Source organism: Pongo pygmaeus, chromosome 22 (assembly GCF_028885625.2).
Source record: "Pongo pygmaeus isolate AG05252 chromosome 22, NHGRI_mPonPyg2-v2.0_pri, whole genome shotgun sequence".
Taxonomy (NCBI): Eukaryota; Metazoa; Chordata; class Mammalia; order Primates; family Hominidae; genus Pongo; species Pongo pygmaeus.
Window position 1 is genome coordinate 27784000 of NC_072395.2, and position 72089 is coordinate 27856088.

At 38.0% G+C, this 72089-nt stretch overlaps 1 long non-coding RNA gene across 1 annotated transcript; it reads right to left on the bottom strand.

Moving 5' to 3' along the window:
• Window positions 1-19287: 19287 nt before the first annotated feature.
• LOC134738941 (uncharacterized) lies at window positions 19288-51818 on the bottom strand. The gene is made up of 3 exons (XR_010125230.1): window positions 51577-51818; window positions 50539-50617; window positions 19288-21134 (listed from the first exon to the last, which is right to left on the bottom strand). It is a non-coding gene; the product is annotated as an uncharacterized LOC134738941 (long non-coding RNA).
• Window positions 51819-72089: the final 20271 nt, after the last annotated feature.

The window sequence follows — 72089 nt, forward strand, 5'->3', positions numbered from 1 at the left end:
GAACTTTAAAAACTCAACAAGCAAGAAACAAATAATCCCATTAAAAAATGGACAAAAGACATGAACAAACACTTCTCAAACGAAGTCGCACAAGTGACCAACAAACATACGAACAAACGCTCAACGTCACCAATCATCAGAGAAATATGAATCACAATTATGATGGGTTAGCATCTCACATCAGTCAGAGAGGCTCTTATTAAAAAGTCAAAAAACGGCAGGGCGCGGTGGCTCACGCCTGTAATCCCAACACTTTGGGAGGCTGAGGCAGGCAGATCACAAGGTCAGGAGTTCAAGGCCAGCCTGGCCATCATAGCGAAACCCTGTCTCTACTAAAAATACAAAAAATTAGCTAGGCGTGGTGGCAGACACCTGTAATCCCAGTTACTCGGGAGGCTGAGGCAGGAGAATCACTTGAACCTGAGAGGCAGAGGTTGCAGTAAGTGGAGATTGTGCCGCTGCACTCCAGCGTGGATGACAGTGCAAGACTCAGTCTCAAAAAAAAAAAAAAAAAGTCAAAAAACAACGATGCTGGCAGGGCTGACAAGAAAAGGAAATGCTTATACACCATTAGTGGGAATGCCACCAGTGGTGGTAATTGGTTCAGCCACTGTGCAAAGCTGTTTGGAGAGTTCTCAAAGAACTTAAAACAGGCTGGGTATGGTGGCTCACACCTGTAATCCCAGCACTTTGGGAGGCTGAGGTGGGTGGATCACTTGAGGTCAGGAATTCGAGACAAGCCTGGCCAACATGGCAAAACCCCCTCTCTACTAAAAATACAAAAAAGTAGCCAGGCATCATGATGCATGCCTGTAATCCCAACTACTAGGGAGGCTGAGCCAGGAGAATCGCTTGAGTCTGGGAGGCAGAGGTTGCAGTGAGCCGAGATGATGTCACTGCACTCCAGACTGGGCAACAGAGCAAGACTGTGTGAAAAAAAAAAAAAGAACTTAGAACTACCGTTTGACCCAGTAATCCCATTACTGGGTATATATCCAAAAGCAAGTAAATTATTCTACCAACAGATACCTGCACTGTATGTTTATGACAGCGCTATTCACAATAGCAAAGGCATCGAATCAACATAGATGCCCATCAATGGTGGATTGGAAAAAGAAATGTTATATATTTTATATATATATTTTAGTTTACTATTACGTAGCCATAAAAACAGAGTACTATGTAGCCACAAAAATAAATGAAATCATGTTCTCTGCAGCAACATGAATGCAGCTGGAGGCCGTTATCATAAGTAAATAAATGCAGGAACAGAACAAATACACATGTTCTCACTTATAACTGGGAGATGAACTCTGACTACACACGGATATAAAGGTGGGAGCAATGGGCCGGGTGCGGTGGCTCACGCCTGTAACCTCAGCACTTTGGGAGGCAGAGGCGGGTGAATCACTTAAGATCAGGGGTTGGAGACCAGCCTGACCAATATGGTGAAACCCCATCTCTACTAAAAATACAAAAATTAGCTGGGCATGGTGGTGTGCGCCTTTAGTCCCAGCTACTCAGGAGGCTGAGACAGGAGAATCACTTGAACCCGGGAGGCAGAGGTTGCAGTGAGCCAAGACTGAGCCACTGCAACCCAGCCTGGGTGACAGAGTGAGACTCCGTCTCAAAAAATAAATAGATAAATAAATAAATAAGAGAACAATGGACACCGAGAACTACCAGAGGTGGGAGAGTAGGAAGGAAGAAAGAGTTGGAAAACTAACTGTTAGGTACTATGCTCAGTACCTGGGTGATGGGATCAATCATACCCTAAACCTCAGCATTTTGCAATATACCCATGTAACAATTCTTCACATGTACCCACTGAATCTATATAAAATAAAGTTGAAATTATTTAAAAAAAGAAAAGAATGACTGCAAATACCTGAGGTCTTAAAGCAGGAGTGTGCTTGGCATTTATATCAGTCTGGCTCCCAGCAAAATAATTTGAGTAGAGTCTAATCAATACTCTATATAAAGAACAAAGAGAATATAAGAAAGTCATTGGGAAAAATATAGTACCGAGGGCTAATAACAGTAGGTCTCCATTACTGATGTTAGGCCCAAAAGGGCGAGGGGTGAGATTAATTGTAGGAATCGGAGACAGAGAGAAATGTGTAAAGAGGGCTACTTTGTAGGAGTAAACCCCTTAAACAAAGGATGCCTGTGTCCTGCCAGCAAAGAACCTGTAGAGAGGGAGACAGCGAATATACACTCTAATCTTACTCTTATCCTCCCTCTGATTTCTTGACAGTGCCCGCTATTGGCTGAAAACAGAAGACTAAGGCACCTGTTGATAAAGTCCATACCGTTCTCCCTCTCAGGGCACAGAAAAGAGAAGAGAAGCATGGAGAGTGGATCTTCAGGGGAAAATGGAAGTTCTTTATCATAGCAAGTCTGAAGGACCCACGAGGCCAGAGTGCCCAGAGCCTAGCAGGCAAACGAGTGAACAGCAGGAGATGAGAGCAGTGAGGTAGAGCCTGGATCATGTGGGGCCTTGTTTCCATAATGTGGACTTTGTAATTTGTTCTGAGTGACATAGGAAGTCACAGGGCAATTTTGAACAATGGAGAAGGCAAGGATAGAAGCAAGAAGAGCATTTAGGAACTATTGCAGTAATCCTGGTGAGAGATGATGGTGACATGGGCTAGAAAAATAGTGAGCCTGGCAGTGAGAAAAGCAATCATATTCTGGATGCATTTGGAAAGAAGAGAGCTGTCATAGTTTACATATGTTGACTGTGAGAGACAGAAGGTTATCAAGGAACACTGGAGAGTTTGGGCAACATAAACAATATAGTTGCCATTTTGCCATTTACTGAGATGGGCAAGACTTCTGAAAGTGTAGGTTTCATATGGCTATTAGGCATCTAGGTAGAGATGTCATATGTGATTTTGGCAGAGGTTGGGCCTGGAAATATAACTTTGGCATTTGTTAGAATACAGATGTCAGATAAAGCTGTGGGACCTGATGTGATTAGGCAAGGATTTAGTGTAACTAAATAACATTACCCTAAAACGGACTCCTGGGAATTCTAACATTTAAACTTTAATAATGCAGGAAGGAAGCACTCAGCTAAAAAGATCAAAAAGGACTAGAATGTGTTGTCGCAGGATTCTGAGTGTAACTGAGTAGTGTAAATTGAAAACAATTTGGGTCAAAGAAGCCTGTAGCTATAATGAGAAAAATGATCAGAATATGAGAGTATTGATATTTTTGATGACCTTGGGAATATTTAAAATGGACAGAAATTTTGATGTCTACATTTTGATGGTGATTAAGACATAATATTGATCTTACTATTTTTGAAATGTATAGTTCCTGCAACTTAGCTGTTAGATTATTAAACACTTTTGGCCTAATTTTTCTGTAAAAAAAAAAAATGACATTTTAAAATAGGTTGGTCAAAAACATATCTGTACATAATCTGACCAAAAAATTAGATGCAGTTAAATCTTATTTCCTATTCAATTTACTTGATGTTATCACATTTGAGACTAGGAAACTATTTGGAAACTAGGAAACTATTTGGAGGAGAGTGGAAAGTTCTAGAATTGCCCATATGTATCCTAAAAACAGGGTCAAAGCTGCAAAGATGTTTTCTAATAAATAATGTGCATTTATAAGATTCTGCTACTTTCCAGAGTAGAATAGGCAGAACAGTGGTCCCCAAAGATTTCCACATTCTATTCCCAGGAACCTGTGAACATGTTACCTTACAGGACAAAAGAGAGTTTGCCGATGTTATTAAGTAATGGACTTTGAGATGAGGAAGAATATTCTGGATTATCCAGGTGAGCTCCATGTGATCACACGGGTCCTTAAAAATCAGAGAACTGTCTTGGCTGTGGTCAGGAAGATGAAATCTTGCTGATTTTGAAGACAGAGGAAAAGGGCCATGAGCCATGGCTTGTGGGTGGCCTCTGCAAGCTGGAAAATGGAAGGAAACAGATTCTCCAGGAAGAAACACAGCCCTACTAACACTATGATTTTACCCCTGTTTGGTCTATATCACACGTCTAATCTAGAGAAGTGCAAGAAAATTAATTTGTGGTTTTCATCTACAACATCTGCAGCACTGTGTTACAGCTGCAATGGAAAATTAATACATAGTGCCATGATTTTTTTTTTAGATGATCATCTCAGTTGAATGAAGAAACAACCAAAATGGTGAATTTGAAGATTTCAAATGAGAAGCAGCTTCCTTCCCTCATATTGAAGTGTAGGTACTGGTCTAGAGTGGCCTGGACCCTTCCCCACTGTACCTGAATGTCCTGAGAAGGTGATGTTTGTTCCCTCATTGTAGGTGAAGAAACAGAGAGATTAAATATATTTATAAGATACTCCAAATAACAGAATGGATCCAGCACTAAAACCCACTTTCCACCCTGCCCCCCAACACATTGCCTCAAAGGCTTTCAAACATTCTCTGCCCATATATGCTTAAGAAATCCATGTAAATTTGGAAGAGGGATGATTACGCACAATTTCCTTTTGGCTGCCTGATTTCCTTTTGGCCTTCTGCAGTTAAGAAGTCCATGCATTTGCATGGTCATCTTAACACATGAAAGGAACAAACCAATATAGTCTAATCATAGTAGCCTGCTGAGGTCACAACAAAATTGTCTGACCTCTGAGAGGCTCTGTGTTACACCTAAGAAAACAGCAATACCAGTAATTTGCTTTAAAAAAAAAAAAGAGAAAGACGCATTTATCAGCCACAATGAAAGATAATAGTCGGTGCCCTCTTCGTCTTTCCTGTCCCTTTAATTTTTTGCTGACAGGGAAGGAGAAATAATCAAGGGCATCAGGTGTAGGTTGCCCCTTAAACTAATTAACAGTCCTTTGGAGAGTTTCGCTAGCCTCCCTCTTTTGTTCAGTTACTGGCAGGAAACTGGGTGACCGGGTGGTTTTCTGGTGCTGTAACTTTGCCGAGGGCTGCTGGAAGTCATAAAAAGGCTTTAACTTATCTCTTCTAGATCCTTGGGTTCAGCTAGCTCAACCTCTTAACCCAGGCTTTCTTCATTTCCCTGTCTTCACATGGCTATCTTTGATAAAGGAGAAACTGGTGAAAGTCAGCATGTAGATATTACCTCTTGAGTTCTAAGGCTCAAATTCAGTAAGCTATACAGAAATCTGGTGGTGTTGCTTTTGTAGTATGAAGCCTAGTTCATTTTTATTAAAATATAATTGCCTTACCTAGGAGATGCTTGAGGAATTGGAAGGACCAACCCAGAGTCTATCTCTCTTTGTTGTTGCTTACTGAGTTGTTCTCCTTGGTGGAAGTGGGTTGTATTCCATTACAGGCAGAGCACTGCAGGGCTGTTTATTTCCTGTATCTACAGAGTACAAAAATGGTTCAACGAAAGAAATAGTTGGGATTGAGGTATTTGATGGAAAGGAAATGGGAGTATTTTTTCGTTTGGGCCACGAGGCAAGTTCAAAGAGGGAGACTTTTGTTTTATAAAACGATGGTGAGCAGCTCCAGTTTTATGTCAAACATCAGGGTTTCATGCAGGATATAGACATTTCCTGCTGGCCAAGTCTGTTTCTATAATGGTAACCCCATAGGTTCTGTGCTACTTGCACTGTAATTGTGCCAAGAGTTCCTGTATTCAACAGGGGAGGTTAAAAGTCAGTCTGGTTTTCACAGCTGTTTTGGGTAAGAATTGGCTTTCCAGCAGCTCTGGAAACTTACAGTTATACTCCTCAGATAAACATTAATCAGTGGCTATAATTTCACAAGGGCATTGTGGAGTTGTTTGGAACGAAACTGGAAATATGCCTGTGTGGGTGTGTATTTCATGGTGGTGTGTAGGGGCGCTCAGGGACATTAGTTTTAAGAAGGCCATTAATGAGTATAGATAATTGTAGAATTTTATTTCATAATTTCTTCAGGCACACATAAAGGTGAAAATGAGCACAATTGAAAGTTTAAATGGTAGACCTTATTTTCCCCTTGACTTTCGGTAAACTTAAAGATAGTTTATCTTCATTTTTTATTAATCTCAATTTGGCACTCATTCCCAATGCTTCAGCTTTCATTTTCTCTTTTCTTTAGTCTTTCAAGTAGTTATTGATTTATAAACAAACACTTAAATGTAAGGAAGATGAAGAGATTTTGATTTAAAGCAATCCTAATGGAGAAAAGAAAAATCATTTTGAGCTATAGAAGAAACTCCCTCCACAGCATCTCTTTAACCGGTTTGGGTTTTCATACTTCAGGTTGTCTTAAATTTGGGGCCATCTCTATTCCTTTATAGTTTTCCTAACTTGTCCCCTAAAAGATAATATGAGCTGTCTTTGATAAACCCATTTTAGAGCTTGCTCTGTGATCTGAATCACAAAGTTGACATTGAGAATTATGTTCTTCCCCTTGATAGAGGTTGCTAGAAATGGCAGAACAAACGTAAGAGTTTTTTTTAAGTACTTGAAAGACAGGACATCCTGTGGGCTTTTCTGACTGATAAGACATGCTGTACACATCTCTACTCAGGAGGCAGAGGAAAGCTTTGGAAAGAGGATGGGGTATAGTCATCACAAATATTTTAAAGAGACTATAATAACATGCTAAGGACAGCCAAAGCTGTAATAAAAAATAGAAAACATCAACATAAATGGTGAAATTATTATTACATTCTATCAATGTGAATTATCCAAGTCCTTTGATTTTTCTGGGAGACTATAAATGAAAAGAGATGTGTGCAAGAACCCTTCCAGAGAAGGAAGTCTATGTCCTCTTCCATACTACCCCCAACCAAAAATGAATGAGGAAAAATAACATGTAGTTATGTTAAGGTGTTAGGTTTTTAACAAGAGAGAATAAGATTAAAAGTACCTATCAAAGTAATAGTTTTCAAATTGACAGTTGTTCAACAAATACTCTAAAGTCCTATATATGTTATTGTCCTTGATTAAGATGGGCCTTCCCTTGGTCTAATAAGGAAAGTATACTTTCCCTGTTTATAAATGGCATTTTGCATTCATGGAAGAAAAAACGTTCAGTCCTTCGTGATATAAGATTTGTCATCTGATGATGTGGTAGCCCCTAGCCACATGTGGCTATTAGACATGAAATGTGGCTAGTCTGAATTGAGATGTGCTATGAAGTGTGAAATATATGTAGGATTTCAAATACCCCACAAAAAAATGTAAAATATCTCAATCATATTCTTATTTTGATTACATATTGGAATGATAATAATTTGGACATATTTGGTTAAATACATACATTATTAAAATTAATTTGTTTACTTTCTAACATTTCTATTAGAAAATTTTATATTACAATTTAAAGTTGCACAGGTTGCTCACATTATGTTTCTGACCTAGAAGCCAGTCTTAGATATTTGTATCTCTATAACTTCAGGCACTGAAGTCACTTTAAAAAATAAAGGAAACAAGAGATTTCAACTCTAAGAAATGAAATAAGGAAGGATAGACTTTAACTTGCGTATGTGGAGAAGAAAGTTCAAGAAAGAGGAAAAAAGGAAGCAATAGAGTTAGGGAATCAAATGACTGCAGAAAGCAAAGAGGATGGATCAATTGATGAAATATCAATGCAAAATAACAAGAGTACCACGGTAGACACACACACACACACACACACCACGGAGCTCCTATCCTCTTGATTTGTTGCCCTATACTGCAAATCTCACATATTTGATTTCCAAGTAAATTCAGCAAGGTCGATGAGTTTGCACCATGATTGCTCATGAAATTTCTTCCTGTAAGTTTAGGTGGACTCACTGTCATGGTACAAGTTATTATTATTAAGTATACCTTCAGCATTTTATATCTACTGAAGTGGTCATTGCTCATATTTTTTGTTATTCTTCTCCGTTGGCATCTTCCATGCACTCTGTATCATCTAAATAGTCTAAGTCTGAAACATCAAAATGATTTGACAGATCTACAGGCTCGTATCTTGTTCCATTCTAAACCTTCAAAGTTATATGGAGGAAATATAATAAAAATTGATTCTGCAAAGATGTTCAAGCCCTCAACCTTCCCTACATGGTCAGGATAATAAAAAGATATATACCATACCAAAATTAATTTCCACTGCTCCCTTGGCCTTGGATAAATGAAAAACTATAGTTTTTAGTTTTATGGATCTCCTAGCCTTCACCAGCACCAATGTTGAGGAAATTAAATAATTAATCTTTCTTTTAATTGTATAGGAATGTCAGTCAGTGAAGTAAACACAACTTATTCCACTCTTGCTCAATGAAAGTTATCTACTATGAAGGATTAGCTGCCATGTTCAACAATAACGAAGCTCTTGTTTTCCAATAAAGAGGTTAATTGGCTTCAGAGAAAATACATGTACAGAACACATAGGCCTAATATTGGTTTTGCAAAGGCCCAGTCTGGGGGAAGTTAATGTTTCCTGTTTATTAGCTGTTTTACAACAGTCTGCCCTTGACCAATAATTATGCTTACATAGCTGATGCTAATATGTGTCAGCGCAGTAGCTACTTAATGTATCCTCTGCACCTGTGTGCAATTGAGTTTGCCGTCAACCCACAGCGTCCTTAGTTCTCACTCTTTGGGTGTTGTTTCCTGTCTCCAAATGGACTAAGCACCTGGATGGTGGAAACGCCAATGTCAAACATCAGGCTGCCTTTCCTGGACCTGTTTTCTTAAATTCTAAATGTAGCCATCTGTTTTGCAGGTCTATGTGGTTAAAAATGAGAATAAGAAAAGTAGAGGATACTTTCTAAACTTAAAGAATTTTTCAAGGAAATTCACACAGGTGTCCCATGTGTATTCACTGGGGAGAGGCCTCTGGAGTTTTGAGAGCATACTGAATCACTGTAGGATCTTGCTAAATTGCAGATTTAAGCAGGGCCTGATAATCTGCATCTCCAGCAAGCTCCCAGGTAATCCTGAGGATGCTGATTCATGAGCAAATGTTGAGCAGCAAGGCATGGGGGCTCCTTAGGATCATGGTCACCATGATAACTACTTACTGATATTTACTGAGGTACAATTAAGCGTTTACTTTCTAAGTAGCAACCACGCCTTCTATTTCCTTTGAAAAGACTCATAAAGCTTGCCTGCAGTGTGGCTCTGGATAACAGAAAACTCCTGGTAATTTTTGTGAAAGATAGAGCATTACATGGCAACTCACTGAAACTGATTTTGTCCATGAGGATGCTCTAAGTCACATATAGCAATAGGCATTGGAGAGAAATTTAGGAAACATGACTTAAAGAAATATGGCAGTGAGTGTTCCCAACTGGGACAGTTAGACTCATTAACTCCTTGATTTCCCACCTTTCTCCTTATTTACCTTCATGTTACTCCCTCTCCTATAGATTATTTATTCCAGTTTGCTCACCTCACTTCATTTTGAGAGCAAGCTAACTAGGTTACAAGTGGCTCTTTAAAAAGCACCCCATGTAATAAACAGGGCACATAAAATTCACTGATGTCAAGAAACAAGAATCAGGAGCAGTAACGATCTCTGAGACTTTGATCGTTTTAAAATATAGTACCCCTCTGGGTTAAATATTTTTTATGGCTTTGGGAAATATTCATATTAATTCCTAAAAAAAATGATGACCAGGATGAAGAGCCTATATAAAAATAGACTGAAGGACAATCACCAGGCCGATTTTCTTTCATGATACAAGTTTTCAGCGACAGCTCTAAACTAGCAACTTTTCAATTAAGTCCAATCTGCCACGGTGGGGAAAACCGTGTGGCCGACAGGCCTTGCAAAGAGATTTGGCAGTGAGTGGCCAAGCTAGCATTTCTAACTGAAAATATGCTGTATTTGTTTAAACCATTGCTTAAATAGCACTGTGTATTTTTATTCCTTTGTAGGCATTTATGCCATTAATTTATGTGGTACGCAATTAGGCACTGCAAGCTCAGTACTGGAGTCTCTGTTTTTCAGTCTTTCTCCCATCTCTAAGTTTGCCTTGGTGGCAGTAAAACAGAATGATAAAATAATCTTTTCTTCCCATCTTGCTCTCTCTGCCACATAGGGAGAAATTTTTGTCCTTGAGAATGTTAAGTGTCCAAATCATCTCTGAGCCCAGTTCATGGTCAGCACTTGAAGGGAACGGTTTGAGACAGCAGGAGCCTCTTAAACCATCCCACCACAAATCTATTACAATATAAAAAGACAGGAAATAATGCATCCCTCCCTCCTTCAAACTGCAGTGACATGACGCCATTATTGTAACATAAAGTACCTTCTTTTTCAAGGTTGTTCTTAAGAGCTGTGGAATTGTATGTTTCAAGAGACTGCATTATTAACAAGGTTTGTATTATAAAAAACATACAGGTCATAAATTAATGGCATCAATATCCCCTGGAACTAGATCTTAGCTGTGTTTAGACGCATTCTCATTTATATCGGTCTAATAACCAGGACCTTTCTCTGCTCACCACATTTCAGCAGTTTCGATTGGCTGTATCATTAGTTCAGTAGCGCAAGTACCAGAACCCCTCACAAGGGGCACGTCAATCACCTCATGTTCTCCTTCACCTCTCCCTCTTCTCCGTCTCTTCTGCATTCCCTCTCCCTCGCTGTTTTGTGTTGTGATTTATTTGGGATCGCTTGAACCTTTTTGATAAATAAGGTTATACACAAACCTAAGGTTGCAGGTGGAATCTCAGTTCCTTACACTCTCCACTACTCAACGTAATGTGATCAGACTTAGGAGGGGAGAAAGCCTACAAATACCGATACTTTACAGAGGGCAGCTGCCCTGTATTCTTTCGACTGTTGAATGTCCTTTAATTTAATTCAGAAGTCAATCCACTGCATGTTTTCTTTCCATTTATGAATTTCCACTTTCAGGAAGAGTTTTTAAAAAGTCAACAAACTCTTCCTGTTGTTCATGTGCTGATTACAGAGAATGTGTCTCTGTTCAAGGTTTAAATTTCCTTTTTGAGATTCTCAGTGCGACCTTCAATTATTTCTGTTGGGGCAATGACTAGAAATTCTTTAAAATAAAATAGTAACTGGTTGGGCCATGTGGATGTACACTGCTCTGTGGGACATGGAGTAACTTACAAATTAAGGATATGAGTAACACAGAAGATAACTCTGTGTTGGTGGTGCTGAATTTTGTTAGAGAACAAACCTCACCGAGACTGACTACTATAAGCATGCAAAGCAAGGAAATCGCATGCGTTTTGGACATACTTTGTAAGGCACCATAAGGTCTATTTCAAGAAACTAACATAACAACGGGTGATACTAAATGCTACTGAGGAACTTGCAATATTTTGCACATATGGACTGACTATGTGGCAGCATATATAAATATTTCGTTTGCTAATTGCAGTTAGTTATCAGATTGCACATGAACAGACAGAATGACATATGAGAAGTTCCAAGAACATTGTGTAACAGGACATACAACTGAAATATAGTTTTCTCACACTTGGTGAGATTTGAGCTCAGCAAACACAACTTATTCTGTATTCATTCATTAAGATTAAAATATTTAAAAAATCACCAAATTGAGAACATCATTGCGTTGTCATGTTCGAGGACCAATGCCAAAAGGAATGTGAAAAACTAGAGCTTAAGAGCCACCAGCTCACAAGTTGCTTGACACAATTTGGAATCAGTTGATAGTTCAATATCTGGTTCCCCCAAAAATGAGGTACCCAATACCTCTTTTTATCATTTTGGAGCTTAACTGACGAGCTAGTTAGAAAGGAGAGAAAGCAGAAAACAGAATAATTTTTAAAATTGCAAAATCTCTAAAAACTGAAATTTCAAGTCAACTCTATAATTTTCAAGGCAAAAATGACAGAATTAGAAATGTTTACCGTTGGAAAAGAAGCAACCATAAAAAATAACTTAATGCACTTCCTGTTTTATAGGGGATTTGTACATCCATCTCCCATAGGTAAAGTGTCTCTCCAAGATCCCAAGTCCAGTTTGTCAAGGATAGGATTTGAATTCTTACCTCCTAGAGTTGTGCTTTCTCCAGCTTTGCATGCTCTGTTGATTACTATTAAACCTTTTCGGTTTATCTCTAGAATATTACTTGGAAGCCAAGGTGGTTTAGTGAAATGAGTCTGAGTTTTTCCATTGATGATATTTGAGTCGAAATCCTGGTTCAGTTTCATTGCCTTCATCTAGAAAAAGGATAATTAGACCTTGCTTTCCAAAATAATTTTAACATTAGAAACGAAGTATGTACAATGCCACAAACCTAAGATGTTCTGAAAATGGTAGCTGTTATTATCATTGCATCTTTGAGGCCTGGGTACTTAGTATGGACTCAATAAGCAAATGACAGAATAAATGAAAAAAAATAACAGATCACATAAGAATGAGTCAGTGAATGAATGACAATAGTAAGAATTGCCACTAAAAGATAAATGAAGAAGAGGCCTGTGCGTATTTTCTTTGGGTTCTCTCCGTGTATTAGAAATTCTTTGTTTCCTTTTTTGATTTCACTCATTCATCAAGTATGTTCTTTTAGCCTCTGTAGTGCTGGAAAACATGACCCAGAAAATTAGAAAATCAAAATGCACCGAATGGCTCAAGAATGTATATCAGCTCAGCACAGCCTAAATTGGAAAATCTAATTGAACATCTATCCAAACAGAGTTTTATAAACCTCACCTGCACTAACTATTCAAACTCAAGCAGAAAACCTCTCCTAGGAATAGGCCAATTTAATTAATTTTACTAAGTAGTAGAGGGCAACATGGCCTTGTGCCAGGGTATTCCTTTTTACTTTTTAAATGAATGTACACAAAATTACCCCTGGTATCATTTCAACAACCTCCTTAATCAGACTGCCTGTAGAAACTGGGAGTCTCCAATGTTAACTTTGCTAAGGTGTCTTTAAGACCAGAGAACAAGGAAGGGTCGGCAGTACCCTGGAAATGCTAAATGAAACACTCTTCCTTGTGTTCCTCAGAAGCTAAACCTTTAGGACATAAAGGTCGAGATGAGGTAGCAGAGTGATCACAAACGATAGCTCTGCTGAGCTCTTCAACCCACATAATTTTCTAGCAAATAAAAGATGTAGAAGACCTGTGTGAGAGGAATATTTTACTTTAAAACGACGTGGCCTGAAAATTGAGGAATAAGTGAGATATCCTTTTTAATACTCCCATAGTACTGCAGTCTTTTTAAAAACCAAAGAAGTAACAAGGCAGGATGAAATACAAGAGAGCAAACCTGCATGGAAATTTGTATAAGAGCTTTTAAAAATATTGATATTTTTCTACTGTAGAAGAAATACTTGCACATTAAAAAAAATAGGAATGAGAAGAAAAAAATTAAAAAAAAGGGAAAAACCTAATTCTTTAGTTCATCAATACAAAGCTGATCTTGGTGGGTTTTTTGTCAGCTTTGAAAAAAATCAACTTAATTGAGGCATAATTTTCATATAATAAAATGCACCACTTTTAAGTGTATAGTTCATTGGTTTTTGATAAATGTGTGCAGCAAGTCACCACCACCAAAGGAAAAAGTTCCTCCATTTTCCTAGGAACTCAACTTTACACCCTTATCCTTGGCCCTTGGCAGTCACCAATATGCTTTCTTTTTCTCTCTTTTTTCTTTTTTTTTTTGAGATGGAGTCTTGCTCTGTCACCTAGGCTGGAGTGCAGTGGTACCATCTCGGCTCACTACAACCTCTGCCTCCTGGGTTCTAGTGATTCTCTGGCCTTAGCCTCCTGGGTAGCTGTGACTAGAGGCACCCGCCACTGTGACTGTCTAATTTTTGTATTTTTAGTAGAGAAGTAGTTTTGCCATGTTGGCCAGGCTTGTCTTGAACTCCTGACTTCAAGTGATCTGCCCGCCTCAGCCTCCCAAAGTGCTGGGATTACAGGCATGAGCCACCGTGCCTGGCCCAATATACTTTCTATCTTTATAAATTGTTTTCCCTTTTGTACAGTTGCATATAAATGAAATCATACAGTACCTATTCCTTTAGGTCTGCTTCTTTTACTCAGCATGTTTTTGATATTCACTTATGTTGTTGTATATATTACAGATTTGTGGTTTTTTTGTTTCCAAGAAGTATTTCATTGTATGGATAGACCACAATTTATTTCTACATTTATCTCTTAATAGACTGTTGGTTTCTAGTTTTTTCCTATTATGACCACAATTCCTATGAATATTCATGCATAAGTCTTCATGTGAATATATGTTTTCATTTCTCTTGGGTAAATACCTAAGAGTAGAATTGCTGAGTTTATAAGTGAACGTTTAACTTCATAAAAAGAACCTGCCAAATTTTTTTCCAAAGTGGTTGCAAAAATTTTACTTTTCCCAATAGTAGCAAGAATATTTTCAGTTGCTTTGTATCTTCGGCGACACTCTGCACCACCTATTATTTCAATTATTTGCCTTTTCCTGATGACTAATGATGTTAAGCAACTTTTTATGTTATTGTTCATTTGTACATTTTCTTTTGTGAGCCTTCTGTTCAAATCTTTTGGCAGTTTTAAAAGTTGTTAGTCTTATTGAGTTGTAGGAGTTCTTAATGTATTCTGGTTATAAATTATTTGTCAGAAATAAGTACTGTCAATATTTTCTCCCAATCTGTGGCTTGCCTTTTAATTTCTAAATGGTGTCTTGCAAAGACTGTAAGTTTTTAATTTAAGTGAAATCTAATTCATCATGTTTTTCTTTTAAGACTCATTTTTTTGTGTCCTAAAAATTTTTGCCTACCCAATCATATAAATGTTTCGCTCCGTATTTCTTCTAAAAGTTATAGCAAAAACTCCAAGCAATACTTTAACTGTATACATTAAATTTTAATATGTTTCATTGCCATTTATATTCAATTTATTCTTTGTAGTTAACTTGTTATTTCTCCTTTGATTCATGGCTTACCTGGTGGTGTGTTTTTAGGGCTCCAAAAGTTTAGGAATGTTTAAAATATCTTTTCATCTAGATTTCTAGATTGATTTTGTTGTAGTTAGAAATCATACTCCATATGGTTTCAATGATTTGAAATATTAAGACTTTTTATGGTTCTGTATATGATCTGTCTTGGTGAATGTTATCTTAGAAGAAAGAGACTAGAAAAAAAAAAGAAATCTCAATCTTTCTTCAACTTTCCAGTAGAGAAACTTGTTTCAATATGAAATATCAATTATAGATTGAGTATCCTTTATCTACCATGCTTAGGACCAGAAGTGTTTTGGATTTAAGATATTTTCAGATTAAGAGATATTTGCATATGCATAGTGAGGTATCTTGGAGATGAGACCTAAGTCTAAACACAAAATTCATTTATGTTCCATATACACCTTACACATATAGTCTGATTAGGGATGCCTAACCCTGTATAAAATCACACAGCATTAAATTAAAATTTTGCTAAATTCATATGTATTAATAATTCTAAGAATATGAAATTAACTTGCAAATAGCATAATATATAGTAAATATTTGAAGATTTATCTCAGAATAAGAAATCAACAAAATGGACTTTGCCAAGTCTAATCTCACATTAAAATGTGAGTATTTTTGGAGAATAAATAGTTTTATTCTCACATCTTTTAGTAGTATTACTTTGCCAAATAAACTGTCTTTCACAAAACTCTTTTAAAAAGAAGTATTCTGAACATTTGGCAGAAGTTTTAAACAATATGAGCCCAAAAGAATGCTTATCTGACCAGAGTAGTTGTGAACTGGTCAAATATGTTTATTTCATATAATCTTTAATAAAATTATTTCCATGTCAAGAAAAAATTTCAGGAAAATTAGCTATTATATAACTGAAAAGTTTTATCTCACCAAAATAGCTGAAAAGTAGCAACAATTTGAGGTTAAGAGAGCACTCTACGAAATTCCCAAAGCTTCAGTGATAAAATAAGATTATAAGAAATAAAGAGTGGTAGAAAGAAGGATGAATTTTCTACAGCAGATTTTAGGGACTTGCAGGAAATGAGACCATGTTTTCTCCATTACTTGCTAGCCAAGTATACACTCCCAGGTAGCAGGATTTCAGTGAACTCTGGAGGACTATTAGACAATAAAATGAAACTATGTGCTAGCCAAAAATCACAAGTGATCACAATGGGAAGAGGCTGAATGAGGCAGCATAGCAGGGAAGGGTTTGGGTGCCACGTTGGGAGAAGAATGTTAGAAGCAAATTTTTCAGTGCCGCAAAAATAAAAGAATAGCACTCAAATATAAATTTTCTCAGCAAGGCAATTTTACTTCTACAGAAGGGTGCATCTCCTGGATGGAGCAATGGCAAGAGCACACCTGAACAAGGGAGGCAAAGGGGTTTTTATTCCTGATGCAGGTAGCCCCTACTGCTGCATCATTCCCCTATTGGCTAGGGTTGGACCACACAGTCTAAGCTAATTCCAGTTGGCTGTTTTAAAGAGAGCAGGGGTACGAGTTGGAGTGGTGGGGTGAGTAGTTTGGCAGGAAGGATGGTTACAGAATGGGTGACTCAGGATGAGACAGGATGGAGCAGGTGACAGGGGTGACTCAGGTCAAAGCAGGTGACCAGGGGAACAGATGTGAACCACTGATTAGAAGTGGTGGGAAAGTTGTTTACAGAAACTAGAGGCAAGGGGGCGAAGAGAACTGGGAAGTTAAACTTTAAAATGGAGAACAGAGAATAAGAGAGCTGAACATACTGACATACTGATTCTTTGAAGAGAAACTTGGAGTTCACTATATTTAACAAGAACAACCTTTGTCTGGGCCTGACAGCTACCGTACATAATTTACTTTTTCAATAAATATATCTGGGATTCTTCTCCAAACTATTGGTAGATTTTCCACCATTTGAATAGTCCTTTTGAGTCCTCTATTGATGCCATGAAATTTTATCTGTTAGGAGTCCACAGTATTAAAAATCTTGAGTGGAAAGAGGGAAATAAAAAAGGATTTTTGCTTTCTTTTAAATTCAAATTAGCTTCCTCAAGCCACAGCTGGAATAGATTATTCTTGACCTTTCTTTAAGTCATAATTTATTTCTTTACAAGTCCCCACCGTCAAAGTTTTCAGGACAGTAAGAAAAATGTCTGCTTCAAAGAGTGGAGGACATGATTTGCAACAAACCATAATGATGATTTGCAACAAATTTGAGATTCTTTCCTCGTAGTTTTTCAAAATGATCAGGCTGATCACAATCATATTCAGCTAGTAAATTTGCTTTGGTTTCATCCTCTTTTACTCTTTCTTCTCCTGATTACCTGTAAATTCTGACTTTTTCTGTGACCAACCTGATTATTACATAAAGTAATGCCTGTAAGCTAATAGTTTACATGTTTTCAATGCTACCTGTTTTTTAGGAACTGTATGCTGTTGTGAAAGGAAAATATCTTGGGCCCCCAAAATCACTAAGGAAAACTCAAACTGGAAACTGCTTAGGGCAAACCTACTTCCCATTCTATTCAAAGTTATCTCTCTGCTCACTGACATGGATGCCTATCTGATTGCCTCCTTTGTAAAGGCTAATCAGAAAGTCAAAAGAATGCAACCTATTCTTTTGTGCCTCTCATCTGTGACCTGGAAGCTCCCTCCCCACTTCCAGTCTTCCTGCCTTTGCTTCAAGTTGTCCCGCCTTTCCAGACTGAACCAATGTACTTCTTACATATATTGATTGATGTCTCATGTCTCCCTAAAATGTACAAAACCACAGGCTGTGCCCCGACCACCTTGGGCACATGTAGTCAAGATTTCCCAAGGCTGTGTCATAGACATGTCATCAACCTTGGCAAAATAAACTTTCTAAATTAACTGTGACCTGTCTCAGATTTTCTGGGTTCACACTGTTATTTATGCTCACAACACATCAGCAACCCCATGTACCTGATGAGAAAACTAAGTCTAACCGAAATCAAATTACATGTGCGTACAAAAATAGTAATTGAAAAAATCATGTCTTGGGTCCAGGGCTCTTTGATTCCAGTCTGTTAAAAACAGATGTGACTAATTCAGACTTTCATTCACTCATTTGTTTATTCATTCATTCACATTAAGCACCCATTATATAGTAGGAAATATTCAAGATAGTCAAGAAATGTAAAGGCATAAAAATGAATTAAAAAACACATTTTTACATCAAAGAGTTCACAATCTTTAAATAATTAAGTGAGAAAAAAGTTTTCAGCCTTGTGCATGTGATGAAATCACCTCCTTTTATTGTTTGATATGCTTGCTTAGATTTGACTAGTGTGTTTTTTAAAAAAACATTGTGCTGTGTTTTAGGTGAACTTTGCACCTGAAAAGAGAACAGTTACCTCTTAAAATTAGAGAACTATTGTATCTAATTGTGTAGATAGTTACTATGGGAATGATTTTATGTAAATTTTATTTTATTATATCAAATTAAGCTAGTGATTAGGTAGGTGGTTTGCAGAGATACTAAGAGCCATTTCTCTAAAAACTAGAAAAAGGAAAGATGGGAAGTCAAGTAAGTAATAGTGGTCACAGTGTTTATTTTTAAATTTTTCTTTATTCATTTTTTTAATTTTTTTTTTTTAGAAGCAGCATTTTGCTGTGTGCCCAGGCTGGGGTGCAGTCCTTTAATCATAATTCATGCAGCCTCAACTTCCTGGGCTCAAGCGATCCTCCCACCTCAGCCTCTTGAGTAGCTGGGACTACAGGCATGTGGTGACATGCCTGGCTAGTTTTTTCATTTTCTTGTAGAGACAGGATCTGACTACATTGCTCTGGCTGGTCTTGAACTCCTGGCCACAAGCCATCCTCCCACCTCGGCCTCCCAAAATGCTGAGATAACAGGCCTGAGGCATCATGCCTGGCTACGGGGTTTTTCAAACCCCCCAATCTAATGGCCTGGAGTTGAAGTGTTATGAATTGTTATGTGTAAGTGTGGATAATGCAACACAAGAATCCAGGTAAGAGACAGAAACAAAAACAGATACAAGATTAAAGAATACTCAGTGTCCTTTGTACAGAAGGATTGTGTCCTTCCAGCCAGTCTTTCTGTCAGTAAAATGTTGAAAACTCAGAATGCCCATCAAAGTACTATATCTGGGTTTAGATCTCAGGCAAATCAAAGTGGTCAAACTCCTTCGTACTTTGCAAATTACTTATCACAAGAACTTGAGTTCTGGATCCTAAAAACTGGGAAGACTAATAGAAGAAAAAGTAAAGGAAGTAAAGAAAGAGGGTTTCTTTTATCTCTTTTGAATGCAGAGATGATCTTAGGCACCATTTGAAACGGAGTATGCTTGTGTGTTTTTTAACAGTTTTATTGAGACATAATTTACCTACCATACAATTCACCCATTTAAAGTGAATCATTCAATAGCTTTTAGGATATTCACGGCATTGTGCAAACAACACAACAATCAATTTTAGAACTTTTTAAGAAAATCACCACAGAAAGAAACCCTGTATTCCTTAGCCAACACCCTCCAATCCCTGCTTGCTTACTCTGCTACTAGCCAACCACTAACCTACTTTCCATCTCTCTAGATTTGCCTGTTCTAGACATGCTATATAAATGGTATGAAAAATATGTGGTCCTTTGTAACTGCCTTCTTTCACTTAGCATGAGGTTTTCCAGGTCAGTACATGCTACAAAAAAACCAAACCAAACAAAACAAAACACTTTATTTCTTTTTATGGCCAAGTAATAGAAAAAGAAACATCATTTCTTTTTGTGGCTAAATAATATTTCATTGTTACGTATACAACATGTTTTATTTATACATCCATCACTGAGGTACATTTTTGGGGGGTTGTTTCCACTTCTTGGCTATTTTAAATAAAGCTGCTACAAATATTTAACTCTAAGTTTTTACATGGACATATATTTTCAGTTCTCCTCGGTACATGGCTAGGAGTGGAATTGCTGGGTCATATGGTAATTCTTTGTTAAATTTTTAAGAAACTGCCACTGTTTCCCAAAGTGTTTGGACAATTTAGCATTTAGCAAAGTGCTTCACAAGCATTATCTCCAATGTGTTTTTTAAATTACTTCTTGGGAAAAATAAATATGGAAGGCAGAATAGCACATACAGTTTAACTTCTGCTTTCTATGTCCTGACACTATCTTTGGAGAAGAGGTGACACTATCTTTAGAGAAGAGGTGGGATTTAGAAGATATGCTTTCAAGTCTCAGTTCCATTTCCAGTAAGCTGGATGACTTAATAGATACTTAACTTTTCCTTGACTCAGTGTATGCATCTGTGAAATTGGAATATTGATGTACTCCACCTGTTTTACATGATTGTTTTAATGATGAAAAATAACAGATTTGAAAAGATTAATGTGCTGTGGAATTGTAGGGCTCCAAAATTATTATTATTGTATCTATTATCTATTTAAAGAATCATGCAAATTTTTTTACTTATACTTAAATTTCCTTGCACTTATTCCCTGTTTTTTAAAAGATATCTGTTATTTTTTCTCTTAATTTTTTATGGGTTTTGCTCATCACTTTCTAAAGAACCCCAAGTAAGGGGTTTGTGATTAATTACACACGATGATGGAATAAAGTATTTAGGGATGAGAGCACCTTAATTTAATAACTGACCTTGATTTACAGAAAAAATGTAATGCATTTTAAGGTAGAAGTCTGACTTAGCACAATGCCTGCCCTTCAAATTTGATGTCTCCTAGTATGTGCGTTAATAATATGAAAGCTGTCAGTCAGACGGTTCTGATTGAAAATATCCTCCCAGTTGATTCACTGTCAACATTTTGGTCCCCTGAATAAACTCTCTTTTATACATAAAATCTAGAACAGGTTGCTTTCTGTATTTTTTCAAAAGGTTTTTTTTTCTTTTTTTTTTTTCGAGTTTAAACTTTTAATGGATTGAGCAGCCCTCGCCTAACAATCCCAGTGTGCCCTTTGGGGAAAGATTTCCATTTGCCTACTCTTTATAGCAATGCTCCTGAGCCCTCTCTGGCTTGTTTCCCTTGGAGACCATATTCCACGGTTGAGAGCCCCTGTGATAGAATAATCTGATGACTGTGGCGTGGCCAAGGTCTGACATGTAGAAGTCATTGTACCAGTTGACGGTTCGGCTGCTCTTTTACATTTTCTGGAGGAACTAGGTTGGAAAGAAAAACATGGAGGCAGAAAGCATGAATGATTTTTGGAGGTTTGGTCTTTTTAAAGCTGGCTTTGTATCTGTTGGAGATGACAGACGGGAGAAGGCTGATCCAGGAAGAACTGTTATTTCTGTAATTAAAAAGAAGCAGAATCAGAAGAGAAGAGCCATTGTTCAGGCTGGGTTTGAATTACAGTACATGTTTAATTACCAGCTTTTTTTCCTAGTTATTTTAATGTTTTATTAATCCTGTTCCTCAAAATATCTTCTTTCATTTACAACCACTGACAGAAAAAAAAATTGTGACAATTAGTTTTCCTTTGTGCTTAGTAGATGGCATTCTCTAACACTATGGGTCAACGTGACCTTAACTTGAGTTTTATTATGTGATACCTACAATGGTGTCTTATCCGTGCCTCCTACTCTTTTGTGTTTATATAATTTTTTTAAGTTACTGTGGATCAGTGGACCTTGACCCTTAGAAGTCAAAAATCAAATTTTGAATGATTAGCAGTTATTTGCTTACATTTCTTCTGAACTGAAATTACCAAAAAAAAATAAATCACTTTTTTGTGGGGAGAGAGGGATAAAAAGTGAAGGAATTAATTGGTAACTGGTGGTGTTCATATGAATTCACTGACCATCTCAACTTCAAATAACTAAAACCTTGTTAAGGAAATAAATTGGATATATTAAGGGGAGGCTAAAGTATTGGAGGCTATTTACAAAGAAGACTAATCTACTTCGGAGATATTTTTAGTATAGATGAGTTTTACTTCAGTGGTTCTCAAAATGGAGTCCCCATACTGGCAACAGCAACCGAACCTGGGAACTTGTTGGACATATAAATTCTCTGCTTCCACCCACAACTACTTTAGCAGAGTTTGTGGAAATGGGATCCAGTAATCTTTTGTGTTAACAACCTTTTTAGGGGATTTTGATGTTTAGGAGTTACTCCTCAGCTCATTGATTCTCAAACTGGCTTTACAGAAGAATCACGTGGAGAACTTTCCAATACATCAATGCTCAGGTTTTGCCCAAGACCACTTACATGAGAATCTTTTGGGAGTTGAAACTGGGCATATTTTTTATAGACTCCCCAATTGATCCTAATGAGCAGCCAGGCCAGGGTACAGAAGAATATGTCTCAACTCTAGTTGCACTTTACAATCTCCTAGGGAGATTTCAAAATGTCCTGATCTCAAGGTATCCCTCTATACATAATTAAACAGGATCTCTGGAGATGAGACTGGTATCTATCAGAAGTTCCTGTAAAATTCTCCTACGTAGTCAGGGTTGACAGCCACTGTGTTCACTGAAGTTACTTGAATGGACTAAATGATCTCTCTAGATCTGTTCTCTTGATGCAGTTCTTTAAATGTTGGGCCGAAAGATATAAATTTATGTACACATTTTGTTCCCACTTAGCACATTTTTCAGTTTAGTTCATTTTTTCCCCTGACTTTGTGGCATTTTAATTTCCTATTATGGTGAATTAACTAAATGTGAGCTTGTTGTTAACAAAGGAGGAGTCCATGCATAGACCACCATGGATAAAAGGAAAAGAGTAGGGTCAGACATGCACAGGGGGTGAAAGCTAACCACATGAGGAATTTTCAGGTTATATGATAATTGATATAATGGAACAAGCCCTTTCTTGTGACAGAAGCCATCTCCACATTTAAAGCAGAGTAGGAACTTGTGTAGGTTGCCTTCAGAGTCTCTAGCTCCACCATGCAAAAGTGGGTAAACAAGTAAAATATAAGATATCCACATCTTTCCATTTTGAGCCCATAGGTCTATTAGGTACCAAGCAAAGCAGACTGGTATTGATGTTCTCTGTCTCCCAATAAACCAGTCAACACAAAGGCCACCTTAAAATATAATAACATACAATTTTGTTCTAATTCATCATGCAAAGTTCAATGAATGCTTCACAATAGGGAGTTTTCAAAGATTCTTTGATGAGTGGGATGGACTTTCTGAGTCTGATGCACAAACACTCATCTAGGTCATTCATAAATATTATCTCTTCTTAATTTCCTGTTAGGGATCTACTGCCAAACCCTATGTTTTCCTGAGAATGGCTGTGGAGGTCACCATTTATCTTCTATTCACATTTGCCACTTCTCCAAGTCTCCAACTCCCAAATCAGTATTACTCTCATCATCTCTTTAACATGCCGTTCTGCCGCAGTGTGTCCTACATCTGATATCATCTTGCAAACACAGCAGCCAGAGAGAATCATACTAAAGCACTGCTTTGTCATGTTACCACCCTAAAATGACTCCAAATTTCCTTCAAGGTAAAGTGAAAGAAACTGTGGATCTCAGATTCTCCCTAAATGAATGCAATCCTTCTCTCCAATTTTCATGCTGGTTCCTAAGGCAAACTCATAGCTCCAGTGAGCTGGTTATCTTATTCTTTTCCATATATGAAAAAATTCTGTTGTCGTAACATAGCAGCTCAGCTGTGCTTTCTACCACCCACCTAATGTCTTCATCTATCCAAGTTGTATCTACACTTCTGAGTTCAGATAAAATCTCAAATCCTGCATCATATCATTGGTTTCTCTTTAAGGTTCTCTGAGCACTAAAATTCTCAACTCCTGTATTCACTGGCTTTCTTCTCCTATGCCCTGCTGGTGCACCTAAAGTTCTTATCACAGAAATCAGCCCTTAATTGCCCTTTCTTGGATAAAGATGCTCATTCAAGATCAATTTTACAGACCTCCTTCTTCGATTTCAAATGTTTCCATTTATCTGCTAAGTAAACTGTAACTTCCGTGATGGAACCCACATTTTCATCCAGTGCTAACTTTATAGTAGGCACTTCTTATGGATTTTACATGGATTTTTTAATATTACTTCATCCATTCTTACTAATCTGAGATGTAAATATTATTATTATCTGAACTTCACAGATAAAGAAAGTGAGACAGTGAGGTTGTAAAAAGCCAGATTTACTCTAAAGAAAGAGCTATCAAGTGGAGAAGCTATAATTCAGATTCTCCTCTCATCCCAAAGCCCATGATCTTTCCCTGACAACAGCAAACGTCTTCCAAACTATCCTTTAAATCTTTGTGACTGAGTTTAAATTATTTAGACGTTTAGAACGAAATACCATTTTGTAACAGGTTTTTTTTTAATCTCAAATCTTTCTTAGGCAAACAGAGCAATAGCAGTAAAAAAGAAAAAAAAAACATGAATGTTATGAAGTAGAATAATTAATTCTCTATTAAATAGAAATGGCTAGTGTTGATGATCATGGCATGTTGCCAGTGTGTAATGAGTCTGAGAAATCAAAACCTTAGAAGCTGAATCAAGCCAAACCCCTGAACTGGCTAAATGATATATTCGGAAGGATACATAAGGAGGAAAAATGACGGGTGGGAGTTTTCCAAGGTTAATTACAGAACAATCATCTAGGAACAAGGCAGTGAGAACAGGGAGGTCTGGCATGCAATGTATGCTGAAGGGCTGGAACCAACACATTGAAGATATTATTCAAGTACAGTTCATCATTTAAGAACACATTGCCCTCTGAATTCTTTAAAGGTCAGGGTCAACTTTATACCAGACTTCATTTGCATTCTTTGTTAATTTAGAAATGTTCTCTTGAGTACCTCTGTAAGCCTCTCATTGTATAGTGTATAGGTACTCTATTATAAATATTCAGATTAATCAGCCAACGTTACCCAAGCCATGGTATTTTTCTTGGCATTGTGCTAGGTGACCCATAAAGTGCATAAATGTAAGATATATATGATATGATATTATAGATAGATTAATAGATACTATTTATTAAGCATCTATTATATGATCAATACTTATGATATTTTCTATAACCTTCTGTTACATGTGGAAGGTAGAGGGAGTAGCAGCTTCCAGTTTACAAACAAAGAAACTGAGGTATAAGATTTTTCTGAACTTCTTAAAAGTCACATTACTGTGAAGTGGCAAACTCAGGATTTGAATTCAGCTCTCTCTCCCTCTATTTTTTTTTTTTTTTTTTTTTTGAGATGGAGTCTCGCTCTGTCACCCAGGCTGGAGTGCAGTGGAGCGATCTCCGCTCACTGCAAGCTCCACCTCCCAGGTTCATGCCATTCTCCTGCCTCAGCCTCCCGAGTAGCTGGGACCACAGGTGCCCGCCACCACGTCCAGCTAATTTTTTTGTATTTTTAGTAGAGACAGGGTTTCACCGTGTTAGCCAGGACGATCTCAATCTCCTGACCTTGTGATCCACCTGCCTCAGCCTTCCAAAGTGCTGGGATTACAGGCATGAGCCACCACGCCCGGCCTCTCTCTTTCTCTTTTAAAACTTGATTTTCTTTTACCCCAAGATAAATTTCATTATGCTGGGAAACAAAGAGCTCCAAAATTTCATCACCCAGCAACTCTCCAAGGCAACTGTCCTCATGTGGAGTCTCAGCATTGCAGGCTGCCAGGCTCACAAAGCACCTCCACATCTACAGGAACTCTCCAAGGCAACTGTCCCCATGTGGAGGCTCCACATTGCAGGCTGCCAGGCTCATAAAGCACCTCCACATCTACAGGGGCTTCCACAGCAGGGGAAGAGTGTGGGGAGACACACACCACTCTACATGCCTCAACTCAGACGGGACACCCTCCATTTCTGCTCTCATTTTGTTGCCCAATGCAAGTCACATGGGAACACCTAACTTCAAGGAGGTATTTGCTTGTGACATGGAGAGGAGGCAGGGAAATAATGGGTAAAAGAGGACAGTTCCCTGGCAAAAGCAACGGTGGTACAACAGTGGGGAGAGGGGGAGGGCATTAAGCAATTTCAGTAATTCAGGTACGAGATAATGGCATCTTGAGCCATTGTAATTCCACTCTCAAGCCTGGAAACCCATGGCCTTAAATAGGAACAGGCATTCTTATTTTCAAGCCTAAAAGTTGCCTTTTGGCCTACCCCATTCCCCTCTTCTGTACCCATATAAACCCCAAACCCCAGGCTCCATGTGCAGAAAAGAAGAGGGGCAGAAGAGCAGCAGAGTAGCAGAGTGGTGTGGCAGAGAAGGAGAGGAGAAAAGGAGTATCTGAACATCGAGAGGAGTTTGTCTGGGGGCATTCAGAGAGGAGATCAGCAGCAGGAAGGCTGATCTGGTGAAGATCATCTTCCCACTCCATCCCATTTCCAGCTCCCCATCCATCCCGCTGAGAACCACCTCTATCCAGCAATAAAATCCCCCACATTTACCATTCTTCAATTTGTCCATGTGGCTTGATTCTTCCTGGATGCCTGACAAGAACTTAGGTAGCAAGAGGGCACTGAGCTGGCTAACACTTAAGCCATCTGTGAATGGCAGAGCTAAAAGAGCACTGTAACACACCCACTAGGGCTTTGAGAGTCACAGGCACCCACGCCTAGATGCTACCATGGGGCCACAGCCCAGAAGCGCTCACCCTGGCTCCTGCACCTGCCCATCTGTGTGTTGCCCTCCCATGAGGGGTTTGAGTATGTGGCAGCTGAACACACAAACCACGCGTCTGTTGCATGTCCTGTCAGGGGGGTCAGGGAGCTCTCCCATCTCACTTGGAAGGATATAATGACAAATCTCAAAAATATACATTATACCTCTATGAAATACATTGTATTACAACAATATACCTCAACACTTTATATTGTTTCAATTCAATAGGCAGTTAGTAAATCTTTACTTAAAATACTTTGCTAAGAGCAAAGGTGATAGGACTTGGTTCCTGATATGAAGGGATTGACAGTCTGATAAGGATAGTAAATCCTATAAAAAGAAAATGTATTAACAAAGAAGGACAAGGAATATTTGAACTCAAAAAAAATAAAGGCAACTTTGATCTGGGGATATTAAGGAAGGTTTAAGGCATTTAAATTTTTTTTTTTTGGAGAATTAGTAGGATTTTATTAGGAAACACAAGGAAGAAACTCCTTCTAGATGAAGAAAGAAAAGGGATAAAGATGTAATAGGACATTTTACTTGTGGCATAGCTACCAAGGGCAAGTAATTTAAGACATCCTGCTCCTCCATCCCTAGGGCAAAGCAAAGCTTCTTCAGTGGTGACGGGAAGGGACAGGAAATTTGTAAGAGCTCCCTGCCCTGTGACTACCTGCTTTGCCTGATTTTTGCTTTCACACTGCTTCCATTAACATATTTTTATCATAGCCAGCACAAGGCATATTCTAGAGTATTATGTTATTTTGTATTTAAAGGGTGCTACTTCTGGAAAATATTTATAAGGGGAGATGACCCTCCTGGCTCCATAAACAGCTACTCATGTGCCCCTTCCCCAACATATTCTTTCACTTTTGGGTTTGGAGGCCACTGAAAAGTGGCCTGAAACTGATTTCTAATTAACCAACCCAGGAAGCTGAGAAGTCACACACAGGTAAAGGGATTGGACCTCTGACCAACTCAGAGATTCATGGAGAACGTTTCAGTGGAATGGAATAGCTATTGTCCCAAAGCCAGAAATGATAATGGAAATTCTAATAGAAAACTTACTATATGTGAATAGAGATTTGGAACTGAAAGGTTGGACTCAATGTCCAAGACATAGGTAATGCATGCAGCAGGTATATACTCAACTACTATTCCTCCTAACTCAGGCCTGGAGATGGGTTATGGAACCTGGAAGAAACGCTCAGTTGTCTGATTTGAAAGTGCAAAGGCCAGTGCTTACTCAGAAACACTGCTTAGTGTCCCACAAAACTGGTGAAACCATTTAGAGGAGACCTTCAGGAAAAATTCTCTGTGGCAGCCACAACCACCATCCATCTAGCTCAAGTGGCCAGTCACACATCACACTTCCATTGCATCAGTTTCACATAACCTTCTCATGAAGTTAATTTTCTGGTGATGGAGAGACAGATCGTATAGAAATACATGTGTACAACAGTTAATAAGTCAAATGATAGAAGTTGCTGTGGAGATAAACATGGCAAGGAAAAGAGGCAGGGCACATCTGTGACAGTTTACCATTTTTAATAGAATGATCAGAAAAGATCTCACTGAAAGGTAAGTTTGATAAAAGTTTACATGGAGTGAGGGCTCAAGCCCTGTGTTTCCTTAGGGCAAGAACATTTTAATCAGAGAGAAAAGCAAATGAAATTTCTACAACAGAAGCATGCATGTTTGTTTTCAAGGAACACTGGAATCTAGTGAGGCTAGGGTGGAGTTAGCAAGTGTAGAGTTTACTGAAAGAAGTCAGAAAGACAGCAGTTTGTGTAGTGCATTATAAAGACTTTGGCATTTACTCTGGAGATCTAGAAACTTTTTAAAACATTTTGAGCCAAGATGTGATATGAAAAGGCTGAGATATTTCAAAGGCTCTCCCAAGCCGCCATGTTGAGATTAGACAATAGCAGAGCAGTAGTACAATGGTGGGGAGTGGGGGAGGGCATTAAGCAATTTCAGTAATTCAGGTATGAGATAATGGCATCTTGAGCCATTGTAATTGTGGAGCTAATGACAGGTGGTCACATTTTAGATATGTTTTGAAGGTGAAGTTGTCAAGATTTGCCGAGATTTGAATGTGAGATGAGAAACAAGTGCCCAGAATTACATCAAAGTTTTTAGTTTCAGAAATGGAAAGAATAAAGTTGTCATTAACTGGAGAGGGGAAGACTATGAGAGGAGCAAGGTGTGGGGAGTAAAATTGTGACTATGTTTTTGGAACATCCAAGTGGAGATACCAACTTGATGTGTGAATCTGAAGGTCAAATGAGAGGTCCAAGCTAAAAATGTAAACTTAGGCGTCATCATGATGTGGATGGTATTTTAAAAAATAAGCATGGACTATATCACCAAAGAGTCAATGTAATGGGAGAGAGGTTGGAAGACTGAGCCCTGGACCATCGCAATATTTAGAGGTCTACCTAGTTCTTGAAAGTCAGCCTGGAGCCAGATTTTACAGCGTAGACTGGGATATATGCCCCATAGTAAGATATTGGTTTAGGTCTTAGTCACATGACTGTGTCTGTATGCTTTTACAACCCTAGATTAAATGCTTGATATTAGCCATAGCCCCAAACAATGATAATGAGTAATATCTTTCAAGCCCACCCCAGCCTCCTAAACCCTTAGACCATTTTATATAAACACTCTTAGGCTTTAGCCCAGTTGCCTCCTCATAGCTTTAGTCCCACTTATCACTTTGTGTTGTCTTCCATTTATGTACATAGAAATATTTGTTTACCTTGTTTGTGAGCATGATTGTGTAATTGATTTCCATTTTGTATTTTATCTGTGCATGTGCTTGAATCAGAAGTATGTGAGGGAATAAATTTACTAGTCCATCTTGACCTCATCTTTTCATGGGCATTCAGGACAGTTGGCTTCTTCTTTTTTGCTGAACACTTTCCTGGCAATGGCTTCTATTCCACCACATGATCCCCATTTTCTCCTGCTTTTAGGGCTATTTCTCTGGTCCTTTGCTATTTCACTTCTCCTATCCTAGAACTCTTAACTGTGGGAGTTTCTTAGGGCTTATTCTCCAAGCCCTCATCTTCACAATCTATACTCTCTCCTTCAACAATCTCATCTGTACTTCTGGTTTGAAATACCATTTATATGCTAATTACTTTCATATTCATATCTCCCTGCCTGGCCTCTCTTCTAAACTCCAAACTTGAATATTTACCTACATATACATTTGATTCTTAGAAGCACCCCAGATTAGAGTTGTTCAAAATGAAATTTTTGACCTTTCCTTCCAATCTAGTTTTCTTCCAGTATTTCTGATTTTAGCAACCACCCAGTAGTTTATGCCAGGAACAAGCATTTCATCTTTAACACTTTTTTCTCCTTTATTTCCGTATTCATGTCACCATAAAATCTTGTCAATTCAACCTCCAAAATATATGTTAAGCCCATAATTTTGTAAAATAACGATGTAAGGCAAAGCCTGAAGTTCTGTGAAACAATATGAAGCTAATGGAGCCTCTTAGAAGTTGCACTGTAAATGAGTATCATTTGATCTTGGATGAAACAAAATAAAAATATTACACCTAATTCCTTTCTTTTGGGATTGAAATGGTAAACTTCTAAAGTTAGAACGCACTTTAGGGGCATCTTGCCATATTCATTGTCTTTGTAATAAAAAACTAAAACCCAGGGAGAAAAGTGACTATCTGAGGTTCCTACAATTAGTAATGAAAGAGGATTAGCACCTACATCTCCGAATTCAGTCCAGTGCTCTTTCACAGCACCAAATTGGCAGACATCCATGACTAAGCTCTGATAAATATGAGGCTTATGCCATACAAATAGTCTCTTTTATATGTGTTATTTCCTGAAAAAGTAAGACAAAAGTGGCTTTGTAGGTATTTGCAGCTCTGTATTAGTAGGGTGGATTTAGTTTTTGTCTTAGCATAAACATGATTTTACTTATGAAACCCTGATCTTAAAACAAATAAGCAAACTAACAAATGACCTAGCTTAAATATAGCTCAGGCTAAAGTAATGTAATTATTTAAGGTAAATGGTATTTGTATATTTGTGTAAGGTCTAAGATTTTGGAAGAAAACTTCTGGACAATCAATGGCCTTTTGCCATCTCTACCTCATCTCTTCCTGGACTCCATTACTGCTTTCAGAACTATTCTGTTATAAGCTTTAAAAACAGATTATCATCCTTTATTTGATACAGAAGATAATCCTGTTGATGTTTCTGAAACCAGGTTGTCTACAAACCTGATCCACTTAATAAAATATGATAACAAAACTGTGCCTGTCAGTCTCTGAAGAAACTGAGAGTAGAATTAACAAAATGTAATTAACGTAATCCAAGTAAAGATTAAGGCAGTGATGACAAAATTATTTTGCTATAGAATAGAGTTGTATTTCTGAGTGGAAGCTCAAATTCTCCTCTCTTTACCTTGGTTGAATCCTATTATTACTTTGATTCAAGTATATCTTTGCAATTAAACTGCTATTGATTATATGGAAAGGAGACAGGAAAATACTATGTAGAAGAGGGCTGTTCCCCTGCAAAGGCCCCACCCTCAAGCCTGAAAACCCATGACCCTAAATGGGAACAGGCATTTCTGTTTTTGCACCCAAAATTTGCCTTTTGGCCCACCATGGCCCCACATCTTGTACTCATATAAACCCCAGACCCCAGGTTCCAGAAGCACACAAGGCAGAGACGAACAGAAGAGTAGAAGAATGGCAGAACAGCACAGCAGAGAGAAGAGAAGGAACATCCAGATGCCAAGAAGAGTTTGGCTGGGGGAGGTCAAAGAGAGATTGGCTGCTGGATAGCCAAACTCCAGAAGATCATCTTCCCACTCCATTCCCTTTCCAGCTCCCCATCCATCCAACTGAGAGCCACCTCCACCACTCAATAAAACCCCTGCATTTATCCTTCAAGTCCGTGTATGACCTGATTCTTTCTGAACATCAGACAAGGACCTGGGTACCAAGAGGGCACTGAGCTGGTCAACACTTAAGCTGTCTGCAGATGGCAAAGCTAAAGGAGTGCACTGTAACACATGCCATGCCAACTTTGGCTTCAGGAGTTGGAGACACCCACCCCTAGATGCTACTGTGGGATCAGAGCCCCAAAGTGCTTGCCCAAGCTCCAGCACCTACCCATCTGCATGCTCCCCCTTCTGTAAGGGGTTTGAATGCATAGCAGCTGAACACACAAGCCACACCCCTGTTGCACATCCTGCAAAGGGCATCAGGGAACTCTCTTGTTTCACTAATAGAAACTATTAGAGTGAAATCCTATATTATTTTTAAATTCTAAGCTTGAAGTTTTAGATAAATAATATTTATCATAGGAATGGGACTATGTAACTTAGTTCCATTAATAAAAACAGTGAAATGAAGTCTATTTGTTTTATCCAATATGAGAATGTTTAAGAATATGTCTTTAATTGACATCTAACTTTGGACTTTGGCAAAAGAAGAGTCATTAAAACAAATACTGTTTATGTTGTCATATATCTAATTTTGCCTCCATGTTTTAAAATCATATGGTTGTGGATCATCAGGGTTAAGGGTATAGACTTTAGGTTCACAAAAATCTGGTTTAAATCTTGCCTCAGTCACTTCCTCATGATTGAACAAATTACTTAAAACTTACAAGTCTCTTTCAAGTTATCTGCAAAGCTGTAATAATTATTTCTCCCTAAGAATGTTACTGTGAATATTCAAGTAGATAATATATTCAAGGTCTTAAGCATAGTACTTAGCACATAGAAAAGGAACAAACCATAAATATTTATATGTGAATAAATTAATGAATGAATGATACAGGTGAATCTTGTTATTTATATTTATGGCATAAAAAGGAACCTGAAATGTAATGGATACATTTTATATCCTGGTGGATTTGTATTCTATTAATGATAATAATAGTGATAGTTGCCAACTTTTGGTCTCTGTATTAGTTTCCTGTAACTTCTGTAATAAATTACTACAAACGGCATGGCTTAAATTTGCAGAAATTTATTCTTTTACAGTTCTGGTGGTAAGAAATCTCAAATCAAGGTGTTGCCAGGGCTACACTTCCTCTGGAGGCTCTAGCGGAAAATCCTTTTTTTGCCTCTTTCAGGTTCTGGTCACTGCTGGCATTCCTTGGCTGGGACCATATTCTAATTTCTGCCACCAGGGTCACACTGGCTCCCCCTGTTCTGTGTCAAATATCTCACTGTCTCACCTTTATAAAAGCACTTGTGATTGGATTTAGGGCCTTTATAGATAATCCAGGATGATCACCTTATCTAAAAAATTCTTCATTTAATTACATCTACAAAGACCCTTTCTCCAAAAAAGGTAACATTCACAGGTTCCCAGGATCAGAACATGAACATATCCTTTTGGGGGCCATCATTCAACTCACTATAGTCTCTAGAGTTTGGCACCAAGAGTCACAAAATGGATATGCTTAGACTTTCCAATCTATTTATAGATATGAAAACATAACACCATATAATATAAGATGTTTAATAGAATTATTTACAATGTGCTAAGAGAAGAGAAATGATAGACTGACTAATTTCATCAATAAAGCCACAGAGAGATTCATAGCAAAATTGCATTTGAGCTGGATCCTGATGGATGAGTAGGTATTTGTCTAAGAAGAGAAGAAAAAATTGTATGTTCAAATCTCAGGGAAGACCTCAAAGTAGAATTCTAAAAATATGTGGTGGGTTATGGAATAACCTGTATGGTGTGGGAGTGGGCTAGAATGTAGCTTAGTAAGGTGAGCTCAGCTCAGTTAGATGGAGACTTGTATGACAAGACAAAGGGTTTTAAATATACCTGCAGTCAACAAAAAATTCCTGGTACTTTTTTTTTATACAGCCAGAAAATGATATTATCTCTTCTTCCCATGGAGGTTGGAATGGAGAGAAGACAGCATGAAGGCTTGACTTTCAGGTAGAAGACACAGTAGTCCAGGGGAGACCTAAGGCAGTGATAGTGAGGATAGAGAGAAGAATATTTCAAAGCCGTGTCTGAGGCTGTAATACTGAGGCATATGCAAAGAGAGGTCTCTCATTTGGGCAACTGATTAATACTAATAATAGAAATAGGGGCTAACATACAAATGCCTAATGTCCCCACCACACTAAACCAATTATCATTACCTGAGGCCATCATGTTCCTTCAGACTTCCACACTATGGTACCTGAAGCCTCCTTCCTCTCTCATTCCGAACATTTCCATCTCTTCTACCCCTGCATTGTCTAAGCTAGCCACTTATCTGTTTAGTTCATGCATTACTTCTTTCAAGAAATTCTCTCTGACCCACTAAAATTTAGTTTTGAACTTGGCCAATCTTGGTTGTGAACCTTATCAAACTGTTTTTGAATTGCCTGTTTTATAGTCTTATCTGTGCATTCCTTTTAAGGCAGGGAACTTGACATTTATTTTTGCATTTCTAGCCATTTCTAGCACCTAGTTTTGGGCTTGGCTCACAGTAGGAGTGAAATGTAGTTTGGTGAATTTAAAAAAAGAATCTTGGTGGTGGAGTGGGGCCAGAGTAATTTAGCTAAAATTAGAGAGCTCTTGACCCCTATTTGGTGGTGACAAATGCCTATGGGTCCACAGTCACCTAGTATTAGAAATAAGGTAAAGCCTAATGATAGAAGTTGCAGGTTACTCCTTGCTGTTCATACTCTAGTTCATTGACTGGCAAAGCCTGCAGTGCAGAATCTGTCCAACTCCTCTATTTGAAACCAACTTCTAGGCTTATCTTCTGGTCACTTCCTTTTCTTTTTCCAGCCATGTCTTGAAGTGACAAGGAAAAAGTAACAGATTACAAAATATCAGACACTTCAAATCTATTATTCCCTTCTATTTTTTATCACAAGCTACTGAAAAACATTTCCTCTCTGTGGGTAGTAAAGGTGAACAGCTAAATATCTGACTCCAGCATCAGATCTAACCCCAGAGCCTCATCATTATATTAAAATGAGAGAGTTTATAAGACAAGTTTAATTAGGCAAATAAAGAGCCTGTTAAGAGAAAGTAAGTATTAACCATCAACCATTTTGTCTTAGGCAACAAAAAATGTTTATAGCTACTCCTCAGCTGCAGAACCCGTAGCGCCATAAGAGACATTACATGCTAATAAGGAGACGCTTTGGTGCAACTGTTATCTCTCTATGTGATTAAAAAATGCTTGAGGTAAAGTTACTTACCAAGGTTTTCCTACACTATAGCCCTTGGGAAATCATTTTTTAAAAGTTAAATAAGATAAAGTAGATTGAAGGAAATCACTGTTTCAAAATGTAAACGCATGACATTTAGCATCTGCATTTTTTTAATGAGTGAGAATTATGTTTCACAATGTTCTGTTGATGCTGTTATGCAGATTAGTACAGACCTGGAGACTGAGAGAAATAAGGCATAGCCTAAAGAAATGAATCAGAAATCAATTAAAACAAACTGTCAGGTTTAGTCTACGAGGCCCACTGCCCCCAAACACGTTCTTATTACGAATGAAGAGGTGCAGGTGAACATGTTTTTCCGGACTTTTATTTAACTTCACTATAAGACAGTTATTAAGTAAGATTAATCCTGACTTTGGAATAAAAACAAAGTGCTGAAAGCTCAATTTTAGGATAAAAAGTCGGCCGGGCGGGGTGGCTCATACCTGTAATCTCAGCACTTTGGGAGGCCAAGGCAGGCAGATCACCTGATGTCAGGAGTTTGAGACTAGCCTGGCCAACATGGTGAAACCCTGTTTCTACTAAAAATACAAAAATTAACTACGGTGTGGTGGCAGATGCCTATAATCCCAGCTACTTGGGAGCTGAGGCAGGAGAATCGCTTGAACAAAGGAGGCGGAGGTTGTGGTGAGCCAAGATCATGCCACTTCACTCCAGCCTGGGCAAAAGAGTGAAACTCCATCTCAAAAAAAAAAAAAAAGTTGAGCAACAAATAATATTAGGACCATAACTTACCCATAATCTTCAGATATGTTAACTGACAATTTGGGGCCTGAAATGTTATATTCAATCTTAGTCTTAAAGTTATCAATTAGAAAATGGAAACATGGAGGGAGGAGCCAAGATGGCCGAATAGGAACAGCTCCGGTCTACAGCTCCCAGCGTGAGCGACGCAGAAGACGGGTGATTTCTGCATTTCCATCTGAGGTACAGTGTTCATCTCACTAGGGAGTGCCAGACAGTGGGCGCAGGTCAGTGGGTGAGCGCACCGTGCGCCAGCCGAAGCAGGGGCGAGGCATTGCCTCACTCGGGAAGCGCAAGGGGTCAGGGAGTTCCCTTTCCAGGGGTGACAGACGGCACCTGGAAAATCGGGCCACTCCCACCCGAATACTGTGCTTTTCCGACGGGCTTAGGAAACGGTGCCGCAGGAGAGTATAGCCCGCACCTGGCTCAGAGGGTCCTACACCCACGGAGTCTTGCTGATTGCTAGCACAGCAGTCTGAGATCAAACAGCAAGTCGGCAGCGAGGCCGGGGGAGGGGCGCCCGCCATTGCCCAGGCTCGCTTAGGTAAACAAAGCAGCCTGGAAGCTTGAACTGGGTGGAGCCCACCACAGCTCAAGGAGGCCTGCCTGCCTCTGTAGGCTCCACCTCTGGGGGCAGGGCACAGACAAACAAAAAGACAGCAGTAACCTCTGCAGACTTAAATGTCCCTGTCTGACAGCTGTGAGGAGAGCAGTGGTTCTCCCAGCACGCAGCTGGAGATCTGAGAACGGGCTGACTGCCTCCTCAAGTGGGTCCCTGACCCCTGACCCCCGAGCAGCCTAACTGGGAGGCACCCCCCAGCAGGGGCAGACTGACACCTCACACGGCCAGTCAGGTACTCCAACAGACCTGCAGCTGAGGGTTCTGTCTGTTAGAAGGAAAACTAACAGAAAGGACATCCACACCAAAAACCCATCTGTACATCACCATCATCAAAGACCAAAAGTAGATAAAACCACAAAGATGGGGAAAAAACAGAGCAGAAAAACTGGAAACTCTAAAAACCTCTCCTCCTCCAAAGGAACGCAGTTCCTCACCAGCAACGGAACAAAGCTGGACGGAGAATGACTTTGACGAGCTGAGAGAAGAAGGCTTCAGACGATCAAATTACTCCGAGCTACGGGAGGATATTCAAACCAAAGGCAAAGAAGTTGAAAACTTTGAAAAAAATTTAGAAGAATGTATAACTAGAATAACCAATACAGAGAAGTGCTTAAAGGAGCTGATGGAGCTGAAAACCAAGGCTCGAGAATTACGTGAAGAATGCAGAAGCCTCAGGAGCCGATGCGATCAAATGGAAGAAAGGGTATCAGCCCTGGAAGATGAAATGAATGAAATGAAGCGAGAAGGGAAGTTTAGAGAAAAAAGAATAAAAAGAAACGAGCAAAGCCTCCAAGAAATGTGGGACTATGTGAAAAGACCAAATCTACGTCTGATTGGTGTACCTGAAAGTGACGGGGAGAATGGAAACAAGTTGGAAAACACTCTGCAGGATATTATCCAGGAGAACTTCCCCAATCTAGCAAGGCAGGCCAACATTCAGATTCAGGAAATACAGAGAACGCCACAAAGATACTCCTCGAGAAGAGCAACTCCAAGACACATAATTGTCAGATTCACCAAAGTTGAAATGAAGGAAAAAATGTTAAGGGCAGCCAGAGAGAAAAGTCGGGTTACCATCAAAGGGAAGCCCATCAGACTAACAGCGGATCTCTCGGCAGAAACCCTACAAGCCAGAAGAGAGTGGGGGCCAATATTCAACATTCTTAAAGAAAAGAATTTTCAACCCAGAATTTCATATCCTGCCAAACTAAGCTTCATAAGTGAAGGAGAAATAAAATACTTTACAGACAAGCAAATGCTGAGAGATTTTGTCACCACCAGGCCTGCCCTAAAAGAGCTCCTGAAGGAAGCGCTAAACATGGAAACGCACAACCGGTACCAGCCACTGCAAAATCATACCGAAATGTAAAGACCATCGAGACTAGGAAGGGACTGCATCAACTAATGAGCAAAATATCCAGCTAACATCATAATGACAGGATCAAATTCACACATAACAATATTAACTTTAAATGTAAATGGACTAAATGCGCCAATTAAAAGACACAGACTGGCAAACTGGATAAAGACTCAAGACCCATCAGTGTGCTGTATTCAGGAAACCCATCTCACGTGCAGAGACACACATAGGCTCAGAGTAAAAGGATGGAGGAAGATCTACCAAGCAAATGGAAAACAAAAAAAGGCAGGGGTTGCAATCCTAGTCTCTGATAAAACAGACTTTAAACCAACAAAGATCAAAAGAGACAAAGAAGGCCATTACATAATGGTAAAGGGATTAATTCAACAAGAAGAGCTAACTATCCTTAATATATATGCACCCAATACAGGAGCACCCAGATTCATAAAGCAAGTCCTGAGTGACCTACAAAGAAACTTAGACTCCCACACATTAATAATGGGAGACTTTAACACCCCACTGTCAACATTAGACAGATCAACGAGACAGAAAGTCAACAAGGATACCCAGGAATTGAACTCAGCTCTGCACCAAGCGGACCTAATGGACATCTACAGAACTCTCCACCCCAAATCAACAGAATATACATTTTTTTCAGCACCACACCACACCTATTCCAAAATTGACCATATACTTGGAAGTAAAGCTCTCCTCAATAAATGTAAAAGAACAGAAATTGTAACAAACTGTCTCCCAGATCACAGTGCAATCAAGCTAGAACTCAGGATTAAGAATCTCACTCAAAACCGCTCAACTACGTGGAAACTGAACAACCTGCTCCTGAATGACTACTGGGTACATAACGAAATGAAGGCAGAAATAAAGATGTTCTTTGAAACCAACGAGAACCAAGACACAACATACCAGAATCTCTGGGATGCATTCAAAGCAGTGTGTAGAGGGAAATTTATAGCACTAAATGCCCACAAGAGAAAGCAGGAAAGATCCAAAATTGACACCCTAACATCACAATTAAAAGAACTAGAAAAGCAAGAGCAAACACATTCAAAAGCTAGCAGAAGGCAAGAAATAACTAAAATCAGAGCAGAACTGAAGGAAATAGAGACACAAAAAACCCTTCAAAAAATCAATGAATCCAGGAGCTGGTTTTTTGAAAGGATCAACAAAATTGATAGACCGCTAGCAAGATTAATAAAGAAAAAAAGAGAGAAGAATCAAATAGATGCAATAAAAAATGATAAAGGGGATATCACCACTGATCCCACAGAAATACAAACTACCATCAGAGAATATTACAAACACCTCTATGCAAATAAACTAGAAAATCTAGAAGAAATGGATAAATTCCTCAACACATACACCCTCCCAAGACTAAACCAGGAAGAAGTTGAATCTCTGAATAGACCAATAACAGGAGCTGAAGTTGTGGCAATAATCAATAGCTTACCAACCAAAAAAAGTCCAGGACCAGATGGGTTCACAGCCGAATTCTACCAGAGGTACAAGGATGAGCTGGTACCATTCCTTCTGAAACTATTCCAATCAATAGAAAAAGAGGGAATCCTCCCTAACTCATTTTATGAGGCCAGCATCATCCTGATACCAAAGCCGGGCAGAAACACAACAAAAAAAGAGAATTTTAGACCAATATCCTTGATGAACATTGATGCAAAAATCCTCAATAAAATACTGGGAAACAGAATCCAGCAGCACATCAAAAAGCTTATCCACCATGATCAAGTGGGCTTCATCCCTGGGATGCAAGGCTGGTTCAATATACGCAAATCAATAAATGTAATCCAGCATATAAACAGAACCAAAGACAAAAACCACATGATTATCTCAATAGATGCAGAAAAGGCCTTTGACAAAATTCAACAACCCTTCATGCTAAAAACTCTCAATAAATTAGGAATTGATGGGATGTATCTCAAAATAATAAGAGCTATTTATGACAAACCCACAGCCAATATCATACTGAATGGGCAAAAACTGGAAGCATTCCCTTTGAAAACTGGCACAAGACAGGGATGCCCTCTCTCACCACTTCTATTCAACATAGTGTTGGAAGTTCTGGCCAGGGCAATTAGGCAGGAGAAGGAAATCAAGGGTATTCAATTAGGAAAAGAGGAAGCCAAATTGTCCCTGTTTGCGGATGACATGATAGTATATCTAGAAAACCCCATTGTCTCAGCCCAAAATCTCCTTAAGCTGATAAGCAACTTCAGCAAAGTCTCAGGATACAAAATCAATGTACAAAAATCACAAGCATTCTTATACATCAATAACAGACAGACAGAGAGCCAAATCATGAGTGAACTCCCATTCACAATTGCTTCAAAGAGAATAAAATACCTAGGAATCCAACTTACAAGGGATGTGAAAGAACTCTTCAAGGAGAACTACAAACCACTGCTCAAGGAAATAAAAGAGGATACAAACAAATGGAAGAACATTCCATGCTCATGGGTGGGAAGAATCAATATCATGAAAATGGCCATCCTTCCCAAGGTAATTTACAGATTCGATGCCATCCCCATCAAGCTACCAATGACTTTCTTCACAGAATTGGAAAAAACTACTTTAAAGTTCATATGGAACCAAAAAAGAGCCCGCATCGCCAAGTCAATCCTAAGCCAAAAGAACAAAGCTGGAGGCATCACACTACCTGACTTCAAACTATACTACAAGGCTACAGTAACCAAAACAGCATGGTACTGGTACCAAAACAGAGATATAGATCAATGGAACAGAACAGAGCCGTCAGAAATAATGCCACATATCTACAAGTATCTGATCTTTGACAAACCTGACAAAAACAAGAAATGGGGAAAGGATTCCCTATTTAATAAATGGTGCTGGGAAAACTGGCTAGCCATATGTAGAAAGCTGAAACTGGATCCCTTCCTTACACCTTATACAAAAATCAATTCAAGATGGATTAAAGACTTAAATGTTAGACCTGAAACCATAAAAACCCTAGAAGAAAACCTAGGCATTACCATTCAGGACATAGGCATGGGCAAGGACTTCATGTCTAAAACACCAAAAGCAATGGCAACAAAAGCCAAAATTGACAAATGGGATCTAATTAAACTCAAGAGCTTCTGCACAGCAAAAGAAACTACCATCAGAGTGAACAGGCAACCTACAAAATGGGAGAAAGTTTTCACAACCTACTCATCTGACAAAGGGCTAATATCCAGAATCTACAGTGAACTCCAACAAATTTACAAGAAAAAAACAAACAACGCCATCAAAAAGTGGGCGAAGGACATGAACAGACACTTCTCAAAAGAAGACATTTATGCAGCCAAAAAACACATGAAAAAATGCTCACCATCACTGGCCATCAGAGAAATGCAAATCAAAACCACAATGAGATACCATCTCACACCAGTTAGAATGGCAATCATTAAAAAGTCAGGAAACAACAGGTGCTGGAGAGGATGTGGACAAATAGGAACACTTTTACACTGTTGGTGGGACTGTAAACTAGTTCAACCCTTGTGGAAGTCAGTGTGGCGATTCCTCAGGGATCTAGAACTAGAAATTCCATTCGACCCAGCCATCCCATTACTGGGTATATACCCAAAGGACTATAAATCATGCTGCTATAAACACACATGCACACGTATGTTTATTGCCGCATTATTCACAATAGCAAAGACTTGGAACAAACCCAAATGTCCAACAATGATAGACTGGATTAAGAAAATGTGGCACATATACACCATGGAATACTATGCAGCCATAAAAAATGATGAGTTCATGTCCTTTGTAGGGACATGGATGAAATTGGAAATCATCATTCTCAGTAAACTATCGCAAGAACAAAAAACCAAACACCGCATATTCTCACTCATAGGTGGGAATTGAACAATGAGAACACATGGACACAGGAAGGGGAACATCACACTTCGGGGACTGTTGTGGGGTGGGGGGAGGGGGGAGGGATAGCATTGAGAGATATACCTAGTGCTGGATGACGAGTTGGTGGGTGCAGCGCACTAGCATGGCACATGTATACATATGTAACTTACCTGCACATTGTGCACATGTACCATAAAACCTAAAGTATAATAATAATAATAATAATAATAATAATAATAATAAAAAAGAAAATTCAAAAAAATCAAAAAAATAAAAAAATAAATAAATAAATAAATAAAAAATAAAAAATAAAAAATAAATAAATATCTAACATGAAAAAAAAAAAAAGAAAATATCCTGGAACATTCTATCTATCACATTAGCTGCCCCTGAAATCATTATTGGGTATAATACTTGTATTTTTATTTTTTAATTGCTAATAAAAAATAATTGGCAATTAAAAAAAAAAAAAAGAAAAAAATAAACCGTTCATCCAACTAACAAAAAAAAAAAAAAAAAAAAAAAAGAAAATGGAAACATGTACTTCAATAGAACTATACTTTGCTCTTTTCTAGTTACCGCTCCCCAGTAAATGAAGCAATTATCTAATAGTTTTGTAGTTCCATTAGAAGGCACGGTCAGGACTGGCATTTTCTCTATCATAAAACTAGGAAGAGGCTCTATTGTTATAGTCCTAGGAGATGCTGAAGATGCTAACTACATAGACTGTTTGCAACAGCTGAGTGATCCTTTGATCAAATGATCAAATTAAGCATGTCTGATTCAAGCTAAGAGTGCAGGAGGGCTTCAAAAGGAATTTTCTCCTGAGATTTCAAAAGTCTTAGGGCATATACTTAAGGGCAGGGAGGAGAATAAAGCAGTTGTCTTTTTACCTTATTTGTTCACTCTTGTGGAATAAGTTGAAGAAACTGGGCATGCTTATCCTGAAGAAGAGCTGGCTCTGTGGGAACACGATGCTGCTGTCAATTATTTGTAGGACTGTTTAGTGGAAGAGAGAGTAGACTCTTCCATATACAAAATCAAGAGATAAGACAAGGATGAGTTACAGAGAGATGGAGTTCTGGACATGAAAAAGATGATCCTGCCAGCCTGAAATGTATGCCTACCTTGGAGATAGTGATGTCATCATCACTAGAAGCAACCAGGTATAGCCTAAATAGCCATTTATTGGATAGTGAGAAAATGAAATTCAAGTCCTATGAGGCTGGGGTGGATTGATCTATTGATGACTCATGAGATTTTTTTTTTTTTCTAACTGTAATAGTCTTGACTTCTTTGAAGAGTAAAGTGCTATGCAGAGAACTCCCACTTCTAGCCATGATGGAGTAGCTAGTACTGGACTAGTACTTCTGATGTAAACAATATTAAAAGTGAAAAAATTGTATGAAAGGTAACTATTTCTAGACTTTGGGAAAAAAATTGCAAGACTATAATCTCTGAAAGAAAGGAAACAAATGAGATGAGCCCTATCATTTCCCCAGGTTTCTGCTTGGAGGCATGTTCCAGACTGGTGCATGTAAGTGGAAAACATTTCAGAACAGAGTGGTCTCTTTGAATTAAAGAAACATTGATAAGAACTTGGGAAGGATTAGTTGTCTAGAATTTGTAGGGCTGAATGAAAAGAAGGGAATTATTCAGAGAAAGATGCCCAGAAATCTTAGCATTTTCCAGAGACTCAAGAGAGCCCCTGTGCAGATTTCTGAGTATTTTACAAAGTAGAACAAATAACTCCTAGAGAAACACAAAGCATTGAGTAATAATAAATTGGATAACTACTGAAATCCATAGACCTGAAGACTGGGAGACATTCAAGTTCCAACCATCCAGAGTTAAGTGTGCTCACTCAGTATGCTGGGCATCCAGTAGCAATCCCAAGAAGCTCATGTATTAAGCTCACTAAACTTGTCTTTTAGTAAAAACTAAAAGAGAGAAGTGTCTGAACGTTGAGAGGGAAGAAGCAGCCAGACATTGGAGACTATAGTTGGAAAGGAGTTCGGCCTGGGACGGCTGAACTCCAGGGAAAGACCACCTGGCCACTCCATCCCCTTTCCAGCTCCCCATCCCACTGAGAGCCACTTCCACTGCTCAATAAAATGCTTTGCATTAACCACCCTCCAATCTGTTTGCACAACCTCATTCCTCCTGGACACCAGACAAGGACCCAGGTGCAGGTGAAAGAGGATGTCACACTGACCCTCCACTGAGCTGTTTAACACTCAGGCCATCCATGGACAGCAAAGCTAAAGGAGTGCACTGTAACACACACCCTCTGGGGCTCAAGGGTTCGGGGGCAACCCCTACATGCTGCCACAGGCTAGTATGGGGTTTTGTTCCTGCCAGCACCCAAAGGCACTCTCCCTGGCTCCTGTACCTGCTCACCTGCATGCTCCCCCTCCCACAAAGGGTTTGAGTGCTGTGGACTGAGTAAGTGAGCCATCTCTTTACAACTCCTGCATAGGGGTCAAGGGAATTATCCTGCTTCAGTATGATCCAGCAGTCCCACTTCTGGGTACACACCCAAAGGATTTGAAATCACTGTGAGAGAGATATATCTGCACTTCCATGTTTATTGCAGCACTATTCATAGCCAACTTATAGAAACAACCTAGGCATCCATCAACTGATGGATTGATTTTAACATGTGGTATATATACACAATGGACTACTAGTCAGCATTTAAAGAAGAGGGAAATTATATCATTTATGACAAAATGGATGAACCTGGAGGACATTATGCTAAGTGAAATAAGCCAGACACAGAAAGATAAACACTACATACTCTCACTTATATGTGAAAGTTTAAAAAAAAAAAAAAAGAGAAAGAACACATAAAAGCCGAGAGCAGAATAATGGTTACCAGAAGCTAGGATTTGTGGGGTGGGGGTTAAATGGGGAAAAGGAAATTCTATCATTAAGAAATAGAACATCAAAAGCTGAAAGATAAAATATCAGAAGAAAAAATATTCCTAGATAGGATAAGATACAGTACATATATGGCAGGAGAAAAGATCACGGAACTTGATGATATAAGCCAAGCAAATAGAAAAAAATGTAGGCTAAGTGGTCATGGACACCTGTAATTCCAGCTACATGGAAGGCTAAGGTGGGAGCATTGCTTGAGCCCAGGATTTCAAGGCTGCAGTAAGCTTTGATTGCACCAGTGCACCCCAGCCTGGTTGACAGAGTGAGACCCCCCAATTCTAAAAAATAAAAAGTATTATATAACATTCAAAGCAGAGCCTCACTGACCTGTAAGGTAATATGAAACAGTCTATAAGATGATATGAAACAGTCTATAAGATGATATGAAACAGTCTATAAGATAATATGAAACAGTCTGTAAGATGATATGAAACAGTCTGTAAGATGATATGAAACAGTCTATAAGATGATATGAAACAGTCTATAAGGCAATATGAAACAGTGTATAAGATGATGTGAAACAATCTATAAGATGATATGAAACAGTCTATAAGATGATATGAAACAGTGTATAAGATGATATGAAACAGTGTATGACATGACATGAAACAGTCTATAAGATGATATGAAACAGTCTGTAAGATGATATGAAACAGTGTATAAGATGATATGAAACAGTGTATAAGATGATATGAAACAGTCTGTAAGATGATATGAAACAGTCTATAAGGTGATATGAAACAGTCTATAAGGCAATACGAAACAGTGTATAAGATGATATGAAACAGTGTATAAGATGATATGAAACAGTGTATAAGATGATATGAAACAGTGTATAACATGATATGAAACAGTCTATAAGGTGATATGAAACAGTCTATAAGATGATATGAAACAGTCTGTAAGATGATATGAAACAGTCTGTAAGATGATATGAAACAGTCTATAAGATAATATGAAACAACAGTCTAACAAACATGTCATTGGCTCCCATGAAGACCACAGAAGTCAGAAAATGTATTTAAAGAAATACTGAGTCAGACATTCTTTGTATTTAATGAAAGCTATCCACATACAGATCCAAAAGGTCAATAAAGGTCAAGAAAAGAAGCCCAAGAAAAACCACGAAACATATTGTAATCAAATTTATAAAAAATAATGACTAAGAGAAAATCTTAAAAGCAGCCAGAGAAAAAGAGACAGGTTACAAACAGGAAGAAAAAAGACATTGTTTCTCATCAGAATCAATGCAAAATAAAACACAATGAATTGACATTTTTAAACCGCTGAAAGGAAAAAATAATTACTATTGAATACTATATCCAGTAAAAATATTCTCCAAAAATGAAAGCAAAAAAGAAATTTTCAAAAATAGAGCAAAAAGAATTCTAAATAGCCCATGGGTCAGAAGAAAAATTCTCGGTGAAATTAGAAAATATTCAGAACTGGATGATAATGAAAACACAACACACACACTTTGTGAAATAAAAACAATACTTAGAGGTAAATTTATTATTTTAATGCCTATACATTAGTAAAAAAGAAAGGTATAAATTATATAAGCTTCCAGCTTAAGTTAAAAAAAGTAGAGCAAAGAAAACAAGTAAGAGTAATGAAGGAAGTAATAAAGAAAACAACAGAAGTCAAAGATATAGAAAAGGAATATAGTAGAGTAAGTAATTAAAAGCAAAATTTGGTTCTCTGCAAAGATCAATGAAGTTAACAAATGGACCGCAGAGGGCAAACAAACCTCTAGCTATACTAATCAAGAAAATTAAGAGAAAACACAAGTTGCCAATATCAGTAATAGAAGAAAGGAAATCACAAAAAATACTACACACATGCAGAGTATAATAAGGTAATATTATGAACAACTTTATTGCCAACAAACCTCCATTACAAGAAATGTTAAAATTCTTCAGGCTGAAGGAAAGTGATAACAGATGGAAAACCAAATCTGCCCGATGAGGAGAAGAGCACCAGAAATGTTAAATATGCTTGGAGATATAAAAGACATTTTTCATGCTCTTAAAATTTCTCTGAAAGATAGTTGACTGTAACAAGAACAAATAGCACAAATAAGAGAAAATATCCAAGCTATGGGGAAATGACATTAAAAACAAATGAAATAAATGGACTGGCAGGCCGTATTCATGGATAGTGTGACTCAATATTAATTCTACAAGAAATTAATGCATAAATAGAAAGCATTTGAAATACAGTTGGCCCTCTGTGGTCCATGGGTTCTGCATCCATGCATTCAACCAACTGTTGATGTAAAATATTTGGAAAACAATGGTTGGTTGCATCTGTACTAGACACGTACAAACTTACAAACTTTTTTCTTGTCATTATTCCCTAAACGTACAGTAAAATAAATATTTACATGGTATTTACATTGTATTAGGCACTATCAGTAATCTAGAGATATTTGCAAGTATATGGAAGGATGTGTGTAGGTTATATACAAATACTATTATACCATTTTATATAAAGGGCTTGAGCATACATGAATGTTGGTACCTTCAGGGATTCCTGGAACAAATCTCTGCCAATATCAAAAGATGACTGTAAAAATCTTAACAAGGATTTTCATGTCCTGACAAGCTTATTATAAAATTTACATGAAAGGCAAAGAGCCAGAAAACGGACATAAATTTTCCACCAGATATCAAGGTTTATTGTAAAGCAACAAAATGTACTGCCTCATAATTTTAAGATAGGTAAAGACAAAGAGGCCAATACAGCAGGATAGAAAGTCCATAAATAGAACCATATATAAAGAAAATTTGAAATAAAGCAGAGTGTCATTTTAGAACATTATGGGAAGTATGGACTATTAAATATAAGTTGGGAAAATTGGTTATTCATATAGAGAAACATTAAATTCTACACCTACCTTACACCATGCAAAAAAGTCAATTCCAGATGTATCCAAAACTTAAAAGTGAAAAGAAACAGTGTAAAATCTCAGTGGAAAATAATAGAGATTAGTTTAAAACCTCAAAGAGAACAAAAAAAAGGAAAAGAAACAAAGAGAAGCCTCAAAGAAGGGTTTTTCTGTTTCTATTTTCTATAAACATTTTATATTATTTATAAGTTTTAAAAATGATTTCAACTTTAAGGTTTGTGGGTACATGTGCAGGTCTGCTACATAAGTATATTGCATGATGCTGAAGTTAGGATATGAATGATCCTATCACCAGGTAGTGACCATAGTATCAATAGTTTTTCAAATCTTGCTCCACTTCCTCCTTCCTCTCTCTAGTAGTCCCCAGTGTGTATTATCGCTATCTTTATGTTCATGAGTACCTAGTGTTTAGCTTCCTCTTATAAGTGAGAGCATGCAGTCTTTGGTTTACTGTTCCTACATTATTAATTCGATTAGGAAAATGGCCTCCAGCTGCATCTATGTTGCTGCAAAGGACATGATTTCATTCCTTTTTATGGCTGTGTGGTATTTCATGGTGTATGTATATCACATTTTCTGTATTCAATGCATCTGTTAAATCAAGTTTAGTCTAAAACTGCCTCCTTACATATTTTAAGTTCAGCCTAAATGTTTCACTGTACATCATAAACTGTAACCTAAATTGAATTATAAATAGACTGTAACCTACTCTTGTGCCAATCACCGAGTTTTGACCAAAGATGGCCAACTATTCAAAATGTGTTCAAATAAGGCAAACGCTGAGCTGTAACCAGTCCGTCTGTTTCTGTACCTCACTTCCATGTTCTGTAGATCACTTTCCTTTTTCTGTCCATAAATCTTATTCCACTACGTGGCTGCACTGGAGTCTCTGAGCCTACCGTGGCTCGCCAGGCTTCTTGATTCACAAATTATTCTTTGCTCAATTAAACTCTTTTAAATTTAACTTGGCTAAAGTTTTTCTTTTAACACACCATTGATGGGCACCTGGATTGAGTCCACGTGTTTGCTATTGTGAATAGTGCTGTGATGAACATACGAGTGCATGGGTGTTTGGTAGAACAATTTATTTTCTTTTGAATATACACCCATTAATGAGATTGTTGGGTCAAATGGTAGCTCTGTTTTAAGTTCTTTGAGATATTCCCTAACTGCCTTCCACAGTGGCTGAATTAATTTACATTTCCATCGATAGTGTATAAGTGTTCCCTTTTCTCCACAGCCTTGACATGTTGTTTTTGACATTTTAATAAAAGCCAACTGACTAGTGTGAGATGGTATCTCATTGTAATTTTGATTTGCATTTGTTTGATGATTAGTGATATTAGCAACATTTCATATGTCTGTTGTCTGCTTTCATGTCTTCTTTGGAGAAGTATCTGTTCATGTCTTTTGCCCTTTTTTTTTTTTTTTTTTTTTTTGGGACAGAATCTTGCTCTGTCAGCTAGGCTGGAGTGCAGTGGCATGATCTTGGCTCACTGCAACCTCTGTCTCCTGGGCTTAAGCAATTCTCCTGCCTCAGCCTCCCAAGTAGCTGAGATTACAGGTGTGTGCCACCACACCCGGCTGATTTTTGTATTTTTAGTAGAGACAGGGTTTCACCATGTTGGCCAGGTTGGTCTCGAACTCCTGACCTCAGGTAATCCGCCTGCCTCGGCCTCCCAAAGTGCTGGGATTACAGGCATGTACCACCATGCCCAGCTGTCTTTTGCCCATTTTTAACGGAGTTATTTGTTATTTTGCTTTTTGAATTAAGTTCCTTATAGATTCTGGATATTAGATGCTTGTTGGATATATAGTTTGTGAATATTTTCTCCCATTCTGTAGATTGTCTGTTTACTCTGGTGATAGTTTCTTTTGCTGTGCAGAAGCTCTTTAGTTTAATTAGGTCCCACTTGTCAATTGCTTTTTTTTTTGAAAGAGGGTCTCACTCTGTTGCCCATGCTGGAGTGCAATGGTGCAAACATGGCTCACCATAGCCTCAACTTTCTGGGCTCAAGTTATCCTCCCACCTCAGCCTTCCAAGTAGCTGGAACAACAGGCATGCACTACCATGCCTAGCTAATTGTTTTCACTTTTTGTAGAGACAGGGACTCACAATTGCTTTTGAGGACTTAATCATAAATTCTTTCCGAAGGCCAATGTCCAGACTGCTGTTTCCCAGATTTTCTTCCAGGATTCTTATAGTTTGAGGTCTTACATTTAAATCTTTAATCCATCTTGAGTGAATTTCGTTATATGGTAAAAGGTAGAAGTCTGGTTTCATTCTCCTGTATATGACTAGCCAGCTATCGCTGTACTATTTATTGAATAGGAAGTCCTTTCCCCATTGCTTATTTTTGTTGATTTTCTTGAAGATCAGATGGCTGTACATGTGTGGCTTTATTTCTGGATTCTCTATTCTGTTTCATTTGTCTATGTTTCCAGCTTTGTTCTTTTTACTTAAGATTGCTTTGGTTTTTCAGACTCTTTTTTGGTTCCATATGAATTTTAGTATATTTTTTTCTAGTTCTATGAAAAATGACATTGGTAGCTTGATAGCACTAGCATTGAATCTACAGATTGCTTTGGGCAGTATGGCCATTTTAAAGATATTGATTCTTCCAATCCATGAGCATGGAATGTTTTTCCATTTTTTTGTGTTATCTATGATTTTTTTTAAGCAGTGTTTTGTAGTTCTCCTTGTAGAGATCTTTCACCTCCTTGGTTGGATGTATTCCTAGGCATTTTTTTTTTGTACATGGCTATATGGTAAATGAAATTGTGTTCCTGATTTGGCTCTCAGCTTGAACGTTATCAGTGTATCGAAATGCTAATGAGTTTTGTACATTAATTTTGTGTCCTAAAACTTTATTGAAGTCATTTATTAGTTCTAGGAGACTTTTGGTGGAGTCTTTACATTTTCTAGGTATAGAATTATACAGTCAGTGAAGAGAGATATTTTGACTTCTTTTCCTATGTGGATGATCTTTATTTCTTTCTCTTGACTGATTGCTCTGGCTAGGACTCACAGAAGGATGTTTAAATAAGACACACAAAAAGCACAAGTCCCTAGTTGTATTAAACTATACTTTTGTTCATTATAAGACACCATTTAGAAACTAAAATTGAAACCCAAAACTGGTAAAAAAAAAAAAGTCAATAAATAAAAAAGGAAAAAAATTCCCAGTGAACATACTAACAAATGACTGGCATCCAGAATATTCAGAGAACTACAAATTAATAAGGGAAATACAAGTAAGTATCTAAACAAGCATTTTGCAGAAGTGGAGAACAAGAAAATAGGAACTAAACATTGGGTACTCATGGACATAAAGACCCATGGGTTGAAAAACCACCTTGTGGGCATTATACTCACTGTCTGCGTGACAGGATCCATACCCCATTCTCAGCATCATGCAGTGTAATCACATAAACTGCACATGTACTCCCTGAATCTAAAAATTGAAATTATAAAAAAGAAAAGAAAAAATTTTTAAAAAGCCACAATGTAAATCCATTTTACAGCCATCATCTGGGCAAAAATTATGGACTTGTGAAAATATGGTGCAATCTGAACTCTCGTTGGCTGCTGGTGGGGTACAAATCACTAGGTATATATTGGGAGAACAGTTTGGTTGTCTCTATAACATTTCAAAACATATAGTAAAATTACACGATAGCCACAAAAATAAGAGTCTCCTTAGAAGAAATACATGTAAAACAAAAGGTAAATGGAAAACTTAAGCTAAAAAGAGCAAAAATGTCTTTGTTGAAACAGAAAAAATAAAGCAAAATGATAACCTTAATTTGAGGAATATATGAATGGCTTAATTAAATTGATGATTATAATGCACAATGAAGATATAGTACAAATTATCACTTGCCAAATAACATAGATTCAAATTAGTAAAGCAAAAGCTATTAGAAAAAAAGGGGAAAAATTTTTTAAAATATAACTTTTTCAGTTGGGAAACATTAACAAATATCAACAGATGTTGTGATCAAATATGCCAAAACTAACACAAAAAATTTGACTAGCAGAATTCTTGAGCACCAGTTCATGTATATATTGAATTTTCTACTTTAAAAATTGAACATGCATTTTTCCAACATCCATTAAAATTTCATGAAATTTAATAATATATTATGTGTCAAAGAGCACCTTAATTAAGTTCAGAATATAAACGAGGAAGATCTAAAGTAAAACTAAGACAACATTTAAGTATGGCAACAAGATATAAAATTTACGTAAAAATCAATAATTTCCATAAATAGAGAGAATAATCATTGGAAAATGTTAGGAAAAATCTCTTATAATTCTGCCCTTCCCTTCCAATACTTAGAAATAAACTTAACAAGAAATGGGCAAAACATATATGATGAAAGCTTGAAAGCGTTTCTGATAAAGACTTACCAAATGGAAGGAGATGTCTGTTCTTGGATAGGATTATGCAGCTTCATAAAGATATCAATTTTTTTCAGTTTCATGTCTAAATTTAGTGCAATTCCAATACAAATAAGTGTTCATTTGTTTGCTTGTTTTTCTGGAATAAGATAAGTTGTTTTGAAGATTGAGTGAAAAAGATAAACATGCAAGAATAGCTTGAAAATCCCTTAAGATGAAGAGGAATAAAGGGGAACTAGCCTGACTAGACATTAAAATACACTATTAAGTTCTGTTTTTAAAATGTGATACTGGGATATAATAGACAGACATACCAATGAAACACAATAGAGAGCCTAGGAACAAGCCGAAGTGCATATGGAAACTTAACATATGTAAGACATCAAATCATTGAGGCAGACATGAACATTTAATAATGAATTTGGCACAACTGGATAATCATTTGGAAAAAAAGAGAAAATTGGATTCATACCTCACATAATGCATAAGAAAGAACTCCAAATGGATCTGAAATGTAAGTATAAACAATGAGAGAGATATGTACAAGAGGAAAACATGGGCACATTTTTTATAAGCTTAGAGTGAGGAAAGCCTTCGTAATTAGACTCAAAATCCAGTTGCAATAATAATAACAAAAAAAGGATTGGTAAATTTTACTGAATAGAACAAATTGCATGACAAACAAACCATAGTAAGATATAAAGAAAATAACACTGCGATAAAATAGTTGAGGTGTCATGGATAAAAGGCCAATTTCCTGTATGCATAAAGAATTCTTTACTGTCAAAGGGAGGAAATATCAAAATCTGACAGAAGAAATGGCATTTAAAAAACATGGGGAAAGCACTCAACTTCACTCATATTCAAAGAAATGCTAATTAAAGCTACTGTGTGATACAATTTCTTACCTATTAGCTTGTTTGGCACCAATTAAAAAGCTTAAGAACCCACTCTGTCAGTGAGGCTTTGGAGAAAAAGGCACTCACAAATTGCTGGTGCGCGTGCAAAATGATATAATCTCTATGGAAGGGAAGTGGCAGTGTCCAACAAAACTCCACACACATTTTTTTTTAACCAAATGAAATATTTTATTTTTAAGGAAAGAATCCAACCTCTCTTTGACATTTTAAGCCAAAGGGCCCGAGTTCCTTTTTAGTAAACCCCTTTATCCTTTGATGCAACAATCCACTTCTAGGAATATGTCTGAAGATACGCTCCCACAAATAACAAAACCAAGTTACACATGCATCATTATTTATAATAGCAATATATAGAAAATCCAAAATAACCATTTATGGGAGACTGAGTACACCGTAGAGCCATAAAACAAGGTACTGTGAAATCACAGAGAGAGAGAGAGAAAGAAATCAACTGATACAAAGGTTTTTTACAAAGATATGTGGACCAAAAGCAAAACACGGTACTATGCTTCCATTTTTTTGGTAACAAAGACAGGGTAATAAGAATATCTATATATTTGCTTATGTTTGCTAAAAGAAACACAGAAAGAATAAGCAATAAAGTAAAGAAAATGGATGGAAATGTGGGGAAGGGAGAATTCAGATATGGATAGAGCTATAGATAGAGAAAAAGAGAGAGAGAGAAAGACTAGATATTTATCAAGGGTAGAACCAGCCTTAGTTTGTCATGGTGTTATTTTTCCACCATAATGTTTTCTGTTTAATTTGCTATTTTCTGACCATGGTTCTCAAATTGCTAATTATCTAGGCTCCTGGTTTCTGGCTTGTCTTCCCAGACACCATAGGACACTTTTCTTTCTATCTGGACTTTAAATATAAGGTCGTAACATTTATTCTTTTCAAGTTGAATTATCCTGCAAAATGACCAAAGCAATTCTCCCTTTTATTTTCAGCTCTTTTTCCTGCAACTTTATAAGTGTTGAGAAACACAGACTTTCTCCTGTTGTGAAGTAAAGAAACCTGAAATAGATCTTTTTCAAACCCAGCGATGTTGTGATGGGGGAGAAGCAGGGAGCACGTATTTTTTTTTATTGGGTAGTGATAAAAAAAAAACTAATACTAAATTGTTGGCTAGGAGACAACATAACTCATTTCCTTTTTTCCTATGAATATTCCATGAATATTTCCACATACCCATGGCAAAATGCACTTGGAAATGATCAGTAAATCCAGATATTTGTATGTAAGCTCAAATAATTTTGACTAACTGCTTATATTCTGCAGGCACACTAGCTGTGACAAATTGATGGTCTGGTAGGAAGTATTCTGGGGGAACTTTAAGACTGCTGTCAGGCACAAGGCCTGAATACAGGATTCTTGACAAATATCCCTTAGCCAGAAAAGGATGATCAACAGTTTATGTGGTGAGCAGATTCTTAATATTATTAAATTTTTCTCTACCAAGAAACATCTCATGGGGGAAAAATAATGGGCTCTCTGATAGAGTTTGGATGTTTGTCCCCTGAAATCTTATGTTGAAATGTAATCTCCAAAGTTGGAGGTGGGGCCTGGGGGGAGGTGTTTGGATCACGGGGGCTGATGCCTCATGAATGGCTTGGTGCCATCCTCTTGGTGATACATGAGCTCTCATTGACACAGATCTCATTGTTTAAAAGTATGTGGGACCTCTCCCTTCTCTCTCTCTTATTCTTGCTTTTGCAGTATGACACCTGCTCCTGCTTCACCTTCCACTAAGAGTAAAAGCTCCCTGAGACCTCCCAAGAAGCCGGGCAGATGCAGGTACCATGTGTGTACAGCCTGCAGAGCTGTAAGCCAGTTAAACCTTCTTTTTCTTTCTTTCTTTTTGTTAAGAAATTACCCAGTCTCAGGTATTTCTTTATAATAATGCAGGAATGGACTAACACAGTCTCCAAACCCTTTAACAAAGTCCTACGTGGTATGGCTCTGCCTATCTCTCTGACACTATCTTGTACCATGCTTTCCCTTGGTCAGTGTGCTCTGGCATGACCATTTTCTCAAATATATCACACTAATTCGTGGTCGGGCACAGTGGCTCTTACCTGTAATCCCAGAACTTTGGGAGGCTGAGGCGGGTGGATCTCTTGAGGCTAGTAGTTCAAGACCATCCTGGCCCACATGGCAAAACCCGACCTCTACTAAAAATACAAAAATTAGCCAGGCATGGTGGTGCATGTCTGTAATCCCAGCTACTTGGGAGGCTGAGGCATGAGAATTGCTTGAACCTGGGAGGTGGAGGTTGCGGTGATCCGAGATGGCAACACTGCAGTCCAGCTTGGGTGACAGAGTAAGACTCTATCTCAGAAAACAAAACAAAACAAGACCAAAAAAAATCACCTTAATCCCAACCTCAGGCCTGAGCAATAGGTATCTCCTCTGCCTGAAACGCTCTTCTCACAGAACCTCACATGGCTGGAGACTGCTGATTCAAATGGCAGCTTGAAAGCCTTCACCTTAGAAGCTACCTCATCCCACATCCAGTTACTCTATCACATTTTGTTTTTTCAACTTTCTTATCACTATTTGAAATTATCTTATTTACGCATTTATTTCCTGTTTAAACCCACTTGGGCTGCTACAACAAAAACACCATAAACTGGGTAGCTTATAAAAATCAGAAATTTGTTTCCTACGGTCCTCAATGCTGAGAAGTCCAAGATCAGAGAACTAGCACGGTGGGTGTTGGTGAGGGCCCACTTTCTTCATAGATGGATGTCTTCTCACTGTCACTTCATATGTTAGAAGGGACTACAGTGCTAGCTTTCCCAGGCCTCTTTTACAGGACACAAATTCCATTCATAAGGGCACTTCCCTGTCAAGTCCTCATCTCCTAATACCATCATCTTGGGAATTAGAATTTCAACACTGAATTTTGGAAGGACACAAACATTCAGACCATAGGATCTTCTTATCCATTTTTGACTGGTCCTATTAGATGTAAGCTCCACGGGCATAAGAATCTGACTCATCTTCTTTGCTGTTGGCTAATATGTTGACCTCTAGAGTAACACAAAGAAGTCTCAGCTCATACTATACAGTAAGCTCCTGTTGAATGTATGACTGAATGTATCACAAAATACCAGCCTTTATAAAGGTCTGCAGTAGACAGAATAATATATCCCCTCAGGATGTTCACGCCTTAATCCATAGAACCTCTGAATATGTCATTTTACATGGCAAAAGGTACTTTGTAGATATAATTATATTTTGAGACATATTATCCTGGATTATCCAAGTACATCCACTCTAATCACAAGGGTTCTTATTAGAGAAAGGCATGAGAGTCAGAGTTGGAGAGAGACTGGAAAATGCTGTGCTGTTGGCTCCAATGGTGGAAGAAGTGGTCATGAGCCAAGGAACGCAAGGAGCTGGTAAAGGCAACTGGACAAGATGAATTCTCCCCTAAAGCCTCCAGCGGAATGCAGCCTTGCTAATACCTTGATTTTAGCCAAGACCTGTGTCACACTTTTGACCTCCAAATCTTCAATGTAAAAATGCATGCTATTTTGAGCCACTAAATTTATGACAATTTAGTATAGCAGCAAGAGGAAACTGATACAAGTGCTATATTGGCTCTTCCCAGTGTATTAGCACCACGTCTACATTAGTGTATGTGCTAGGGTTCCCCAGAGAAACAGAATCGTGAGGGCATCTCTCTCTCTCTCTCTCTCTCTTTCTCTCTCTCTCTCTCTCTCTGTGTGTGTGTGTGTGTGTGTGTGTGTGTGTGTATTACTTCTTTATATGTAGAGAGGGACAAAAACAGAGAGGGACAAAGAGAGAGAGAGAAAAGGAGAGAGGGAGAAAGAAAGAGAGAGTGGGAGACACACCCAGAGAGAGAGAGAGAGAAAAAAGAAAGACTGAAAGAGAGATATTTATTACTTATTTTGCGGAATTGGCTCACATGATTTTAGAGTCTGGCAAGTCCAAAAAATCTGCAAAGGTAGATTAGCAGGCTGGAGACCTACAGAAGAACTGATGTTACATTTCATGTTCAAATATAGTCTGGGGGGAGGAATTCCCTCTTCCTAGAGGGACCTCACTCAGTCTTTTTCTCTTAAGGCCTTCAATTAATAGGATGAGGCCCACCCACATTACAGATGATTCTTTGCTTTACACACAGTCTACTGACTCAAATGCTAATGTGGTCTAAAAATAACACCTTCAAACAACATCCGGAAGAATATTTGACCAAATTTCTGGGTATCATGGTCAGGCCATGTTGACATATCAAATTAACCATCAGAGCATGTCAGAGAGGTGTTACACAGCTACTATCATCTCAGACATTGTGTTGTTTACTGCTCTCATGTATGTTTTTTTTCTTCAAATTCTCAGGAACAAAAAGTATTCACAAGAACAAAGCCATAAATACAAGCTATTTAGGCAATATTTTTCCTGCACTGTACTCTCTGCTGAGCTGGTTAGAGCTAGACTAAACTATACGTTTTCTATCTCAGGGAATCTGGATAGGTTTCTTCTCAACTGTGGAATGTGAGGAAACATGAGCAATCGCCACCATTCTGTCCACACATTAACTAGATTGATATGGTGGGTTTTGCTTGTTTGTTTGTTTCATGCTATCTAGAATAGGTTTACTTTTCTGGTAGCAAAATTATCTTGATTTGATTCAGAGAAACAAAACTTACAAGGCTTTACGCTGGTATGAGTTTGAAGATACTGGTCACCACCATAGGGAGTCTGAGAATGAAATAGACATAGAGGAAGCAGATCAATAGACCGTGCATTGTGCACAGCTGAAATCAAGTTCTACCTGAAGCCAATGCTATCCCTGGACTTCTCGGTTATCTACATCAAAAAATTCCCCTTTTGCTTAAGTCAGATTGATTTGAGCTTTTTATCTTTTTCAAGTAAAAGAGCACTAAATGTATTAAAATTAACTTCTGGAATGTTGTATTACAAACTCTTGAACCTAGAATGTGAAATTTCTGAGAAAAGGAGATAAGTCACCAAAGGTTTCTGGTCAACATCTAAAATAATTATCATGGCTCCTGACATACACCAAAATGAAGTGGGCTTCAAAAAAGGTGCAGCTCCCTGAAAGGAAATCATCCTCAGTACCCAGCTCTTAAGTAGGACAATACTCAAGGGGGATCCTTCCACAGACCAGAACCAGGAGCTATGGGGAAAAAAATGGAAACGGGCAATGATTTAAGAGGACAGAGCCAAGGTCAACCACATTGACTGACCAAAGGACTTTGTCTGGCCAGAGCAGTGAGTCATTGCTTTTCCTGCCCATGGGATAGGTGTGTACTATGAAGTAGGATTCATTGTGCATTGTTTTCCATTCCCCCTCATCCTTTCTATATGTGTTTTGGTTATAGGTACTGGGTCCTTCCTCCCCATTGCACACTGGATATGTAGGGATGGTTAAACTTACTAGCCATGGATCAGTGAACCATGGGGACCTGTATCCTAATCTCACTGGGTGCACATCCCTCAGAGAGTTTAGACTTGAAGCTGGATACATTAATTAAATGAGACCTTGAACTGTCTCCCTTTGAGGTTTCACATTTTGGACAAAACAAAGGTAATACATGGAGGTTTCATCTGTTGTCCTTGACACTCATTATCTATTCTCTGTGTTTGGAACACAGTGTGCTGACTTCCCCACATTCAGCTTATGTGCTTAGCATGAGGCTAACTCTCTCTCAATCTACGAGGGTTTGGTGTGCGACCAAGGTTAAGTCAACCTGCTTGTCTCACTGCCTGGTCATCGTGTTTGGGTTCATGTCAGGGATATAAGCCAAGTCTGTGCAATCAGAACAATGAGGCACAATTCTGGGACTATTGAATGGGGAAGCAAACCCTCTCTTTTGGCTGCTGGGGGCCTAAATCTGGCTCACCTATAAATGGAGCCAACTCAGAAGCAGAACCAAGAAATGAATCTGTTGACATCATTTGAACAAGGAATCAAGCTCTTATCTAAACAACTTGCTCTCTCTCTTCAAACAAATATAACTCTAGATATATGTCATACATTACTTAAGTCTTTTTGATGTAAGTTGTCAGTCACCTCCAAAGATAAAAGTATTCCAACAAATATAAATCTCTTATCCTATGGGAGTAAATTTTGTCGGGATAAGTAAGAGAATGAAGTATTGTTGAACAAAACAAACTCTCTAACATGCTTTTCTAACTGCTGTTATTCTTTGGAGTAGGAAATCTTAGTGGCTGCATCTGTCAAGATTTTTCACTGGTGAGGGCTTCACCTGTTCCAGCTCCTGATAAGATTGACTCCCAGCCACTCTTCTTCATCACTTTCACTAGACAACAGTTTATGATAGGCCTTCCACAAGTAGGTGCTACCATACTAAAGGCTGTTTGCAGGAAATAATCTCTTTGGATTTGTTTTTTAACCTGTAAGTTGTTCACTAAGAATGTTAAGAAAGGAAGTTTTAATTATTCTTAGAATTTTATAGCTGGAGGATTATTTAGCACTTATCTAATAATCCAATTAATGATTTACAGATGAGGTTCATTGAAAAAACATAAAAGGGGTATATCAATGAAGATGATGTTCAACTATAAATAATAAAGGCCCGGCATGGAGTAAGCTAAACAAGAGAAAAGTAGACTTTTTATCATCTGGATGAAATATGAAGACCTACAGTTTTGGTGGAGACTGCTATTTGATTACGGGTAAGCATTCTACCCTACTGTCTTAAAAAAGTTCTTGGACATAGGAACTGATTGTCCAGTTGTACTACACTGCTTAGCTTCCCCAGCATTCAAGTGTGATCAAGAAGACTGTGACATTACCAAAATGATTTGAGCAGAAGTGATGGGTGCTTTCAGTCATTGATTGTGTGTTTTGATGTTCTCCTTGCTTCCTATTGGCTTCAAATGATAAAGGCTAAAGCAATCTAGAAGCCACGCATTGCGGATGGCAGTGTGCTCAGCCAGTCTGATTCTCTGGCTGATTTTGAGAAGCACAGTCTGCCTTTCCTAACTTGTTTGAACCATCATGTCAAGGGACTTTTTTTTTTTTTCCACAGAAGCATGACCTTTACTATAATTAATAGTGTAATATTAATTACCTTCAATTGTAAAACCTTTTACAAAACTTTTACAAAGCTTTTAGAATTGTGAAACCTTCAATTCTGTTTCTCTACTTTTCTTAGTTTCCATCAAAGACATTTCATGGTCCAAAATGCCTACAGAAGTGCCTGCCGTTATACGTACATCTTGAGTAGCAGGAAGACAAAGGGACAAATACAAAAGAAATGATGCTTCTTAAAGAGACTTCCCAAAAGTACCTTGCTACACTTCAGTTTACATATTATTGGCAAGAGCATAGTCACTTGGCCTTATTTAGCTCCAAGGGAAATATATCTTTAACTGGGTGGCAAGATGCCCAGCTATAAAATTCAGAGTTGTTTTACTAAGAGAGAGGGTGTCTATGGGGAATAAAGTGGCATTTTCTTTTGTAAAGAGGAAATCAGTCTTTAATTTCTTATCAAAAGGAAAAATTTTTAAAAAGCAGGAATGAAGTTCATTATAGACATGTCAGAAATGGAACTTTTTTTCAATCTGCACCACCACTGAGCCAAGATAAAGTTTTTAGAATCTTCATTAAAATTTATACTTCTAGGAGTCATAAGCACCAGGTTCATTTCCAACATGTGCAATATTATCAAGTGGACCTGAATAGGCTGTAAAGTGGTTAGGAAGTCACTCAGGCCAAATGAAAGCTTTGAGCTTCTCCACATGGACAATGAAAATGAGAGGTATTTACAAAGAGATTTTTGGGTTTTGTTTGACCTTAGTGAAGCGGAGTATGCAACCAAGACCATCACACAGAGCCATCCACCCTGCTTACAGTATTTTGTCTTGTTCTATGAGGCTATATCCATGTCAAAATTTTGGCTTAGTTTATGTCCAGTTTTCTTATCCTCTTTCTTCTTCCTTAAGACCTTCTCTGGGGACTTTTCTTGACCAAATCAGGAAGGCCTAGCAAGGTCTTTTGCAAAACTAAGGCAATATTCAAGGTCTTCATATTGTCATCTTTCCTTAAACATGATCACAAATTCTTAAGTGTGGCTTGTACACTCATCAGTTTTTTGTAGGTAAGGGAATATTTTTATTTATTCTACTGATAACATGACTTCTTATCTCTCATCACAAAAGGCAGAAGCATTGTAATTTTTTCATTTTAAATAGAACATTTAAATTTAAATAAAAAGTTTAAATAGAAAATTTCCTTTATATGAGAATCATTTTCTTTATCTGTACAATGACTAATAAAAACATTTTCTGTAACAATTTCTTAACAGTCTCGAATGCAGCCTTTACTTTTATTTTGTCAATAATAACAACAGTTTTTCAGTATAGAGCTCCTGCAGGTGTTCCTCCAGCATTTTGCATTTTTCATCTCATTTAATCTTCACAAGAACCTCACAAAGCATATATTATTTAATCTAATCTATTTTATGGATAAGAAAACTGAGAATCAGAAAAAATGGATACTGAGATAAATCCTGTGTTACTGAAGTCTGATGTGCTCCTACAGACTTCTGTGTTCTTTGAGGCAGTAAGATGGCTTACACTGCTCTGTCCTGCCAAGTCCCTCTGGAATCTCTCTGGCTGTCCAGCTGTCCCTCTCAGTCCACGGCAACTCAGAGTGCAAAGCCATTGTTAATACCTAGTCTTTAATTTTATGTTACTGCAGATTTTAAACTCAGTTCCACTCCACTCCAGCCCACACATTACAGTCATCCTTTTTCCAACAAAGGAGTAAGTAAAGAGCATTCTTACCTGGTTGCACCACCTCCCACCCCATGAGGTGCAAACCTCCTAGGCACAGCAGAGACAAACTATTCAGCTAAGTAAAGGGTAGCAGGCAATCACACTATTGTGTTTCCCAGGGCTACTTTCCATCCCATGCTGATGCCATATTCTAGAGCTGTCCTGGTAGGAGTATAAATTTTACTACCCCTTGGAGCTGCCATGAGAGCTTGTTAAACAAGACAGGAATTAACATTTTTATTCACTATGTACCCTCTTTGGAAATGCTTTACGGCTGGCTTAGGCATTTTCCCTAGCAACCCATTCTCTATTTTAGGGAAATGGAAATAAAATGCTTGACATTTACTTCATAGAGCAATTCAGAATAATATTAAGGAAAATTTGGAGCCATTTCTCAAACTAGTTGGAAGGAGCATGGAATGGACATAGTTCTCCATTGAGGGATCCAAATGCATGCTTTATCCTGACATTGGTAGAAGACTAACATGTGGCCACATTCTGTATTCCTCTAAGCAGAGATATCAAAAGGAGATAATCTGGAGAAGAAGAGAAAAAACTAACATATAGCAAGAACACACATATTTTCTACTGATGATAAACCTAATTTTTCTTAGGCCTTCGTCAACATTGGCCTGGTTTGGCTACCTTTTCTGGTGGTCTGAGAAACCCTTGACGTTCAAATGACAACACTTTTCCTGGATAGAAAAGGGAGAAAGAAGCTCGGGATATTTTGAGTCAACTTAATTTATAAATTTGCAATAATACTAAGATTTTCTATTTTATTCAAGTGCAAAAATATTTCGAATTTTTTTTAAATTAAAGACTTAGAAAAATGAATGAGAGTTATCTAGACAGTATTGAGTAGATCACATATCAGGCTACTTTATGGCATTTAATAACCATTAGATGGAAATAAACAACTTAACATCCCTACTTAGACACTTCATAGGCATTGCAAACATAATATGTCCAAAATCCGACTCATGACCTGCCCTACCATGTCTGCTATCCCCATTTCTGCCTCATTCCCTGCCATTGGTCTGGTTGTAGACCCAGAAAATTGGAAATCTCCCTTGATATCCTACTCTTTCCCATTCCTGGTATTTAAGCCATCATCAAGTTCTTTAATTTGAACTTCGAAACTCTTCCGGAATTTATATACTTTCATCATTTCCATAGGTCAACCATAGGCGAAGGTGGTCACCTAGACTTCTACAGCATTCTGACTTTCTCTCGCCATATTTTGAATCGATTATCCACACCACTGTCAAAATAACCTTTGAAAAATACAATTCTGGTTGTATATTTTCTTTGCTTAAAATCCATCAAAGATTCTCACTACTGTTGGGACAAATGTGAAAGTCCTGTCCTAGTCTTATGGCCCAGAAAGTCATGAAGACCCCACTTATCCCCAAAGCCTTCTCTTAAGCCAGTTTCCTGTTGGTTTCTTAGAGTGTTGTTTTTGTGTCTCTCTTTGTATGTGTGTTTGAGTGTACACTAGTGTGTTTCTGTACTTTATAGACTTGCCATAGTAGGGATACAGAATTATTATTTTTCTTTTTACTCTAGATCTGTGTTTTGCCCCACTGGTTTGTGCCTCAATTCCAGAGAAGCCTTAACGTCACTGAGAGTTAACAATCGCTTGACACCAATCTGATTAACAATCACTCCCTGGCGCCCCGCCATGATCCTGCAGGTCAATGATCCAGCAGCACCACAGTCCAGCCAAGTGGCACACAAGTCATTTTAGCTTCCTCTGTCCAGGGTACACCCTCCTAAGAAGCAACATTTTTGCCTAGAGTATTGGCTTCAGGAAAGTCTTATTAGTCATCGCAGTTGCAATTCCTGGGCTGGTTCTTGTTCCTGGGTGCTGAGGGCTGTTTCTCGAGTGTAATGGCCCTCAACCTGTTAAGGAATTCCCCTCCCCCCTTTTTAATATCCTGTCATAAGATTAATAGTTCAAACGTGATGCCACATGCAAATAGCCTGATAAGATCTTACTTAATGAAAAGCAAGCAGAGACTTTCTTCTGTGAACATATGTCTTTTGAGAAATTCAAAGCAAATTGGAGTTAACATGTAAAATATCTCGGGAAAAGAAAAAGTTCTAAATGAGAACATTTATCATCATCATAGATTCATGTGGGCTGTCAAGACACAATAAAGATTTTAACTCATTTTTTCTCAGGCAGCCTTTTCCACGAGGACTTTCATTAACAATACTCCCTCCTTGACCTGTTTCTGCTCAGCCACGTCTCCCACTGTGGCGGACAGGGTGTGAAATATATCTTTTCAAATGGATGTCATTGATTTTAATATACCTTTAATAATATTGCTGCTCAGTGTTTTAATTACTCATACTTATTGGTACTTCCGCCCTCAGGTGATTTTATCTAATAAATCTGATAAGTACAGTAGACTCTGATACTTGGATATTAGATGAATAGCTCATGCTGTGGGGAGACCATTTCCTCCGTGGTGGACTCGGACATGGGTCAAAGGTGTGCCCTAAAGAGCCCAGAGAACGGGAAAGCTTTTACATGCTCGGCAATAGCCGGACATTCTTCTCTGCTCCAGGCAGCCACACCAGGAGAAACCTTGACAGTGCTGTTCGAGTGAGTGCTTCATTTTGCAATCTCTGCCCAGTCTACCCTAATCACAATGTAACACTCCTTCTTTGTGCTTTGCTGGCATTTAGTGCTTATCATTAGTATTCGGCTTTTCATATTTTATTCCAGTTAATCAAATGTGTATGCATTTTTGTCTACTGTTTTGGGTTGAAGTGAGTTCCCCTAAAGTTCATATTTTGGGATTAACCCCCAGTACCTCAGAATATGACCTTATTTGGAAATAGGGATGTTGCAGATGTAATTAGTTAAGATGAGGTAATACCGGTGTAGGGTGGGCCCTGAATGGGGAAATTTGGACACAGACGCTCATACAGAGAAGACATTGTGAAGACTCAGGGTGCAGGGAGAACACTGTCTGCAAGCCAGAGAGTGCCTGAGGCTACAGGCACTGAGGCTACAGCCTGAGAGTACCAGAGCTACAAGAGGCCTGGAACAGATTCTCCCTCACAGCTTTTAGAAGAAACCAACCCAACCAACACCTTGATTTTGGTTTCAGACTTTAAACCATCAAAACTATGAGACAATACATTTATGTTGTTCTAAGTCATGCATTTTGTTATTGCAGCCCTAGGAAAAAATAAACCCACTAAACTGTAGCTTCCTTATAGGCAAACATCTCATTTTACTCACCTTTGTGTACCTGAAATAGGGTCAACATAAGGTGGTTGCTTATTCAATAAATGTTTATGGAACTTTATTATATGAGTGGTAAAGAATGAAGATGCAAAAAGTTAATTTGTTGGAGAGTAAGGAAGATGGTAAGATGATGTACTCTTCCATTGCTTGGAAAGATGGGTTAGGAGGAGATGATGACCCAAGGAGTATATATTTTAGCAGGGATGGGCCAAGAAAGGTGGTCCAGATCTAAAGCCATAAGTAGCAAGCATTTATCTGAATATACCCCTATGGGGTGCTGGGAAACATGAGGAAGGCTGGCAAATAGACTCAAAGGAATCATGCAAGACTGAGGGTTAGGACCCAGTCTGCATTTACTTAGCCCAGGTTACAGTGGGACAATAAACTCAAAAACACAGCGGAATGCCTTGAGGGAAAACTGAGTTCTTGCAAAAACTGGAATGCAAATTACAGGCGGGACTATGGGACACAGAAAAAATTACTATCAAGCAACTGGAATTCCTCTGAAAGTCTCACATATTTGAGACAAACAGGGAATACCTAGGAATTGTACCTGAAATTAACAGCCCTGGTGCTAAAGCCTTGGGGGACTGTTGAAGGATAGATCTGTCTCGAGATGGTCTTTAAAGAGTACTAGTTTTTATGTAGGATTATAGTACACTTGGTTACAGTCTGGGATAAAGTAACCTGACACAGTACATCTATTTTTGGTATCAGTTCACATCTAATTGAAGTGAATAACTACAACTGTAAACCAGTAACTGGCTCAAGCAGAAACTGCAAAGTGGTTGCTGTTACTCTGCAAGCAGCTCATGAGGTTCTCTTCTAGGCCTGTACATTTGGCCCACATTCCATTTTTTACGTTTGAATTAGTTGCCAAAAATCACCATTTGGAGGAACATTGTTCAAGGTGTGGCTTCATTCCTCCATCACTCTGTCTTGGCCCATGCTGCCTGTTATGTTCCTGATCCTGAATTTAAAGGATGGCAGGGAGCAAAAAAACAAAACCCCTCTAGTTTTCAAAAATTCTTTTAAAAGTAGGATATAGAATGATGTTGGCCTAAATTGTTTTAATTTACATATATCTAAATGCAAATTCTAGGATTGGATTCTAGAGAAAAATCATAGCTGTCCTACTTGTAACAAACATTTGCAGTGTAAAAATGTCTAGATGAAAATAAAGCATAACTAAGCCAGATGGATGGGGAAGTGATATAACTAATAAGAGTTTAAATAAAGTAATTGGTTTTATGATTTTGTAAGTAGAAAGTGAGAATCATAGAAAACTTAAAAATATATAAAATTATAAAGAAAAAAAAAATCACCCACGATTCTACTACCTGAAGACAATTGTTTGGATTTTCTTGTGTCTTTTCTCTATGTGGAATGTCACATTCCTTCTGTTTTTAAATCAAATTAAATTGTAATCCTCAGCAGCTGAGTTGGAGGAAAATACCAGTAATTATTAATTCCTATCTTGGATGGAGATTGGGTAGGCAGGGTGTCTTTCAAAAGAGTCCTGTGTGGTTTTCTGCAGTTGAATTCTGAAAAAGAGTGTGCTTCTCCATTCCACACTGGCCACCACAGTTCTCCAACTTTTTTAAGCCAGGTGTAGGAACCTTTGATACGGGCTCTCAGTCCATGAGTTTTAATATTCTACCATTTTTCCCCCAAACCTATGAGAGGGCACCACACACTTGCACTATTCCTCCAAAAGTTCTATTACTAGTAGGCTGTCTGTCACCATGTAGAAGGAAACTGAGGGGGGAAAAAAATGTCTCAACCACTTCCCAGTGATGGGAGAAGCTCCTAATCTCTCCATTGCTAATTCTCCTGTTTCCGCTTTTTCACTCTAGAAACACTTGCCTCTCAGCCATCCCTCCATATCCCCACTTAGCGCAATCTTTTCTAGAAAGCTGGGGTGGTGGTGAGCATGGCATCTGTGGAGTGTCAGGAAACTTCTGCTTTGGACCTTCCCATTATTACTATGCCTATAATAATTTTATTAATATAATTTTATTATAAGCATAATACAATTTTAAAAATAATTAAACCTAAAAAAAGAGATAAAAGAGAGTCCTGGGTTGGGTGGACAGTCACACTGTTACAAGTAGAACAAAGAGATACGAACGTCTCCAATGAGATATGGAAACACAGAGAATGGGTGACTTTCTTGAAATAACAACAACAAAAAAACCTCTATATCAGGAGGAACCAAAACCAATTAATTTCTCACAAATTTTTTCTGCTATATATAGTTGATATAATTAGAATCATACCGTATATACAATTCTCTAATTTTTGTTACATTATAACTAAGCATTTTTCAATGTCGTTAAAAACTCTAAGCAAACGTGATTAAGAGCTGCAGAGTACTCAAGCATGAGTATGCATCTATGCACATAACATCAGAATAGGCATCATAATATGGCAGTCAGGAGAAGCAGCTATGGAACCAGACTGTAGAGATTCCAATCCCAGCTCTGCACTTGTAACTAGCATAATCTTGATATGGTAATTAACCTCACTGCGCCTCAGTATCTTCATCTGTAAAATGGGCATAATAACCTGCATTCAGGTTCCCATGAACACTAAATAAGCCAATCTATGTAAAGTCCTGAGAAGAAGGTCTTACAGAGTGGACAAAAGGCTGACAATTATTTTAGTATATTGCTGTGCTGTGTGGTTAAGACTAGGTACTCTAGATAGCCACCCCTCTGTTTGAATCTGGGCTCTGCGTTCTATCATCTGTGCGACCTTTGGGAAATTACTCAGCTTCTCTGAGTTTCAGTTTTCTCACTGATATGGTAGTACATTTTTGGGGGTTGTTGTGCAGATTAAATACAATACCAAAAATGAACCCCTCAGCAAAATTCCTGGCAAAAGTCTTTAATATATTATGACTTAATCTTTCCATATCCCCTGTGCCTAACCCATAGCCTTCTAAATAGTAAGTGCTCAAAAAAGATTAGTTGTATAGAGGTTTAATGATTAAAAAGCTGAGTTGTAATGTACTAATGTGTTTATTAAAAGACCTTGAGGAACACACAAGGATTTAGTAACAGAAAATATCCATGTGGAAGGAGATTGGGGAGAAGTAAGGGGAAGTCACTTTTTCTCTATTCAAAGTTTAAAATGAAAAGAAATTTCACATTTTATTTTTACTACTTATGATAAAATATTAAAAATAATTAAACCTAAAAAAAAAGAGGCAAGAGCAGGGTCCTGCAGATTCCTGAGCTGGGTGGACAGTCACACTGCTACAAGTAGAACAAAGGAAAAAGCAGAGTGGAACATGTATTCCAGATCTTTCCAACAGGCTTCAGATCTCACTTTCTTTTGACCTTCCCTTTGAGCTCAAATCAACAATCTACCAAGACAGATGATATGGCTTGGCTGCGTCCCCATACAAATCTCATCTTGAATTGTAGTTCCCATAATCGCCAAATGTTGTGGGAGGGACCAGGTGGAGATAATTGAATCATGGGGGTGGTTTCTCCCATCCTGTTCTCGTGATAGTGAGTAAGTTCTCATGAGAGCTGATGATTTTATAAGGCCTTCCCCCTTTGCTGGGCACTCATTCTTCTCCTTCCTGCCATCATGTGAAGAAGGACGTGTTTGCTTCCCCTTCCACCATGATTGTAAGTTTACTGAGGCCTCCCCAGCCATGCCAAACTGTGAGTTAATTAAACCTCTTTCCTTCATAAATTACCCACTATTGTGTATGTCTTTACTAGCAGTGTGAGAACAGACTAATACAACAGAATTGTGTTGTTTTCCCTGAATGAGTAGTTTTCACATATACATATATATATATATAAAACCATTGTAATATGTCCTATTGTAATATATTATATTAAAATCTTCTCTGTGTTTCAGTGAAGTGGTAAAAAAGGCATTTTGTGTTTGTATGGGAAAGAATTCAGCACAGTTGGCAAGATCATGAATTTCCCGGGACTTCATATTTCCCTGTGTGCAGATAGATGTTGCTAACAACCCCACTCACACATGGACCTGGTGAAGAGGTGATTGGTGAGCTTTTCAGTAGACTCTCTTAGGTGGGTTAGGTCACTTCACCCAGCATTTTGGCAGCAGCTATTCACAGATGAGGGCACTGTGCTCAGAGTAAGGCATGATGTACAAAGAAGGGGTTGACCGTTCATTCCACTTGTCAGATCACGGATGGAAAGCTCTGGCCATTGGGTCTGCTCACCTTTCTCCTGCCAGATCCCAGTTCAGATTAGCAGAGCAGTCAGCCTGTCTCTTGTGCATTGCAGCTTACTTCCTTCTGTGAAGGAACCTGCCATTTGGCTGCAGATATATTCAAATTTGCAGGTCTCAGAGAAAGGAGAAAGCTCCGGGTGCCAAGCTGATAGAAAGATCTGTGTTCTTTGGTGGTGTCTTGTGAGCCTGAGATTTCAGAGAAAATGGTGTAAACTAGCTCAGATGCCACAGTATCAAATCAGAAAGAAAGGAAAAGACTTGGGCCTAAAGGTCTTGTTTTGGGTGGAAGAAAGTCCAGACGTCAAGACAACTTTGATTCAAATCCTGGCATTGCCATTTACCAGCGGTTTGACTTTGGCTTTCTTATCCTGGAAGGCCTTCAGCTTCCTCATCTATCAAATAGGGATAAAAAATATCTACCTCAGAGAACTTTCAGGGGAAAATAATGGCATAAATTGCTAGCATTTGATAGACATTCAACAATAATAATAATAACTGTAATTATGAGTGGCTTTTATGTACATTCAGAGGATAGGGCCTACCCAGTGCCCGCGCCTTGGCAACTTGAGGTCTGCTAAATGTCAGCCAACTTGTTGATTTAGTAACAAATTTGAGATGGTGTTTCTTCACAGTATTACTCTTTTTTTTCTTTCTTTCTTTCTTTTTTTTTTTTTTTTTGAGACAGGGTCTCACTCTGTCACCCAGGCTGGAGTGCAGTGGTGCAATTTTGGCTCACTGCAACCTCTACGTACCAGGCTCAAGCGATTCTCCTACCTCAGCCTCCCAAGTAGCTAGGACCACAGGTGCACACCACCACACCTGGCTAATTTTTGGATTTTTTGTAGAGATGGAGGTTTCACCATGTTGCACAGGCTGTCCTTGTACTCCTGAGCTCTAGTGATCCTCCCACCTCGGCCTCCCAAAGTGCTGGGATTACAGGTGGGAGCCATCAATTTTGTCTTCTACATTTTAATAGAAAGCATTTATGAATAGCTTTCTTATCAATTTAAACATTTTGAGTAGGTCAGCCCCAAGGAGCTATTACTCCATACTCTTTAGGATGGCTATAATCAAAATAGCAGAAAATGACAAGTGTTGGTGAGGGTGTAGAGAAATTGGAACCCTCATATATTGCTGGTAGAAATGTAAAAGGGGGTAGCTGTCATGGAAAATGGTTTGGAAGTTCCTCAGAAAGCTACATATGGAATTACCACATGACTCAGCAAGTCACTCCTACGTAAATAACCAAAATAATTGAAAACAGAGGCTCAAACAGGTACTCACATGCTAGTGTGTATTGAAGTACTATTCCCAACAGTCAAAAGGTGGGAACAACCCTAATGTCCATCTACAGATGAATAGATAAACAAAATATTATATACATATGATAAAATATTATTTAGCCATAAAAAGGAATAAAATTTTGATACATGCTACAACATGGATGAACCTTGAAGACATTATGCTAAATGAAATTAGTCAGACACAAAATGACAACTATTGTATGATTCCACTGATATGAAATCTCTAGAGTAGGCAGATTCATAGAAACAGAAAGTACATCAGAGGTTACCAGGGGATGAGGAGAGTGGAGAACAGAAAGTTATTGCTTAATGAATACAGAGTTTCTGTTTAGGTTGACGAAAATTTTTGGAAATCGAAAGTTCTGAGGGTTGCACAACATTGTGAATGTAATTAATACCACTTAATTGTCAACTTAAAAATAGTTACAGTGGCAAATTTTGTTATATATGTTTTACCACAATAAAATGCTTTACAAAGTAAATAAATACATGACTTCTTATTTTTAAAATGTTTTGAATAGTTACATATTCACATAGCTCAAAAACCAAAGCAGTATACATTGAGAATTCTTACTCTTCTCTCCAATCTCATCAGTTTTGTTCCTTTTATCACTTCCCACAGGTAACCGCTGTTATTAGTTTTTAATTTATATTTTAAGTATATCTTTATGCAAATAGAAAGCAAGACTAAATATGAATTTTTTGCCTCTTTCATGTATACATATATTAACACATATGTGCTGTTCTATGTCTTTGTTTTTCCATTTAAAGATACATCCCAGAGATATTTCCAGTATATAAAGAGCTGCCGCTTTCTTTTATACTACTGTATAATAGTCAATTGTGTGGATATACCATGGTTAATTTAACCAGTCCCTTAGTGAAGAAGTTTAAGTTGTTTTGAATTTTTGATATTTACAGACCTCTGCAAGAAATAATTTTATATATTTGTATTTAAAATGTATATATAATTTTATATAAATATATATATTTATATATATTCTCTGCAAGAAATATATATATAAAAAATATATATATATATTTATATATGTATAAATATATATATGCAGGGTTTTTTTAATAGGATCGAGTCCTAAGATTGGAATTGCTGAAATCCAAGAACAATTGCAGTTGTAAGTTTGATAGCTATTCCTAGTGCTCCTCCACAAGGCTTGAGTCACCAGCAATGATATAACAAAATCTTCTTGTGTTAAAATTGTTTGGCCAATATCATTAGTAAAAAAATGACATCTGAGGGTCTTTTCTATTTATATTGACATTATGAGTACAGCTTAGCATCTTTTCATATACTTAGAGATCACTTAGTTTTCTATTGATCTACAAGTTTTCCAAATCCTAAGGAACGAATGTCAATGAAAGTGTTTGAGACTGGGACAGGTGGGAGGGAGATAACTGCGGGATTGGAGTCTGTCTCATTCTCCCCATCCTTATTCCCATGAAACACAATCTAGGTAGTTGTGTCTTCCTCACGCAAAAGCTGCTTCTTACTATACAGGAAGAACCTGCTTTCTGCTGGAGCTGAGTGAGGTTTTAGGGAGAAGGCAGTCTACCTTCTGTGTGCAAAGGATCACAATTAGTAAGAAAAGTGAACTGTGAGTCAATAAGCTTAATAAAATCACTTTGTCTAATGTCCTATCAACATTTTCATGCAATTTCCAAAGAGCCACCTGTGAAAATCTTCTCAAGAAAGATGATCACCTGAGCTTGTAGATTTCATACTATATAGCTCTGCAGCGTCTTGGGAGAAACCACAAAGCCATTCAATCATCCCCTTTGAGATGGGAATAAATAACAACAACGCCACATAAATAGCATCAGTTGGCTGTGGGGGCAAGCTGTCATTTCCAGGAGAGGGATGTGGTTTTCTACCCAAGGGTGCAGCATATGATCATATTAAAAAATTCCAAAGATAGCAGAATTCAAATGTGTCGTTTTTGTCATTAAGCTGCCTGCAGGTGTTCCATTTAGATCAGATGACACATT